The 71,207-nt window shown below is 33.2% G+C and overlaps 7 protein-coding genes and 2 pseudogenes across 14 annotated transcripts in view; 5 read left to right on the top strand and 4 right to left on the bottom strand.

The window, feature by feature from the left end:
- Positions 1-5,657, top strand: part of LOC114415775 (O-fucosyltransferase 38-like) — an 11,126-nt gene extending 5,469 nt beyond the window's left edge. For 3 of the 4 annotated variants that reach the window (XM_028380618.1, XM_028380621.1, XM_028380620.1), the window contains 10 exons: positions 163-256; positions 441-508; positions 997-1,085; positions 1,166-1,343; positions 2,592-2,720; positions 3,243-3,379; positions 3,516-3,729; positions 3,841-4,025; positions 4,919-5,014; positions 5,217-5,657. In XM_028380618.1, the coding sequence (XP_028236419.1) occupies positions 163-256; positions 441-508; positions 997-1,085; positions 1,166-1,343; positions 2,592-2,720; positions 3,243-3,379; positions 3,516-3,729; positions 3,841-4,025; positions 4,919-5,014; positions 5,217-5,355 (1,329 nt within the window). In that variant the 3' untranslated portion in view covers positions 5,356-5,657. Of the gene's footprint in view, positions 38-162; positions 257-440; positions 509-996; positions 1,086-1,165; positions 1,344-2,591; positions 2,721-3,242; positions 3,380-3,515; positions 3,730-3,840; positions 4,026-4,918; positions 5,015-5,216 lie in introns of all 4 variants that reach the window. The other variant, XM_028380619.1, reaches the window with a different exon arrangement.
- Positions 5,658-6,584: 927 nt separating this feature from the next.
- On the top strand, positions 6,585-15,213 carry LOC114415774 (probable inactive ATP-dependent zinc metalloprotease FTSHI 4, chloroplastic). Its single transcript, XM_028380617.1, has 17 exons — positions 6,585-6,996; positions 7,212-7,467; positions 8,028-8,400; positions 9,617-9,875; positions 10,549-10,680; positions 11,474-11,548; positions 11,614-11,739; positions 11,841-11,950; positions 12,030-12,108; positions 12,228-12,365; positions 12,455-12,566; positions 13,106-13,269; positions 13,383-13,488; positions 13,607-13,683; positions 14,047-14,190; positions 14,280-14,447; positions 14,718-15,213. The coding sequence occupies exons 1-16, from the start codon at positions 6,748-6,750 to the stop codon at positions 14,421-14,423; spliced, it is 2,544 nt and encodes an 847-aa protein (XP_028236418.1). The 5' UTR covers positions 6,585-6,747; the 3' UTR covers positions 14,424-14,447; positions 14,718-15,213.
- A 1,459-nt stretch (positions 15,214-16,672) lies between these two features.
- LOC114414340 lies at positions 16,673-17,305 on the top strand (annotated as a pseudogene).
- A 2,133-nt stretch (positions 17,306-19,438) lies between these two features.
- On the top strand, positions 19,439-20,350 carry LOC114415773 (cell wall / vacuolar inhibitor of fructosidase 2-like). Its single transcript, XM_028380616.1, has one exon. The coding sequence runs from the start codon at positions 19,641-19,643 to the stop codon at positions 20,178-20,180; it is 540 nt and encodes a 179-aa protein (XP_028236417.1). The 5' UTR covers positions 19,439-19,640; the 3' UTR covers positions 20,181-20,350.
- Positions 20,351-27,614: 7,264 nt separating this feature from the next.
- Positions 27,615-29,103, bottom strand: LOC114415772 (annotated as a pseudogene).
- Positions 29,104-39,888: 10,785 nt separating this feature from the next.
- LOC114415771 (zinc finger CCCH domain-containing protein 38-like) lies at positions 39,889-49,202 on the bottom strand. 5 transcript variants are annotated; one of them, XM_028380609.1, is made up of 6 exons: positions 49,011-49,202; positions 45,075-47,755; positions 44,192-44,550; positions 42,207-43,315; positions 41,021-42,057; positions 39,889-40,345 (listed from the first exon to the last, which is right to left on the bottom strand). In XM_028380609.1, the coding sequence occupies exons 3-6, from the start codon at positions 44,500-44,502 to the stop codon at positions 40,316-40,318; spliced, it is 2,487 nt and encodes an 828-aa protein (XP_028236410.1). In that variant the 5' UTR covers positions 44,503-44,550; positions 45,075-47,755; positions 49,011-49,202; the 3' UTR covers positions 39,889-40,315. The 5 variants fall into 5 exon arrangements, with proteins under 5 accessions (XP_028236410.1, XP_028236411.1, XP_028236414.1 ...); XM_028380610.1 differs by having other exon boundaries at positions 45,490-47,755; XM_028380613.1 differs by having other exon boundaries at positions 46,593-47,755.
- Positions 49,203-51,169: 1,967 nt separating this feature from the next.
- Positions 51,170-54,170, top strand: LOC114415770 (probable pectinesterase/pectinesterase inhibitor 51). Its single transcript, XM_028380608.1, has 2 exons — positions 51,170-52,445; positions 53,030-54,170. The coding sequence occupies exons 1-2, from the start codon at positions 51,470-51,472 to the stop codon at positions 53,713-53,715; spliced, it is 1,662 nt and encodes a 553-aa protein (XP_028236409.1). The 5' UTR covers positions 51,170-51,469; the 3' UTR covers positions 53,716-54,170.
- Positions 54,171-55,917: 1,747 nt separating this feature from the next.
- Positions 55,918-62,918, bottom strand: LOC114415768 (UDP-glucuronate:xylan alpha-glucuronosyltransferase 1-like). The gene is made up of 5 exons (XM_028380607.1): positions 62,705-62,918; positions 62,184-62,302; positions 59,144-59,350; positions 57,722-58,332; positions 55,918-57,157 (listed from the first exon to the last, which is right to left on the bottom strand). The coding sequence occupies exons 2-5, from the start codon at positions 62,252-62,254 to the stop codon at positions 56,127-56,129; spliced, it is 1,920 nt and encodes a 639-aa protein (XP_028236408.1). The 5' UTR covers positions 62,255-62,302; positions 62,705-62,918; the 3' UTR covers positions 55,918-56,126.
- Positions 62,919-67,019: 4,101 nt separating this feature from the next.
- Positions 67,020-70,051, bottom strand: LOC114415767 (50S ribosomal protein L17-like). The gene is made up of 6 exons (XM_028380606.1): positions 69,839-70,051; positions 69,697-69,751; positions 69,568-69,618; positions 68,012-68,103; positions 67,669-67,746; positions 67,020-67,408 (listed from the first exon to the last, which is right to left on the bottom strand). The coding sequence occupies exons 1-6, from the start codon at positions 69,892-69,894 to the stop codon at positions 67,261-67,263; spliced, it is 480 nt and encodes a 159-aa protein (XP_028236407.1). The 5' UTR covers positions 69,895-70,051; the 3' UTR covers positions 67,020-67,260.
- Positions 70,052-71,207: the final 1,156 nt, after the last annotated feature.

Here is a 71,207-nt window from a genome sequence, read left to right as displayed (position 1 = left end):
TACATATTTAAGAGTATCGGTTTTTATTCATGGAATGGTATCAGCGAGTTTTGTTGGTTCTAGCTATATTAACTAGAACTGTCAGTTCAGGCTTCACTTTTCTTTTTTTTTCTCTCTTGTTCACACTCAATAACTGCTCCATTTTGTTGCATATTGCTACAGGTGCCAGAGTTACCTGTACACTATAAACAACTTTGGGATACCCCGTTCAATCATGGCTTACACCAATGTGTCAAGCCGACTACTAAATATAAAGGTGTCAGATGCTTACACCTTTTGTTGAGTTTTCTTCTCATACTTGGTTCCACTCCTTTTGTTTAAGCTTTTTTTTCAGCCACTTCTATAATTGGTTGTCCGTCAACCGCAGCAGTGTCATTGTCATTGTCTTGTGCATTTTTGTCTCTTTCTCTTAAACATGCTTCACACTTTTACTTCGTCAGCTGCCCAAGGATTTGATCGCTATCTAACCGTGAGAAGTAATGGTGGACTAAATCAAATGCGAACTGGTGTAAGTCACTTCTCCCTCTCTTGCACTGTCTTGTAACTCCCATATAATAGCTAAATCCGTGCTCTTATGCTTGTAACTGCATGCATAGTCAAATATTTAATATCCAATTACAGTTTCAAACTTCAGTACACGAGAGTTACTTGTATCTGTCTAGGTTTATGAGTTACTTCTTTTGACATCAAAGGCAGGGAATTTAATGTTTTTTTCATTATTCTTTTCCTTTTGGCTGTTGTGAACATTTTGATTTTGACTTTTTTTTCCCATTCCTGCAATACTTCATCAGTTCATTGTTTTTGTTACATATGATGCATTGTATATGGTGAAATGCTGTTCAAGTTTTGTTTTGTCTTGTGTATAAGCATTTCAGTTTGCATTGATGGCACCTTCTCTAAGATTGGTAGTCACTTTGTGTGAAGCCAATTGTTGTATTACTTGAATTTTTTCATAATTTATTTGCATTGTAAGTAATCATTCCTTTTTTCTTATAGATATCAGACATGGTGGCTGTGGCACATATAATGAATGCAACTTTAGTCATACCTCAATTGGATAAGCGTTCATTCTGGAACGACTCTAGGTATCCCTGGACATACTCTATTTTTAAATATGTATTGTATCCTTTTTCCAACTTTATCTTGTTATTGGGTGTGTGCACAGTGTGTTTTCAGATGTATTTGATGAGCTTCATTTCATCGAATCCCTGAAAGGAGATATCAGGATTGTTAGTGAGCTTCCCAAAAACTTGGAAGGTGTCCCCCGGGCCAGGAAACACTTTACTTCCTGGTCTGGAGTTGGTTACTATGAAGAGATGACAAGATTATGGAGTGACTATCAGGTACTCAAGCTTTTCCTATATGATCTTCAACTTCTTGTGGTTCTCATTTGCTGGAGAAGGCTTCATTGTAAAACTCTCTAATTGGCTAACATAGTTTTACCCGGTTGAATCTTAATCTCAAATCAGCAACCTGTGAAAATTAGTTGTAACAGGAAAATGGTATAATCCTCAGGGATTGTTAATCTGAAAGTTTTTAATGCTGTTAACCAGAGAAATAGAAAATGGAGAAGTTACTTCCGAATTCCGATGATCACCATGCAAGATGCAGGCTTATGATTATAGAGAAATGAGTGAATTTTGTGCTCTGGTAATGTGAATAAATCCCCCTTTTGTATAGGGATGTAGCTGAAATTGCAATGAAAAAATAAAATGAGAAAAGTATCAACCATATCCATGACTAATTTTGATGCCTTGGAGATTGTGACCGACAGAATACCTCTAACTAGTTTTCCTACAACATATCCTTCCCCTGAAGAGGATCCTTGTCCTCAAGGGCGAAAACTCTGACTCAATTGGTTCTTAGTCAATTGAGCAAGACTTTCTTTGCAGATTCCATCTAACAACTTCCCTTGCTTTCTTTATTCATGCACATTGTCCCATTGCTTTAGGCCTTGCTCTTATGTTTGGAGGCAAAATATACACAAGTGGATGCTGCCTGCAATACAGGTCTGCAATGCACCAACAACTTAACACAGTTTACCAAAATCCTTGTACTTTGAAATATAAAAACATGACTTTGCACTCAAATGGGGATCAGCAACACTCATGAAGTAGGATGGCAGATCACTGTAAATATGGCATGGGTATGAATATGGGTGTTGCAGTGTTATTACAAGAATTCATAGTTATACTTATACCCAAGCAGTTAGTAGAAAATCTTGGTGAGATTTAGTATTATATATAAAAAAAATTTAGTCAGAGAATGCTGCGCTACATATTTTATGGGGGAGTTCAGTCATATTTGAAGGATATAGAATGATCATCCTTTACTATTTTTTGAACGATGTCTTGTTTTAGGCATTGAGAACCATATGCTGACAATTTGTTGATTTCTTACTTGTGGGGTGTGTACAAACTTAATACCTCTTCTCAGTGAAAGGGATTTCTAAATTCTAATTTATGTTCATGCTATGCAAGTGTTTTTCATATTTATCATTGTGTTTCTATGATCATTAAAATCCACTTTTTGGCTTCATACATTTTCCCGTAGTCAAAATGTATTGAACAAATAATGATTTGATCTTCCAGGTGATACATGTTGCAAAATCAGATTCTCGACTTGCAAACAATGATCTTCCTCTGGACATACAGAGGTTGAGATGTCGTGCAATGTATCATGCACTTCGATTTTCTCCTCCTATAGAGAATTTGGGAAAGGTTTGGCTCTTTTTTGTGGTTCTAAATATCTCGTAAAAATATTATGTGTACATCATGTTGCAATTTAGTAACTGATAAAATGATGATGGACTGGAAATTAAAGAGGCAATAACAATGATATTTTTTTTCTTGTTTTTATGAAGCAATTTAGAGAGAATGAAAAAAAATGTATGCGAAAGGATAAAAATTGTTGGGACAGAGGCATGACAAATTAAAAAATGTTAGTTTAAGATCTTGTGGGAAATTTTGGTATATGGGACCGGCTGACACATAGTTGTCTCATCAGTCAGCACTAGATACTTTTAGTGATATAGTATTAGAAGTATTAGAGTATAGACTTGAAGGTTGAAAAGTTGTTAGGTTCAAAACCTTGAGAGTTTCAAGTCCAATATTTTGTACGTCATGCTAGAAAGTGATGCATATGATCCCAGGTTTGAGCTGTCCATTTCACTTTTGATGCATTTAAGATATGGGGCTTCCTGTTAAATTAGGTTCTGAGCATACATGACGGTTACAAAACAGAGGTTGGTGGATCGGCTGAGATCACATGGAGGAAGATATATAGCTCTCCATCTGAGATATGAGAAAGATATGCTGTCTTTTACTGGTTGTGCATATGGTCTGACAGATGCAGAATCTGAAGAGCTTAGAATTTTGAGGTGAGCGAGAATAGATATTATGTATCTGCTACCATGTGTTTGATACACACACACACATACACACACATATAGTAACAATAGAAGTACTGAATCAGTCTACTAATATTCTTTTAAAAAAATGTTGCAATTCTTCTAGGGAGAATACAAATTATTGGAAAGTAAAAAAGATAAATTCAACAGAACAGAGAATTGGAGGATTTTGTCCATTGACTCCAAAGGAGGTGGGCATTTTTCTTCATGCTCTTGGTTATCCCCCATCTACACCAATATACATTGCAGCAGGAGTGATCTATGGTGGTAATACTCATCTTTCAGAGCTCTCATCCCGCTTCCCTAGTATAATCTTTAAGGTTTGTAAATCGTTTTGTTTGTCTAACTGTATTAACAAGTAGTCCAATAGCACATTATCTGTGAGTGAGGTGCAATGATGGTCTGATTAATTGATTGGTAAATGGAAACAGGAATCCCTTGCAACTCCTGAAGAGCTGAAAGATTTTGCCAATCATGCCTCCCAAACTGCTGCACTTGATTACATAATCTGTGTAGAGAGTGATGTATTTGTTCCGTCATATTCAGGAAATATGGCGAGAGCAGTTGAGGGACACCGCAGATTCTTAGGTCACCGCAAGACAATCAACCCAGACAGGTACTGATTTCAAGAAATTGTAATTATAGTTTTTTCTGTGGACTGTTGAGTGTTGATACATTTCAACCAACTCTAGGTATCTAGTTTTGTTTTTCTTTCTTCTATTTCTGTACTTGCCAAAATGATGTGTAATTTTTCTTCCAATGTGTTGTATTTAAGTATCACTCATCCATAACTTTTTCTCAAGTTTTTGTTATCTACTTTGTGATAAAAGTTGATAGGGGTTCCCTGTTCCTTTCCCCTTCCAATTATGTTGATTCAATGCTTGATCTAAATATTATTTGTTCTACATGTAGAGATGAAGTACAGAAGAGAACATTGCATTGGATGAGTGAACATACTATATAGACAAAATGAGATTAGGAATGAATGCATTGGAGAGAAAGTTGGGTAGTATTTATTGTTAAAAAATGATATAATCTCCTTTGGACATTTGTAAAGAATAACTGTAGAAGCTCAACTAAATACAGTAGATTAGATAGAGGGTATCCCTATTGCCAAGGAGGGACAGAAAAATTACAAGGAAAATCATTAAGGATTTAGATGTTAATGATTAGTCTATAGGCATGATTCACAATAAAACATTATCATTTGATTCGTGTTGCTAATCCCACTTAGTGAGGCTTGGTCATTGTTGTTATATCTGTTTCTTCCAGTGTCATTTTCATATGTATCAGGCTGGTGCACCATACTTATGAAGAATGTTTGTTATGCCATGAAAGTTTAAATGATCCAATGTCTCATTCTGGATTTCACTTGGCTCTGTACAGACATACTTGAATTTCTGATAACTTACACCCTGGATGACCAAGAGAAAATTCCTTTTTAAGCTTTTGATTCCTCATTTTTATCCTTTTTTTTTAAAAAAAATTTCTTATTCATTTGATCTTCAGGAAAGGACTTGTTGGAATTTTTGATATGCTGGAAACTGGAGAGCTAGTAGAAGGAAGGGAACTGTCAAATATGGTGCAGCGCATGCACAAGAACAGGTTACTTTCTTGCACAACATTAACTCATTTATGCAAGTAGACCATTCATTAGATTCCTCTCCCTTTTTTCCTTTTAATATGTAATTATTATTCTTTCCATTTAATCTGCAATTACTTGTTCTTTACCCTTGCACCTTAGTTGACTTTATTTTCCCAGTTATCAAAATCAAAGAATTTACTTATTTTTCATGATTATACATAGGCAAGGAGCTCCAAGGAAAAGGCACGGTTCTCTACCGGGGATTAAAGGCCGAGCACGATTTAGGACTGAAGAGCCCTTTTATGAAAATCCATATCCTGAGTGTATATGTGGTTCTAAAAGCAAACTAGAAATAACATAACGACAAACCAAACTGCTGTTCTAATCTAGAATTTTTGGAAGGACCGGTTAATCTGTAAATTTGGTTTTGATCAACTGCGTAATTATAATTAGCCATTTCTGGTGTACTTGGTTTGTCTGTGACCAATAGCTATACCCTTGATCACCAACTCATAATGTTGGCTGCTTATTTTACAATATTTGTTTTGTATTTCTTATTCTTCATAGAACTCAAAAAACGAATTACTTTATTGTTAGATTGTGCATATTTGTACGACATTATATTTTTATTCATTGATAGAATATATATTATTTTTCCTAGTATCTAATGTCAACTAAATATAGATGTCTTGCAACCACATTCAAAACTTCTATTAAGCTTATTCGTAGACAAACTAGTCAAGTGACTCACTCTTTGACTAGGATGGCTAAATTCAGTAAATAGTATGCTAGTCGACATGTCTTTGATTTTATCCCAACATATATCCAGTGTTTTATTATAAATGAAATATGACTTGCTGTAAAATAATAATAATATAGATGTTTTAATATAGAAGTCTTGTACGGTGTCTCATTTATTTGATTATTATTCGTCCAAAGCTATCTTATTGTATTCACATCTTATTTAATTGGAAAATGATGATTGAACATCTATATACTACTTAACACCTGGAGAGATAGAAGAGAAATGTAGATCCAATATGTATTATTTATGATGATATAGGAAGAGATAGAAATAAGGGTGTTTATAATAGGGAAGTATCCACATATCACTACTCTATTTAATTAGATTAGGAAATGAGTATTTATAATTAAATTCAAAATAATTATCCTATATTTTAATAAGTTATTTTAATAGTAAAAAAATATATCATGACATTTATTTTTATCTACCTAGAGAGATACTTATTTTTATATGAAAGAATTTATAATAACTCATTCATTATGATAAATCAAATGAGTTAGATCACTGTCTAATTATCGTTTCTATGAACGATAAAAAAATGTAAGTACAAAAAAAAAATTAGAAGAAAAAGTTAAAAAACTTACTCTTTAAATTTAGTTTTTTTTTTAAATTCAATTAAATATATTTTTAAAAATTATTTATTTTTCCTTTTCCTTCTTTTTTCTTATCTTATTTTTTTGGTTTACATTTTCTTAGCTTATTTATTAAACAAATTGAATTTATTTTTACAAAACACCAAAGAAAAAGCGATAACCCTCTCTTCCCAAAACCCCCAACATGAACTTGAAAACGCAGAAAGCTGATAATAATAAGTTGATAACCACACTACTGCTATTGGGACATTCTTCTCAGTTCACTGAACTAAAGTGAAGAAGTGCGATAAAATAACAATAGATGAGCATAGTGAAAACCTGAAACTCTTTCTGTATTCCTTATCATTGTCAAAACATGAATTCTCAATTCGCAAACACTATCGATATTAAGCTCCAACTCCCAAAACCCTTCTTCCCTCGCAAAACCCCTTTCCCCCAATTTCCCCACTCTTCACCTCGCTTTCTCACCACCAGATTCTTCCCTCGCAACTTCACGAATCGATGCAAACTCAGAATCACCGCATCCAATTCTCCTTCCGACACAGCCTCTCCCAAGCAAGAGCAAGAACAAGAACAAGACGCCGAATCCGCTCAACTATTCGAGGTTCGTCAAAAAAAGAAAAAAACGAATAAAGAAAAAGAGAACAATTTAACGAAGTTCTGGAAATTGAGAATTCAGCGTTTTATATATTGTATGCACTTTTTTTTTTGTAACTTATTTCATTGGTGCAATGCAATGCAATGGTTTTGCTTTTTCACGCACGTGCGAATATTTGGTTTGGAAGTTGTGAGTTGATGAGAAGAGTGAACTGTGTGCAGAAACTGAAGGAGACGGAGAGGAAGCGGATGAATGAGTTGGAGGAATTTGACAAGAAGGCGAATGTGCAGTTAGAGAGGCAGCTTGTGATGGCTTCTTCATGGAGCAGAGCTTTGTTGACTTTGCGTGGAAAACTGAAGGGAACTGAGTGGGATCCTCAGAATTCACACAGGATAGACTACAGCGATTTTTTAAGACTTCTTGACTCTAACAATGTCCAGTTTATGGAGTACTCTAATTACGGTCAAACAATATCAGGTGGGGATTTTTTGTTCCTTTTCCGGGACTATAAAGATTAAATAAGAAAAAGAGATTCTATAGAAGTTAAGTGCATAAGTTTATTTTAACGTATGTGAGAAGCTCAGTTCGTTTTAACTTCTTATTTTTTTCTCCTATAAGTGCTTATGGAAAAGTTTATCCAAACAGGGCTTATATGCTATGCTTGACAGGAAAGTAGTTGGCTAGTTGTTAGGAAGATGTTTAGAGGGCATTAGTTTGACTTTTGGCTTTCTGATGTGTATATGTTGTAGGCGGATCTTATGATAGTTAATGCGGATTGTGTGGGTGAATGTAGAAGTTAAGTTGAAAGAGAACACAGAAGAGTCTGGTTTATTTTATTTTTTCATTTTTGTCAGTTCTGAGTTTGATTTTTTTGCGTTACGTGAAGTTATTAATGTTGGGCTGCACATGCTAGTTGGTTGATGAAATTAATTCGTGTTTGTTGCCATTTTTGTGCATAATGCATTGCTGTCTGTTTGAGAAAATCTAGTCTGATTGAAATGTGGTTTTGCTCAATATTTGCTTCCATGTTTCTGCAGTTATTCTACCATATTACAAAAATGGGAAACCAATAGGAACTGAAGGGAATCCTAAGGATATTATTTTTCAGCGCCATCCAGTCAATAGAATGCCAATTGATAGTTGGAATGATGTTTGGAGAAAGCTACATCAGCAAATTGTAAATGTTGATGTCATTAATGTGGATGCCGTGCCTGCTGAAATATACTCCACTATTGCAGTTGCAGTCATATGGTCTATGCGTCTTGCTCTGGCTGTTGGATTTTATGTGTGGATTGATAATTTGATGAGACCAATATATGCGAAGTTGATACCTTGTGATTTGGGAACTCCTGGCCAAAAAACTACGCAGCCATTAAGAAGTCGTGCACTTGGATCTCTAGGCCAGAGTCGGTAAGTGGAGAAATTTTCTGTATGTTTCCTGTTCTATTTCCTGTTGGTTGTCAGGAATTTCAGTTGTGTCATTTATTATGAGTTTTTTGCTGCTTGATTGTTAGGACTATGGTAAAGGGGGAGTTAGTTACTTAAGACAGTTAGCCTATTTATTAATTAGGGGGCTAACCGGTTAAATTAAATAGGATGATGTAAGGGGAAAGGATTTCATTCTATGGGGTATCATTTGTAAATTATGCATTACCTCTTTGTAAAGGGGAAACCTTTGGAGGAGAGATTGATCTCCTATTCCTTGTTCTTTTCATTCTATTCAATAAATCTTTATTTTCTTTCCGATTCCTAATTCTTTGTTGTCATTCAACTTATAATTAGGATTTGCAAGAGAAGATTTCTCCTCCTTGACCTTACTCAAACAGCTAATGCCTTTGGGTTAGGCGGTTTGTTATTAGAGATTTAGAATCAATTTGTGGGGAAGGGAAATATGATTTTCCTACTTTTTCCTTCTTTTTTTCAATAAATTGAAATTCTACTAGAATCTGTCAGCAATGCCCTTTACCTTTTAAGATTTCAAAGCTAAAGAGGGGATAGGCTACTTAGTTACTACTACTGTCAGAAAATTATCTACAATTTTTTTTTGTTTCATAAATCATGTCCAAGTTTGGATTAGTCGGTAGAATATAACTACTTACCGTTTAAATCCTTAACACTTTGCAACTGCTTCACTGTAAACATGTGGGTTTGCATTAACTTTACTATTGCATAAATTATTTAGAACTTAGAAGAGATGTACTTTTCAATTAAACTTTTGAGGGTTGAATTTGTCCTTGTCAAATTTCTTTTGGATATTTGTATGGGGAAACGTAAGGCAAAAACACTGCCTCCCCGGCTTGGATTTGCCAAACCATTTTTGTTTTTTTTTTTTTTTCACTAGATATATGGAAAGTTGTTGTTGCTGATATAGTCGTGTCTTGGGTCTTTGCTTTGCTTTATCTTTATGATATTTAGGGCGTGTTGAGTTGAGGGATATATATAGTATTGCAAACCTTATACATTATAAAAAATGTGGTTTTGTGTGACTGGTCCTTGACAATGGGTTATGCATTAAATATTGTTGAAAAGTTTTAATTTGCAAATTCTTCAAATAAAAAGAAAACAATAAGATTTTGACAACCAATCTCTTTACACTCAGAATCTAATTATTATGCTTTTCCCTCAGGGCTAAATTTATATCTGCAGAAGAAAGAACTGGTGTTACATTTGATGATTTTGCTGGCCAGGAATATATAAAGAATGAACTACAAGAGATTGTCCGAATTTTAAAGAATGATGAAGAGTTTCAAGACAAAGGAATTTATTGTCCAAAAGGTGTACTTCTTCATGGGCCTCCTGGAACTGGTAAAACTCTACTGGCTAAAGCTATCGCAGGTGAAGCAGGGTTGCCATTTTTTGCAGCTAATGGCACGGATTTTGTAGAGGTGTCGCCTCATCTCTACATGTTCATATTTATCGAATAGAAATTTGCAAGAAGTAGAACTTTGGAATTTTCTTTTGTTCAATATCTAAATCCAAAGCCATTATATTTTTTGAAGGATGAGATTGTAGATAAAATTTAGATAAACACTAATTTTGGTCCTACAAAACTACCAATGTCATCATTTAGTTCTTTAATAATAGGTTAAAATGGCCATCCAGTGTCTATTTTTACTTCATATTGGTCCTTCAAATTGACATTAAAGGACCATTTTGATATTTTATTATTAAAGGACCAAATTGATGACACTTGTATCTTTAGAGGACCCAAATGTGTTTGTTCTAAAAATTAACAAGGTTAACTGGGGACCTTATCTTATTAATCAATAGTTAATGATATGGGATTTATTGTTCCTCTTTCAATCAATAAACAGTTAAACACAGACAATGAGATAAATATGACACTAATTAGAGTGTGCTAAGTACTAACTATTTGTATCTACACCATGTGCTTCAGAATATTCTTTTTGTCTAAATGAGTGGAATGTATCATGACTTGTACCCATGAAATGTGAAATGTTGCATTTATAAGGCTTGTCCTAATTTTGTTTTACTTTATTAATTTGGAACTTCAAAATTAAATGAAATTGGCTCATCTAATCTGTCCTTTATCCCCAGATGTTTGTAGGGGTTGCTGCATCCCGTGTTAAAGACCTTTTTGCAAATGCAAGATCATTTTCACCTTCTATAATCTTTATTGATGAGATAGATGCTATTGGTAGCAAGCGTGGAGGCCCTGACATTGGCGGAGTAAGATATGAACTACTTTTACATTGGTTTTTGTAATGCTTGTACAATATTATACTGTAAAAAATATTAATCATCAAATACAAGAGAAACCATCTCCACAGGTAATATTAATCATCTTGAAGGACGAATTATCTTAGAGGGGGGTTTCACCTATCTTGTTAGCTTATCTGTACTTGTCTTTTCTAGTTGGGTTTGGCTCATCAATGCCTTTGTAATTTCTTGTTATGTATTTCAGTACACCTAGTACTGAATCTTATTATTAATACAATATATATTTTTGCTGTGCAAAAAAAAAAAGTTACATCTAATAAGTATTAAGTACTAATCACCTGAGTCAGTTACAATTAATACAGTAACACTAGTTGTTAAACATGTGCTTAATTTTAACAATTTATTCTAGCAGTATAAAGAATCACGACTTCTTGGGATCATCAGCGTGATAAGTAACAAAGAAAAGAAAACTACATATTTTCACGTGTTCTGATTTGTGACATTTATTCGCTGTAGTGCAATGGATTTTTAATATAGACATGTTTTAGAAGGTACTGAAAAGTTTTGGTTAGCTAGAAATTTTATGAAGTATAGTGATATTGGAATTTCATCCAATGTAATTTAAAGACCTTGGTACTTTTGGGGCTATCCTGATGATTTTTTGTGTCATGCATGATTGTTGATAAACGTTCCATTCAGAACCTGTGCATTTTTTCTAGGTTAGGGCATGTTGTATTTATTTTCTCGCTTCCCAGTTCTCTATTGTCCTTTCTAAGGAAACCTCTGTAATTACATTATATAGGGAGGTGCTGAAAGGGAACAAGGTTTACTTCAGATACTGACTGAGATGGATGGATTCAAAGTTTCCACAGCACAGGTAAGTTTTTAATTGGTTGCTGGGATCATATAGATATTATTTGATATACTGAACTTGAATTTCAGGTTCTCGTGATAGGTGCCACAAATAGATTGGATATTCTTGATCCTGCTCTATTGAGGAAGGGTCGTTTTGACAAGATCATTAGAGTTGGTTTGCCATCAGAGGATGGAAGATTTGCCATTTTGAAGGTATTTTACCCCTGCAACTATTATTTGCTGAGATCCTGTTTTCCTCCAGTATTTCATCATCTTTAATTTACTTTTTCTCATTTCTTTATGATGCACACTAGGTGCATGCGAGGAATAAATTTTTTCGCTCTGAGGAGGAAAAGGAGACTCTACTTAAGGAAATTGCTGAACTGACAGAAGATTTTACTGGGGCAGAGCTACAAAATATACTGTAAATAATTTTTGGGGGACATTGCTTTACCAATCAGTCTTGAGAATATAGGCTGATATTATCATGAATTAAATGACAGGAATGAAGCTGGAATTTTGACAGCCAGGAAGGATTTGGACTACATTGGACGAGATGAGCTGCTTGAGGCATTAAAGAGGGTTGGTGGTTTCTTAGCTTCTTTCTGGCTGCGCCATAATATTCTCTCATATGACATTTTCATTTTTCAATCTTCTTTGGTGCAATTCTACACTGTCTGATAAATCTTATGGATTTGCAGCAAAAGGGAACATTTGAAACAGGGCAAGAGGATAGTACCGAAATTCCTGAAGAATTAAAACTGAGATTGGCATACAGAGAAGCAGCTGTTGCTGTTCTAGCATGTTATTTTCCCGAGCCCCACCGTCCTTTTCTTGAGGTCACTATTTCTATGTTGTTTAGCAAGTTTCATGTGTGTGTGGATACATGATTATTTCAACTGTATCACTGTGTGTTTATCTTTTGCAGACTGATATAAATTCTATCCGCAGCCAGCCAAATATGCGTTATGCTGAAATTTCTGGCCAGGTTTTTGCAAGGAAATTAGATTACATAAACTCTATAGTGCGTGCTTGTGCTCGTAAGTTGTTTTGATTTTCAGGTCATATTGAAAAGTCTTATTCGAAATCTATAGTAATTTGATTTATGAGATTTTCATCATTTAGATATTGTTCTTTAAAACATTTCATGTTCTGTTTCTTGAATAATAATTATCTTAGATTAAATGACTTATCAGTAGTAATAGTACGAGGACTGCATTGTGATATTATGTCATTGTTATACAAAAGTTTTTTATTTTGGTTTGTAATGTCCTTTCAGTTTTATTGCGGCACCAAATTTATATCATAATTTTAATCCCCTGCATAAATGATTGGTTTTGATGATATTTGTTAAGGATCCTAGCAGTGGGTTCAACATGAGAACATCCAAAGTAATATAAATTATTTTGTTCACGAAAACCAACAGAGACAAGGTTCTTTAATGTAAACTTAAATTTGTATTTTGTATGCTCTTTAACAGAAGAATACACAGAACTTTCTGTAGCTAGCTACAGAGAGGATTATCTAAGATTGGTACTTTGGTTATTGAACTTTTTTGCTTATTGAAATTTGTTTGTAGCAAGAGTAATTGAGGAGGAGATGTTTGGGATTGACAATTTGTGTTGGATCTCTGCAAAGGCAACATTAGAAGCTTCAAAGCGTGCAGAGTTTTTAATTCTGCAGACAGGCATGACTGCTTTTGGGAAAGCATATTACAAAAACTATAGTGACCTTGTGCCCAGTGTATGTTTGTGGGATCTTACAGCTTGTGCTTCAATACACACATTCTTTCCCTTAACAAAATTGTTTTATGAGCATAGTTGTATCACAACTTATGTTGAAGAGTTTTTGTACAGCTTGCAATGAAGCTTGAAGCACTTCGAGATGAGTATATGCGTTATGCTACAGAGAAGTGCTCATCTGTGCTAAAAGAGTACCATTTGGCTGTTGAGACAATCACAGGTCTGGTCGTCTTGTGAATTTTTTGTTAACAAATGAACTATCCCTTCTGGGAGTTATTTGGATTAGTTCATGATAATTAATACCTGCTTTTAGGATTTAAGTTTTGCTTGTTTTGCAGATATTTTGCTTGAAAAGGGGCAAATCAAAGCTGAGGAGATTTGGGACATTTATAGGGGTGCTCCTCGTGTAGCTCAGGTTATATCTTAAACTAAAGTGGAGCATGTTGTTCCTATTTTATCAGTAGCCTGCCATTAACATTCTTATATGTGTGCTTGTGTGTGGAATTTTGATATTTTCTAATGACACACATATTTGGTATATAATGCATGATTTGAAAGTATTCTCACATTTCAAGATAGTGATTTGACAGATGTTTATTACTTGTAACTCGTAAGTCAGTCATATGTAGGATTTTTTAAGCGATATGAACTTAAAAAAGTTTTTGTATGGCAGGCTCTACACACAATTTTTTATTCTTTCTTTTTCTAATATCATTCTCCTTGGTTTGAATAAATGATAATCTTTTGAGATTCTATTTTTTTCTTGGGTCTTGTTTAGCCTGCTGTCAGTCCAGTTGATGAATTTGGGGCACTGATTTATGCTGGACGATGGGGAATCCATGGGATCAGTCTTCCCGGAAGGGTTACATTTGCGCCAGGCAATGTTGGATTTGCGACCTTTGGTGCTCCTCGCCCTACAGAGGTATATGTCAAAACCTTGTTTTATGTAGGCTGCCATAATTTGTCATACAACTGATTGGTGCTCTTTCATTTTTCCTTGTTTTACTGCAGACACAAATTGTTAGTGATGAAACTTGGAAATTAGTAGATGATATCTGGGATAAAAAGGTTCAAAACATTAAAGATGAAGCTTCAAAGGTGATTGAAGAAGAGAAGGAAAAGCCACAACTTTTGATGGCAAGCCATTTTCTTTGAGAGGAACTTAAATTTGACCTACAGGTTTGTTGGCCTTTTATTGTATTCCAATTTCAATTCTCTCTAGTGTTCCTAATTTTGGTTTTGGTTGTAGTGAGTAATGGAATAAGGTGACGATTGGAGCATATTTATTTAACTTCAATTGCTATTGACAGATGCATCTATTAGGAAAAAAATACAAACATCAATTATGTTGCAGAAATAGCAACAATGGGTCAAAATAATTATGCTTGTTTTTGCTCCTCTGATCTAATTTGCACTGTAAAATTTCATGCTGTCCTTCTCTTTGAGAAGCTGCACCATCAGGATGCTATCCTTCGCTTTGCCCAGAGCTCTTTTTCAGCATGAATATCAACTTGGAATGCATATTATCAAAATGAAGATTGATACATTCTCGAACTAGCTGAAGGGTACCTAAAAGACTCATTCAAATCATTCAATTTTGTGAACGAGAGACCTTTTTTTTGCCACAGATGAAGCACCGAGGGTTTTGAACTGAGCTGTTAAGTTAAATGCATTACTACCCACATTGTAATTTATCAGAGTAAATGTATCAATTATCTCAAATGTTTCTATATAGTTGTTACTTTGTGATCGTAGTTAATGATAAATTAAAGGGTGAAAATTGTTGCACCACTTTTCCTTTACATGCTTTTTTCATCACCAACCCTGCACAGTAGACAGCGGTTAGCCATATCTAATGATGTAAATGATAGTGATGCACACCAAAAGTGATGTGCCTAAATTATTACTCTGATATTGATTGAGTTATACATCTTACTTTGTCGAATTTGAGTTGAGGATTGTTAGAATTGACTTGGCTAAATGCTTGATTCGTTGCAAGGGTCTTTCGGCTACTGCAGCCCTGCACTGAGCTGAGCCCACTGTATTGTACTCACTCTTTGTAGTCTAGAATTTATTAATAATAAATAATAATAACTATTACTATTGTCGTTTAACTACTTATAATTAATTATGTTTTCGAACAATCACGAATATATGATGGTTTCTTTTTAAAGAGTTTAATTGTTATTACATTTCTAGTTTATTTTGTCAACTAATTAAAAATTATTCTTGATGATTTTCAAAATAATTATACAAAAATGAACATTATCAGATATTATAATTTACGATTGTGTAAAATACCTTTACACTATAAATGCATTTTAATTATTTGTTTTAAATTCATGTTTTTAATTAGCTATTGCCTCAGCAACTGTATTGCAAGTTACACGTGGTTAAAAATCAATTTCATAATTGCTTTTTTATTTATTATGATATTAGTACGACATAGTTACTGTCAGAAGAAGTGGTAACTAATCTTTGGTTTACAAAGGATGTTTATAATGTGTGATAAATATTTGTGTGGGGCTTTTTCACTAATTGGATTACAAAGATGTTTATATTGTGATACATATTTCTCTAAGGCTTTTTTACTTTTTAAGTGTTACTATTTAATGTTTCATCCTATTTATTTCGCCACTTTTTCTTCTTAAAGGGAAAATTTTGTGTCAAATCGAGTTTTAAGAAAATGAACTTTAAAAATAAATAAAGAAAATTAAAAAAAGTTAGTTTTGGCAAGGGGAATTCGGTCCAGCACTGATCGAGGCCGCGCAAGATCTTCAGCGTCATCGTTGCTCCGTCGTTGATCAGGCTCAACTGCATAAATGAACTGTGGATATTTTGCTTAGATTGCATGCCTATACCTTTTTGAGTTATCTGTGGAAAGTGAGGGTACTTTAGATGATGAAGTCTACAATTTTAATTGTTCATTCGTATTAGATAATCACGAAATTGAAATTGCGCGCATGCATTTGTCTACAGGGAAACACAACAGATTACAAAATATCCTGAAAATCTAAGTTGTGATTTTCTTTTTACACTTTTTTTTTTTCCAATTATGAGTGTTCCTCGGTGTTTTCTTTACAAGCTTGCCTAGTTGCTACTGCTGCTGTGCCATGCAAATATCAACTTTCTTCAATTGCATGCATTGGTCTTTATGTAACATTTAACGTTGGCCATGCAGGATTAAATAGTCTTGTTTAGTCTTCGAGTAAAAAAAAAGTCTTCTTTAGTCTCTTATAGCAAGATAGTAGTGCTATCACATTAGAAGTTACATACCACCCGGCAGAACCTAGCTTTGATAACATGTTAAAGTGCAACATGCACATCTAAAAGGTTCCCTTAAAAACTAATTCATAAGGGGGTGGTTTACCCAACTATATAATTCACCTCACTCTGCCACACTGATGTCTACTTCTGGGAAGCCCGGTGATCATGTGCTTCCAGTCTTCACTGGGGAGTGCAAGGAGTGTGATCATTGCAAATCAAAGGAGAGTAACATGTGTGACCTTCTAAGGATTAACACCGACCGTGGAGTGACGCTGAATGATGGCAAGTTAAGGTTTTCAATCAATGGACAATCAATAACCACTTTGTGGGAACCTCCACTTTCAGTGAGTACACTGTAGTACATGTTAGTTGTGTTGCCAAGATCAACCCTGCTGCCCCACTTTACAAAGTTTGTGTTCTGAGCTGTGGAATCTCAACAGGTTAGAATAGTTGCATTCTGCTCTTTTGATCAATTGAGGAAATTCTCTTTCAATTAACAATTTCATTGGTTTTAATATTGAAGGTCTTGGTGCTACATTGAATGCTGCAAAACCAACCAAAGGTTCATCAGTGGTTGTATTTGGATTGGGAGCCGCGGGGCTTGCTGTGAGTTGTCTCTTCCCAAATAATAGGAAAATTTGGTGCATCTATTACTGCATATTAAGTAACTGTTTTTGCTTTTACATTTTCTGTAGGCCGCAGAGGGAGCTAGACTTGCTGTTGCTTCCAGGATAATTGGGGTTGACTTGAATTCTAAGAGATCCTACTGAAGGTGAGGGAAATAGTTAAAAAAAACCTTGCACATGCACATGCATACACACTTATATGAGCTTGGAAGAGTTTATTTGAACTTATGGAAGTTGCTTATAATCTTTCTAAAAGCTCTTTTTAGCTTATTCCAGTAAATTACATCTTTGAAATTTGGCTTTTCTAACTAAACCAAATGTGTCGTGTGATCCATGTAGCTGAGTTCACGTAGTTGAATAAGACTTTGTTGTTGTATAGTAAGCTTGATAGACTCACATTTAATAAGAACTTATAAACTAAATGCTTAATTAAGCTATTTATCCAAACACATTCAGAAGCATCATAATCATCTTGCTATTAAAGATATTAAATAACTCTGCAGTAATTCTTTTCCGAATGTGCTTATTCTTGTCTACAGCTAAGAAGTTTGGAGTGTTGCTGTGCTTGTTAAACTCGCCAATTCTCATTTTGACTTCCTCTGTATAACTTTGTAGGGATGGGGTGTTGCTGTGCCAAATAAAGATGATGCGATCAAGACTCATCTGGTTAATCTCTTGAACGAAAAGACTCTCAAGGGTACTTTCTTTGGCAACTATAAACCGCGTTCTGGCATTCCATCAGTAGTGGAGATGTACATGAACAAGGTTAGTTGGTTACATCATTAACGAGAAGAATACTATTTGAATTTGGAACTAGTGACTCGCTTTTATTTTATATGCGTCCACACATTAGCTGAGAGTAAACATCTTAATCATGACAGCATGTTACATGTCACATTCTCACCTGATTAATCTCACTAATTTCAATTTTTTTCTTGCATACCTTGTCATTGTTGTTAATGATTACAGATAAGAGTGTTTCTTTAGTCAAAACACGTTGGAAAAATTGTACATTGATAACAATTTCAGTGTGAAAAGTAGCTTTTGTTGACTAAATAGCACTTTTGTTGGATTTAGACACTAATGAGAATCGTCAACCTTTTCTCATTGCTCATCAGTTAGAAAATTCTTTTTCTTCTTATACTTCATGTCAACCTTTTGCAACTGCTTCTCACTAGGAAACTTACTCTTTTTTTTCTTTATTATTTCAAATGTGACAGGAAATTGAACTGGAGAAATTTATCACCCATGAAGTACCTTTCGAAGAAATCAACAAAGCTTTTGAATACATAGTTAAAGGGGAGAGCTTGCGTTGCATAATCCGCATGTCTGAATGGAATTTATTTAAACAACTACTTTGAATGTTGGAAAAAAATAATATAAAATAAAATAAAATACACTATATAGCTGTGATCACTGTAACAAAACATTCATACTTTTGTTTTAAATTTCATAGGGGAGTTATTGTATCTCTTGTAAATCTCATGAATTTGTACTAAATAAAACAAGCTCCTCATGTATACTGTATTTTTATACAAGTATATGTATTACTTCACTTTTACCTATTATGAGTTGATTACTGCTTTTTTATGCTAATAATAAAAGATTTATTACTTTTTACGTCTGTAAAAATGACCCAATAATTGGAAGCTAGAGCTTCTTCCAGTGGCCAATGCTCTGTGACTGTCCAAATGTTGCGGCCTTTTCCAATTGCCGAAGCATGAACATTTCACTGTTTCAGACCATGCTTATATGAGATTGAGAGAATTCTTGTTGGTTTATGACCCGTGACTCTAGGCTATAAAATGTTTGGTACCAGACAACGAAAACATTATGAGTAGCACACTTCCTACCTTCCAAATAAAGCATTGAATCTCTCAAGAGTAGTAAATACAAGAAGAAAAAACCAACTCTTTTTGACAACTTAAGGCTATCCCCTCAAAAAATCACACTCACAGCCAAAAGCAATGTCCTATAATTAGGAGAGATTCTTTCATGAACAGGGTTTATCATGTGACACTTGATCAAACCGTGTACACCTGTTATATGCTACATACAGTTACTAGTTTTACATAAAATATTGTGATAATTAATTTCACGTCCCCTTGACCCTTACAAACCTAAAGAATAAAGTAAAGTATACATCTAATCATGAAAAACACAAGATCTTGAGAAGAAATAAATTAATTATAGTTAGGAATTAAAGTAAAGTAAAGCAGATCTAAATAAGATCTTAAGAAGAAAGGAATCATGCATATAACTCTGCTTCTTGACTTTATTGCCCCACTTTTTCTTTTTTTATAGTTAGGAATTGAATACAGTTTCAGGAGATTTATAACATTCATACATCCTACTCAATCAACTGATTAGACCTTGCTATTGCCCACATTTTCTATATACTTTTGAATTGTCTTCTCCCTTTTCACCCCCTCTCCCCTCAAAAAATCTAAAGACACAAAACACCCTCCTATACTCTATAATGGTTTCTTCTAAGATCTTCTTCCTTTTTCTCCTCTTTCTAGCACACCTTCATCAACATGCATCTGTGGAAGGAGATTCCAGTTTGATAAAGAGAACTTGCAAGAACACCAAGTACTACAATCTATGCTTCTCTTCCCTCAAATCTGATCCAAGCAGTCCAAACGCAGATCCTAAGGGCCTAGCTGTGATCATGATTGGAATAGGAATGACCAATGCCACTTCCACATCCTCCTACTTGTCTTCAAAGTTGCCTACCCCCTCCAACAACACAACCTGGAAAAGGGTCCTCAAGGAGTGTGCTGATAAGTACTCCTATGCTGGTGATGCCCTCCAAGATTCGGTGCAGGATTTGGCTAATGAGGCTTATGACTATGCTTACATGCACATCACTGCCGCCAAAGATTACCCAAATGCTTGCCACAACGCTTTCAAACGGTACCCTGGTTTGGTTTATCCTCGTGATCTTGCTCGTAGAGAAGATGGTTTGAAGCATATATGCGATGTGGCAATGGGGATTATAGATAATCTTGATTGGTAGGTGCATGCATTTGAGTATATAGCTTCCAGTTTGTTATGCAAACCATGTTATATCTCTGGTGTTATGTTTGGCTACCTTGTATCTTGTTAATTATGTTCTTGGTATAATATATTGGACATAAATGTTTTAGTCTTTTTGAATTTAAATAACGAGCTTAAGGTATTTATTTATGGACCAAAATTTGTAATTATTAAAAATATTCACACTTATATACTCATTTTGACAAATTTTAACATCCAATATCAAAATCAATCAGTGCAATACAGTACTCAATTCATTGAATAAAGTATGCGAGGATTTGTTGTAAGTCTTCTCGTACCTACCTGTCTTTGATTTCTAAATTAAAAAGATTGTGCAATACAAATGTCAACATACACACAAAAAATTCTAACATGTTTTAACATATTGTATTTTTCATGCACAAATGATAAATATCATATACATTTTATTTATATATGTAAAAACACAATAACCTTATCCATATAATCTAACAAACGCAACTTTGAATATCAAACAATAAACAATCATGCGTTAATAGTTAAGAAAAAGTTACATGCTTACATAATATAGAACTAGTGCTGACTAAAAATTGGTATTGAATACGTTCAACTCAAATAAACGTTTTTTTTATTATCAAATATTAAATAAAGAAATAATCAAAGTTAATTAGGCAAAAGATTAACTCTGATACCACTAATGGATTTGTGTGTGTGTTTTATTTGTGTGTACAGATATATTTGTACTTGTTCAACAATAATACTAATTGATTGTAAATTCAAAGAAAAGTCAAAAAGTACACTCTTATACTTACATATTTTAATCTTTACTGATTAAGTCATCTACAATATATCAAGATAATATTTATTTTATATCCAAATATCAATAAGATTTAAATCCTAAATAATTTAATTAAGAAACATAAATTGTTATTAGTTATATCAATCATTATTGGTGAATAAATGTGTTATTAAATCATAAAAATATTGTGTAATTTATATTTATTAAAAAAAATAACCATTTCATTATGAACTCTCAAAACTTTATTAACAATAGTTATTTATCTTTAATTATTATTTTCAATTAAATGAAAGTCTACCAACCTTTTATAAATAAATTTATCGCAACATTTTTTAAAATACATTCGTGCTTTGCACCGATTAACATCTAGAATTCTACACGCTTCTAGAGTTCCAATTACATATAAATAGTAAATAGTTGTTAACATCTTCAAAATGTTAAAACACACCAAAAATCTTTAAAATATTAATTGTATAATTAACTTCTAATTTTTTAATATTTGATAATTAAAAAAACGCGTGTTTGAGTTGAACGTATTCAATACCAATTTTTACTCAGCACTCGTTCTATATTTTATGTTATAAAAGCATGTAGCGTTTTTTATTTTTTATTTTAACTATTAACGTATGATTGTTTATTGTTAATTTGATAGAATTGCGTTTGTTAGATTATATGGATAATGCTATGTAAAAAAACAAAAGATTATACGGATAATGTTATTGTGATTTTACATATATATAAATGAAATATATATGATACTCATCATTTATGTGCATATACTTCTTTACTTATGCGACTAAAGACTCATTTTATGATCACGATATGAGAACATCATAAGAGTATAAGATTGAATAATAATATAATAAACTCTAATCTTATTTAATGTTTGATGTGCGGCAAATAACGATAGGATATAATATGAATTATGTTTAAATAAAAAGTTAATTATCGTTTCACTAAAAATTAAATTTTAATTTATTTTTATAAATTATAAAAAAAATTATAACTAAATATGCCAAATTATATTTTATTCATATATACGATTATTATTCTTAAATTATAAATAAATTATATAAGCTTTTTAAAATTATAACTTAATAAAAAATGTTTCTTTAAAAATATTTGAATAAAAATTATTTAATTTAATATTTTAATTAAAGAGTTTCCTAAATTACCCCACTTATTTTTTAGAAGGAGTAAATTAGTAAGTTATATATTTTAAGAAAATTTATAATTATAACTAACTTATTTCTTGTAAATTAACAAATTCTATACTTATTTGCTATATACATCCACTTACTTTTTAAAAGAATCAAGTTAGTAAGTTACATTTAGATGTATTTTAAGAAAATTTATACTCTTTCTAATAAACAAGTGAGTGTAAGTAAGCAAACTTGTTTAATTAATAATATAATTCAAATTTATGTGTCAAAATTATTATTATTATAAAATATAATATGCTGATTAAAAATACAATTTATATATATTGTTATATATATATATATATATATATTAATATATATTATATAATTATTACACATTATATTATATTGACAGAGAAAGAGAGAGATGAAGTTTATCCTGTATTATTAATCGTTACCAAATTTTCTCGTTAAAATAAAAATACTAAATAACAAGATAAGATTAATGATAGAATACGCTATCATATTTTATTTGCACAACAAACATTGAATTATAACATATATATAGGATAAAATAGTTATCCTACCTTATAATGCCCTCTCCAGGCCACCAATCGGATCCTAAGTGATGAAATTCAAAAGTTAAGATAACATTTCAAAAATTCACGCCCCAACTTTTATATACAATAAATAAATAATTAAGGTTTCTGTAAAAAAAAGGATAAATAATTAAGGTATCTGGTTAATTTGCATGATTTATATAGCTCTTGCCCACTTATTTAGCTAAAGCAACTTATAGTGCTGCCAAAAGGTAGATAGGGATTGTGCAAATAATTCATCTCCCACTAATGAAAGTTTGTGAATTATTTGAGATATCACTATATGCATAGGTCATAGTCAACTAAAGAAATTATGGAAAGGCTTAATGATTGTTTCAAGTTACTGTATCACGATAGTATCCCTGTGGAAGCTTGTTATTCTCCTGAGATGAATCTAAAGATCATTAGAGAATTTGATTGAAATATGCATTAAAAATGGATTGAGTCTAATTTAGCCCAAATTTTATTTTAACTATTTTTTGTAAAGATATTTCAGTATAAGTTTGTTTGTGGGTCACTCAACATAAAAATTGAATAAATTTTAATGATACTGCCATGTTAAACTAGGAAAAATATATGCACTAATGTAATTTTTTTTATATTATCATCTAACTACAAATGATCATATATAATTAATTTATTGATTTTAATAATAATCACCTTCAAAGTTTTACAAAATTGATTTCTAATTAATTGTTTATATAATATTCGTTTACACTGATAATATATATCTATTAAATTCTAGAAATATATTGGATTAATCAAACTATAAATCTCAAATTTTAATTCAAAAGATAGAAAAATTGTTTCAAGTCTTATAAAATACTTTAGTCATATTCCTGAACGATGAAAATATCTTAACATGATATAATTTATTAAGATGGGAAGCATATAGTTAAGATTGTTTTACTAACTGTAAAAAAAAAAGAGATTGTTTTACTGAAATTTAACGTTAATCAATTTATCATGTTCAATACACATGCATACACACATATATAATCTCTACAAAAGTAGCATATTTTAATTTTGGTTTTTAAAAATATTTTATTTTTTCAACCTAAAAAAATGAAATTATTCTCTTAAACCCTAATATTCATTTTTAGATAAATAAAAATATTTATTCTAGGATTAAAAAAATTCAGAATCACATGTTGACATCAAATATACATATTATTGATAGTCATATGGTGATGGTTACGTAACTTTTCATTAGACACATAAGCATTACTAATGTTATATGAGAATAGGGAAGTATTGATATTAGATTTTAGAAAGACAAAAACTATATAGAAGAAAAAAAATGTCCTATTACTGTTTGAACCAAAACCAAATCAAATTTACTGACGATGAGAAGATGAAAACTAGAGAAAAATATCGTGTGAAATTTTAGATATTAAAAAAAATCTACATTGTAAGTTATACCTTTAATTATAAATTAAAAAGGCTACAGGCCTACAATCACAATTTAAAATTTTTTAGTCATTTTGGGCTTGTCCAAATGCCTCAAGTCTGACCTTGGGCTTGGTTATTTACCAAACCTGTTTGCTAAGTTCACATCCTATCACTGTTGTACTTTTTAAAAATGAAAATACCCTGATGGAAACACATTTTCTTTGATATATATGCCCAATAAAAATATATTTCCATTTAGTATTTGAGGGGTATGTGAGCATATTCGAAAAATAGAAACATATTCACCATAAAAAATGAAAATGGAAGCACATTTTTCTATTTTGTGAGCATTATATTCACAATAAAAAATAAAAAAATATTTTCATTTTGTATTATGAATTAATACAAAATGGAAGCACATTTTTCTATGACTCATAATACATAGTAAAAATGTACGGAAACATATTTTTGTTTTGAATTGCGAATTGCCTTTAAATTATAATGGGTAGCCAAAGCTATTTCTAGGATAGTAAACCTAAAATTAAAACTCCAAACATTGTAATTAAGTTAGTTTAGAGTCATAATTCACTATTTCACTAGAGTCAATTCAGTATTGGGAGTTTGGATAGTATGAACGAGAACTTAAAGCAATAAAATACGCAAAAATTTGATGGTATAATATTTAAATTTCATAATTTAGTGACAATTTATAAAAAGATGAAAATGGGCAGTAAAAGTGCAATTAGTCTTTTTGTTTTTGAGGAAACGTATACACACTAATTAGAAAGAGAGAAAGCACATGCACCCCAATCAACAAAAAAGAAGTAACTGATGACCCGTAACAGACACTTTTGTATTTATGTACTGATTAATAGATACATACTGTAAATGCGTAAATGACTCAAACAATTGTGTATGTCTGGCCATGTGATTCAGTATATATATATAACTAAATGAATGAACGTCATACAATTTAGAGATAAAAAACAGGCAACTAATAAATGCATTTTGTATTCGACATGTGGAGTTTTCAAGATCAAGATCAGACCGAAAGCAATTACACTGGGCTTTACTATTATTTTTATTGTTAATTAAGCTATAATTTGAAGACATAAGTATTATCATTAATATTACTCTTCCTGTCTATTTAAACTTAATAAATAAAACTAAAAATATGTTCTTATAGAAACAAGGTTTTGTAGTTCTGGATGAAGAACTAGATCATGATCATATATATATATATATACAGGTTTCACTAAAAACTTTCAAAATAAAGGGACAATGATATATCAGCAATTCAGTGTATGTAGGTAATATATACTAATATATATAATATGATTCACTGTATGTGACTTTGATGCCTTTTGGCTTGTATTTTACTTAAACAGCCGGAAGTTATAGCTCAGCTTCGCCTCCTTTGACAAGGAGCATCCATAATTTATGTTACAGTTGCAACTTGAATTTCAAACTGATTTTCAGGTTTCTTTGCAATAATATTTATAGCACAGCTCTTTCCAAAATGAACCCACACATTATTGCCTTATTTCCCTTGCTACATTAGGTGATTAGGTGTTTGGTACAAGGGAAATTTTAGTTTCCCGAGATCAGATGTGGTCGCTTGGTTAGAGTATTTTTATTTTTATTTTTAAAGCAAACAAAAAATAAGACACAAAATATTATAGTTAAAATCTAGAAAATATTTTCTCTAAAAATAATTTAAAAAACAAATCCAAAAACAATCAAATCAACTTTTCAACTCAAACCTGAAATTTCTGAAGAATTGTTATATATATATATATATATATATATATATATATATATATATATATATATATATATATATATATATATATATATATATATATTCTTGGGCAAAATTAAATTAAACCTTCTATAGTGAAAATAGCCATTTCCCTTAGTGCCTACCTAGAGCAGGAGTGTATGTTCTGGACAGAATGAAATTTTTACACTTTTTCTCCGCACCTTATTTTAGAACAATTTATAAGCATTGAATAAAAACCTTTTGCTTTGGAAACAACAATGGGCGGAGTCTTCAGCAATTTTATTTATTTTTTATTTTGTAAATTAAAGGAAGTTTTATAAAAGGGATTACAAGGAATACCTACAAAGAGGATTGATTCAACATTAAGTTAATTTTGTCTAATATATATGGGGCATGAATTTTTTTCTTTAACCCGTCATGGCTTTCTCTCATGAGACTCGATGAAATTATTTTAACTCATTCCCATTATGTTAATTATATTATGAGAAGTATTAGAAATAATATACTTGAATTCACTTTTTATTTTGACTAAAATTTATTACAAATTATAAAAGTTTATAAATCTCACTTCATATTTAATAAATTTTATTCATAATTTTATAATTTTTAATAAATTTTAGTATATTAAATAATATATTGTTAACGAATGCTAGCAAAACAATGTGTTGCTAGCATTTCTCAACATGCATATATAGATTATTTTTTTGAGAAAACAAATATAGATTAGGATCCCTAAGTTTCTAAAACTACAAGAATATTTCAGTTAAAAATTAATGTAGTCATCAAAGTTATTAAATTTAATTTTAAAATAAATTTTTAGTATAATGAAATAAACTTAATGAATGTGATTCACGTAATTTTCGAGAGAGAAAAACTCTGGAGAATGTTATTTGTATGCTTTAATTTATGTTGATAAAATTAAATTAGATTGGCATGGGCGTTCAATTGAAAACTCGAACAAAAGTCCAGTCCGTTTAACTTAAGAAGCTAATTGAACAGGTTCAAAATTGGTACAAAACTATAAAACTAGATTAAAAAAAAAAGGACGAAAATAAAGAAAACAAGAATAGAATGAATGAAAACAAGTAAAAAATAAAGTGAAAAACGTAAGTGTCAGGTTTAAGAGAAATAAAAATTTGAAAAACTAGTAAAAGAAATCATGGAATTTCTATATATATAATAAGAGAGAATAAGATAACAGATGATCCGGAGAAAGTGATGAGAAAAGAAGAAGCAGAACTTATGAGCATGCATAGATCGATGTTGCCATTAATTATTGAATAGCTTCTCAATCTCACGTCACAGTTTAAATTATTCAGTGAAGATAGTCGACCAAACAAACTTTCCTGCCAACTCCCAAACTGCACTTCACATATTATTATTCCATTCTTTAAATAAGGATATCTACGTAATCCAACCCAACCGTTATGATTATTCCTCAGCCACTTTAGTCAACAATATCCTAACAAACCTTTTCCCTCACGCTATATATACATATGTTGCATGAATATACAAATTAATACGGTACTGATATTTTCAGTATATGAATACAGCTACAGTAAAGAATATGTACGATCAATTTTAAAATTAAAGATAAAGATATGTATGGTAATATATTTTTTAAAATTTCACAAATAAAAGTGATAGATAAACATACATGAAATGCGGAAAAATCTCCAAACATACTGAATAGTTATCATTTTTTGGGAGAGAAATAATCTAGTTAAAACTTAAGGCATATACTTTAATATTTCCCTCAAATCACACTTAGTCTCATTAGTTAGACTCAAACTAGCTAGGTACATTTTTTTTAATAAACATTCAAACGTATTCAACGTGTATCCATACGATCAACATGGAACGAAATGAATCACTTACGTTTCAGACGACACAACCCTTCCTGAATATATAATATCTATTTTCATGCTTCCTGAATATATGATATTATACCAACCTCATACACTTTAATCCTTTTCGATTTTTTTATTACACTAATAATCATCAGCATACATAAATATACTTAGCCACTAAATCATCACCAATAACTAGTAATTACCTCATGTTTGTCAAAGGTGGATCGAAGAGGCATCACCGGCATGGCCATGGCCTCTGGTGTTGAATTCCATTCCAATAACCGGTATGTCCATGGAGGCGTTGGTGTTGGTGATGGAACTGTGGAATATATTGGGTGCAAAAGGCCAATAATCACTATTAGGAGCAGCACCAGTGCAATTAATTAGTGGTGATGAAGTTGATTGGAGCAACCTGATTTGCCTCTTCAAGAACTTGACATAGAGAATGGCTTCATCGAGCATGGAAGCGGTGTCCATTTTGGTTCCACCAGGGACCAATCTCTGAAGTATGCGAATTTTCTCGCTGATCCTCTCTCTTCTGTGCCTGGCAGCCACACTCTGAGGGTCATCGCTTATTCGCACGTTTCGCCTCTTCGGTTTTCTCACGCTTGCAGGGTCTATGTCCACCGGTTGCATCACTGCCATTTTGTACATCATCTCCTTCATGGCTCCGAGCTCTTCTTCAACCTCTTCTTCATCTTCATCTTCTTCTTCAAAGTGGACTACTCCTAGAACATCACTGACGAAAGAGGGTGCCACGTTTGATGAGGGTTGAACAATGTGAAGAGGGTGGTGGTTATAGTGGGGCGTTGGAATTTGGTTATGATGATGATGATCATGGAGGATGATGTTGTTATGTTCATCTCTTCCCATGTTCTCGTGATTCCCAGTAGTAGTGATGTTTTGGTTGGTATCCATGTGGCCACAAAATATAGGGCTGCTTTGCTTTTGTTCTTGTTGGTGTTGTACTTTCTACTTTCTAGTTTGTAAGGAATGAGAAAACCGCTACAGACGTACAATGGTTATAAGGGAAATGCTACCCTTGATGGTTTCTTGGCCTCAACACCAGACAATGGTTCCAAGGGGGGGCCAAGGAGAGAAAGAGAAAGAGAGAGAGAGAGAGAGGAGATCGAGGACAAATATTTGAAATGAGTTTTCACGGAAATTAATGAGAGAGTCGCTGCAAAAAGTACATGGATGAATGAATAAAAGAGAATTGAATTGAATCTGCTGCTACAAATTAGTACTACAATATTGATCAATCCCCATATATATCAAGGGTTGGGGGAGAAGGGGGAGTTAAAAAGAAAAGAAAATGCACGTAAGGAAAGATTAGCTGGCGTAGTCACATTCCAAGATTTCTTCATCTTGCTAGCTAGGACTGCTTTCTCTCTCCTTTACCATTTAATCATTTTCATAATTATATTCGTTTTAAATTTATGCATTAAAAAAGATAGTAGTAAATAAATTAACAAATATAATTAATTTTATCATTTACATTAAAAGTGTTTTCAACTTATGGCCCCGATTATTTTTTTCAGTAAAATATTTAAAAATTATGGAGAAATAAGGACATAAACATAGTTAATTAAATATAATATTTAATTTCTCTTAGACTTTTAAAAAAGAGATGAATGAGAATATTAAATGTTAGTAATGTTTTTTTTTTAATTTTGCTGGATAATGTTAATGTTTTATTTTATTTTAAGTGTATAGGGGTAAAAGAGTCGCATTCCACATAATTGAAATATGAACTAATATATAAATATGATTCAGCGTTGGTAAATAATTGTATTTCTTAAATATATTAAATATGTTGATAGTGTTTCGATTTCTTAACTTACTTTAATAATTTTTAAAGTCTCAATAGTTAGTCTCATTTGCAATTTATAGATTGGATGACAACATCCCAAATTATTAAATGTGGAATTAATACATATCCATTGTTTTTATATATTTTAAAAGAAACGCCCTCATACTAAAGGTCTCCAATCTTATTAAAAAGGCAAATATAAGTATATAGAAAACATAAATGTCGTTGACTATTTCAAAATCGCATTTACTACTTCAATCTCTTCTCTCTCTTTTTTGAGGAAACTACTTCAACAGATCAACTCAAGTACCTATCTTACTTTTTTTTTAAAACGAATATATATATATATATATATATATATATATATATATATATATATATATATATATATATATATATATATATATATATATATATTAGTCAGAGACTTAGAACAATTATATCCTTGCTTATAAGACGACAGCTGTAACTTCTTTTTTTTTTCTTCAAAACACAAGGTGTGTGTAGCTTGAAGAAGCTTGATTAAAAGAATATTTGAGAATTTGAGCATGAAACGGTTTGTAAAAATACTTCGAGTCAGGAGGATTAAGAATATCCTTGTATTATTCAATTGTCTTAATGATATTCTTGACTGTGTAATAACTGGACATAACTTAGGTTGTAGGGTAAATTTGTATAAATATATTGTGTGTAAATTTTCATTCGATATTTCTTTATCTTTTTCTAACAAAAGACGAATTAAATTGCGAAGTATTTTTTTTCTAAAAAAAGTATTTTTTAAAGGTATTTTCTTTATATCGTCCTACTTCTAACTTCTAAGACAAATTTTTTTATAATATCTTTTAAGGGTTTTTCATATAATATCTTTGGATATAATTGTTTTAAAAAGAAAACAAAATACTATTTAACATCCTTTATCGTATTTTGTATTTGCCTTTTTCAATAGTAACGTTTGTCATTATTTAATATTGTTTTTTCCGTTTCTTTTTGTCTTTATTATTTAGGATTATAATAAATAGCTAAAAAATGAATAATCTTTTCTTTTTATTATAATTTTCTAGTATGTTAGTATTTATCTCTTATATTTATTACTTTGACATTTTATATATTATTATTTATCTCTTTTCTCATAAGGACATAATTGAAAATAAAAATTATTCTTAGAATTTTAAAATAAAAAATAAATTAAAATATTTTTCTTCAAATGTGACACATAATTAATAGTGAGTAATTCAAAAATTAACAAAGAAATTATCTCATAGAGACATTTTTCATAGTTCAAAAAGCGTTTTTGAATATGTATATACTTGCAAAACTAAAGTAACAGCAACTATATAAAAGATCATTATCCAATTTTTGTTGATGTTAAGAAACTGTACCAGACCCCGTTAGAGGAGATAAGGCAGTAAAATAAATAAGAACTGATTGTTTGTAGAAACAACCAATGCGTCTACAAACATTGGAAACATGGGCGAGAAAGTGAAATTTTTTCCAATAATTATCCATAAAACAAAAATATAAAGATCGTTCATACATAGATTTACAACCAAAATCAAATCAAACATAAACAAATGATTAGAAATATGGGTTTCAAAACTTTTTGGCTGCATGAATGATTCTTGGAAAATTAATCACTTTTTCTCTAGATCATCCATAAATTTACAACCAAGAATCAAATCAAAATCATAAATAAATTGCAACAATTAGAATATGAGTGTAAAAAACTGAAACAAATTAAAAGATACTCGTCGACAAAATGTACTTCACCATTTTCTCTAAAATTATAAAGGAATTATGTGTCAAGGTAAGTCAGTCAAAAAAATTATGAAATGCAAAGTTATACAACTTAAGTGAAATGTACTTTCTTCAAAAAAAATAAAATGAATTGTACTATACTAATCTAAGTGCTCATTTGTTTTTAAGTTAGGTAGAATTAATTTCGAACTATTAAACGTAATTAAGATTTGTGTATAAATTGCAGTAGAAAAGATTTGTGTAGAAATTACAAATTTTATATTAAAATATACATAATGTGTGAAATTGGCCATACGTAGCGAGTACTTTGGACGAGCATAGCCTTTTGCTTTCTAGAATTAGAAAAATTAATTACATGTGTATTTACTAATTAATGACAAATCTCTTATTTTGTTAATCCCAGAAAGATATGTGGAATATAGATTGTATACCACCATTGATATGGAAATGGAACACTGGTTCCCTTTAATTTGATCCAACTCCTTTTTCTGTGTGCCGGACAATTAGGGTAATTTATCGACGTATAAGTAGATATTTCCAAAGTCATTATTAGTTTGACATCACCGCATGTGTCATCTGTACTCGGGTTTCTTCGTTTTTTAATATATATAATTAAAAGTGATCACATTTTTTAATAATTATTCTAAAAATTATATTATCAATTTTAATTGAATGACAATCATAAAAATGAATACAAAACTCTTTTTTAAAACAATAGGAGTGTTTAAAAAATAATGAGTGTTTTTCCGGCCAAGTTTCATGTTCATTAATATTGAGTTTTTCTTTTAATAATGTTAAGATTATATTCCCATTGCGTTGAAGGAATTATTTTGCTAATAATCTTATCCAATTTAAACATAATTATTTTTAATAGAAGATTAGGTTTATAATAACACAAAAATTAAACCTTGTAGATTTTAAAGAATGTTAAATTGATTAAGAATTTCACACAAATATATTACTTTAATAACTGTGCAATTTCTAAATTGGTCCTATTTTTGCCAAAAATAAAAATAAGGATGCAATTCTCTGTAACAAATATAAAAAAAGAACTCCGTAAAGTGATTATTAAGATCTGACAACTTAAAAAAATTATAATTCTAATTCATTTAATGATAAATTATTATTATTTTAAAGCATAATAAATGATCTGATGAAATATAAATTACATAATACTTTTATTTTCTGTTTGTAAACGAGGTCACCTTATATAATCATTTGTCAATTTCTACAAAACATAATGATTGTTACTTGGGTGTGACTAAATAAGTCACATCTTATATGACGTATATCGTCCGATAATTTAATTTAATTTTTTATTTTTATAATTAAAGTTTAAGGAATATTTTACAAATTTAATATTTTTATTTTTAATTTAATGTTTTATTAAAAATATTTTTTATTCTTAATTAATTCTTATTCTTTCTGATTCTAAATTTAATCTTTTCTTTTTTGCATATATTTTTTTCAGTGTCGTCAATAGTAGAGTACTTTCTGTGTGCCGCTTTCATCATTGTACTTCTTACCTGGCCACGACCACCAACCACAGTTGTAGAAAAGTTCGTCTCTGCATTTCCTATGCAAAAGCTGAGCATAATATTATTAATATATATATCTCGTAAGCATTTTTTATCCAACATTAAAAAAATATATCTTTTATCCAATAATAAGTATATCTAATAAAGTTTTGAAATATATATTTTTTATCCAATAATAAAATGCTATACTTATGTATAATAAATTTATCTAGTAAGTATCTTTTATCTAACATTAAAAAAATATATCTTTTATCCAATAATAAGTATATCTAATAAAATTTTGAAATATATATTTTTTATCCTTATCTTGATAACAACAGTCACACTGCTGCACTACTTGTTTTACCATGAGGAGAAAAACAATAAAATTTATATATTTTAAATTATAAGCTTGTATAGCATGTTATAAATATATCAATTAGCATAATTTAAACTAGTATGAAGATTTGTATGGGTATCTTACCAGAAGCAGAGCTCATTCACCCTTTGAATCAAGATGTATAGTAGGTCCGGTTCTGCAACAGTAATGCAGTTGATCCTCTTCAATTTGATCATGTTTTGCTTGCTAAAACATCATACCATTTATTGCCATTTACTCGAATTTATAGTCGCTAACATTAGCTACTAGAATTAAAATAACTTAACAGGTTATTGTAATTTTATTTTGTATATATAAGAAATAATATGGCATGCAGTTTAAAACATATATTTTCTTTAAAAAGAGGAATCAATAATTTGTATATATTTGATGCATTTAAAGTTTTTTACTATTTCGACCGTACAGGTAACTAATTCCAAAGGATTGGTGTGTTGTGGCATCTTTTATTTACATGTAGTAAAGTGTACACATCCAAATAATTTATAACAATAAAATAAATAATTCAGATGTTATAATTAATTTAAAATTATCGCATCAAAATTTTCCTTTTACAAAAATAAAAATATATCATCTATCATTATCATGATCATCATCAATCTCTATCATAATCATTGTCATTATCACACTACTACATTGTCAGTGTTGTTGTGATAACATCGGTAATGGTGAATAACTATGTAATGGTGAAGACTAGAGCTGACAAAATGCACCAACCGAATCGAGCTAGACTAAAAAATTATAAGCTTAAATTCACCTGACTTTATTTTGATTTGATGTTTTTTCCATTGAATTTGTATAATTTTAGATTAGAAAAAGTAAAATAAGTCAATATGGGTCAACCCAATGGACTATCAAGCCTAGCTAAACTTAAAAAAAGAACTCTTAGAATATGGATTGCTCCAATCATATCCATTTTCACACTTGGCTCGGTGGATCGGGTCAGATCTCCTATTTTGTCACCCCTAGTGATGACCATAGAGGTAGCATATGATATATTTTTATTTTTAAAAAAATAACAAATTGGATATGTCAAATTTAAATTATTAGTAATAGTCTAAACCATTTACTATTATGAATAGTTAAAATGTGTGCACTTTATTGTCTAAAACGAAGGTTGCACTTTAAAAAAGCACAATTCGAATATGATATTATTGTCTAAAACAAAAACTTATATTAATCTAATTAATACATAACTATTTTAAAAAAATATTTTCTAGAAGAATATAAACATTGAAACAAATTATTATTATTTGAAATAAAGTTTACATTTATTCTTAAAATTAGAGTTGTCAAATGGCCAACCCATGTGGGCTAGGGACAAGGATCCCTTAGGACCAAGTGGGTTATGCCCAACCCATGGCCATGGGTAATCTCATTTAAAAAAATAAGATTTAGAAAAGTAAAATCGTTTCTAGACACATATATACCCATGAGTCGAAGATATCTCTATCGAGGTCAAACAAAAAATGACTTAATTGGATTTGAGCAAAAGATACCCCAATTAAGACCAATTCAAAGATGACTATATTGAGGCTAACCGAAAGATGATCTGATTGAGGTTGGCCAAAGATGTCCTGGTTGAGGTCAATCCAAAGATGTCCCAATCAAGACTGAGTTTAAGATAATCTGATTGAGGCTAGTTGAAGATTTCCTAATCAAGGCTGGATCGATGATGCCATGACCAAGACAACAATTCTCAGGCCAAGGCTGATCAAAGATGCTTGGGCAAAATAATACTCATAGTCGAGCGTCATCAAATATGCTCCTTCTAACGTTGAGCTAAATGTGCCATATTTGGGGCTAGCCAAAGATGCATAGCAAAGGCTGGCCAAAGATGTCTTTGCCTAGGCGGGTTGAAAGATGCCCTGGTCGATAACAATCCCTAATCAAAGTAGAGTTGAATATCTAATTTCTAAAACTCAAATAGACATTAATTTGACTAAGATATAATTGTGATCCTTCATCTTATTTTTAAGACTTATTTTGTTTTTTTATCTTTTAAAAAGATTCATTTTAGTCTTTTAACTTTCAAATTTAAGTGATTTTTATCCTTCTCTTAACTTGAAAGTAACATTGTTAGTAATTTATAATTTATGATGATTTTAAACCAATGATAAGCTAGCATTTCAAAATTTATAAAACCCAAATGTACATTAACTTAACTAAAATATACTTTTAATCCTTTATTTTTAAGATTTATTTTGGTGTTCTATCTTTTAAAAGATTCATTTTTATTTTTAACTTTTGAGTTTGACGCATTTTGGTCCTTTTGTTGTCTTGAAAGTGACATTGTTAGTATTTTATTTTTGCATTCTTTGTTTTTGTTATCGTATAATGATTTTTTTATTATATAAATTAATACAATTTATCAATATGAAAATATATAGCAGCAGCAATTTGGGCAAAGAAAAAGAGGTAGCTACATTAATTGCAGTTTTTCTGACGATAGCTGGTTCAGCCAGTTTGCCTGGTTACAAATGAAATACACTTAGAAGATACAGTCAGAAACATTAAAGGTTGATGCTAAACCACAATGCATCAGCCTCAGACTGGCCATGATCAGAATCAGACGGTGGGACAGCACACTGCTGTGTTATCATTTCTTTTCCTTTTGCTTTCTTAATATATTCATTCTGGAGGAGTTCTCAAGTACAACAAACTACACCTGTTCATGATGTTCACTGTATATATGTTATAATGTTTTGTTGTTTTAAGCTCGCGCATGCTCAAAACAATCATTCTGTGCTTGCTAGCTAGGTTTCCATTGTCCATCTCGATCTCTTTCCACCTCACAATTAAGTTTAAGTGTTCTACTCCACACACATGACAATATTTGTAAAAGGATTTATAGTTCACATTACAAATAAATGTATTTTTAATTAGTGAATACTTTTACACATAATTCACTGCTAAATAAAATAGTTATGATAAACAAAGGTTACCGCCACCGGACTAAAATTGAATTTCTCTATTGGGCTTCATGCATGTCATCACCTTCGATAATGACAATCTTTACTCTTTTTTTTGTCAACAATTCTAATCGGCAATTCTTTTTTCAACAAATGCAATAGTAGTAAACTAAATCAAAGAAACAAGAAAAATGTGAATTTAGAAAAATAATAGAAGATAGAGAGATTAAAATGTGCACAGTCAATTTATCTTTATTACTATATGTAATGTAACCTATGTCTAATTCCCAAGGAACTTGAGATTTTTTTTTACCTCACGTCAAATGTTAACAGAAAAATATATATATATATATAAATTAAAAATTTTAATACAAATGAAACAACAATAATTATCTAGAAAAGTAATAGATGATAGAGAGATTGAGATGTGCACAGTCAATTTATCTTTATATAAGTACTATATATTTTCTGTAAAAAAAGTACTACATACATTTACTTCGTTTTAAATAAAATTATTTAAAATTGTCACATATACCATGCATGTTAAGCACCGATATGCCCTCCTTTGCATCGAATTTTAGAGTTGTTGTGTTGTGCATGCTTTTTGTTATAAGTAATTAGCTTCATTCAATCATTATTTGCTTAAAATGCATGCTGTTGACAAATATGTCAATATTTTTTTGTTCTAAAACATTCCATCATGAACAAGCTATAGAGTAAGTATCAAGAATAAAATGAGGTGCGGTGACCTATATCGACAAAGTGAGTTGGAACTTCTAACTCACTCCGTTTAGTGGTAGATTAGTAGGTTAACTCATTAAAAATAAAATAAAACTTAAAACTCAGACATATAAACATATTATCTAAAATATTTCTAATAAAAGTCATACACGATAAGGAAAATCATAAAATCTTACATCATTAGCATTTAAAAGGGTATTATCATCTTTGTATATGACAACCAAACACATATAAATCAATGTTTCTATAAATTAATTACCATTGCCATGTTAGAACAATAAATTAAATATTGACAATGACTTGACAGGATGGCCTTCCCCACCCTCAACTTCTTTTCTTAATAGGTTAAGCGGTGATAAACTGAAAATGAAAACCTTAACTCAATCTCAACGTTAACGCCTCAAAAGAGATGAATCAAATTGATTAACCCAACTAATCAAACCTGTTTTGTGACCCTAATTATGGAAAGCCAAGAATATAAAGTCCACACCATTTTGTAACTATCATGTTATTCGTGTTTTCCGTGATTTAATACAAATTTCTAATTATTTGCTCCCTTGTGAACAAGGTTTTCCCCCTTCGTGCTAGACCCGTAGACCTGCTCTTGCTTTCTTGTTTTATTCTTTCACATTTATAAATTGATGATCCCCTTAAATCAATCCCACGTTTTTTCTGTCAATTCTGTGCAGTGTTTTGGTCGAGTAGGAAATTGTTGAGCCATTAATTAATGATATTTATTAATGTACCATCCATGTGAATTTTATTTTATTTTTATATGTTGAGCTCAATTTTATACAAAACAACGTTTTATATTAGTATATTAAATGAAAAGATATATGTTTAGATATTTTTATTTTAAAAGCCAGTATAGTAGTAAAATTCAGTCTAATTTTTTTTATTCAATGCAAAAAAACACCTAAAATGATTTCAATTTAAAATTAATTTTGGACCTGAAATAAATTCATCAAAGTAAGATGTTACATTAATAATAGGGATATGAGGGTATAGGATCTACAAAAGAATCACGGGTGGTAGTGACTAAATACCAATATCATATCCGTAAACGTACTCTTGCGAAAAATTGCATTGAAAACTAAAAACAACAATCACATTGGACCTACCATACACGTCAAACAATTTTTTTTTTATTTCCTTCATGCACAATTAAAGAAGTTTTAGACTATAGCTTTAGATGCTTCTAGGGGCAGAAAATGAATACTTAAGGGAAATCTATAGTAGTGAAACTGAAAGTAATTTAACTGTAAGTATTTAACGATAAACACTTGACTTCCATTTTGTGCGTTATTGGATATCTAGGTCCCATTGAATTTTCACTTCAATTGCTATATCGATCGTTTAAGAATTAATCAAAGGGAATTTTCGAAAATAACATATATGTATGTGGATAAAACGAGTGTGTAAAACCCTATAATTTCACAAGAATACTCACTTTGAAGAGAGAGATATAGTAGTATGTATGGAAGAATATATTAATTTACGAGGAGGATTACATTGGGTCAGATCTGACACCAACACATGCATGCATTCACTTTCCCAACACCATGCTAAAGAGAGTTAAAGGATGTCATGGAATTCAACTCCATCTCTTCAAATGGCCTCCTCAGAATCAGGACAATAGCGACTAATTGCTTCAGAGTGACGAATTTCAAACTTCCATTTCCGGTAAAAGTGGGGGAAAAGTGCTTCTAGTCTTGTTGGGTCTTAGATGGCCTCTGGAAAGCTCTTCATTGGAGTTGTATACTTGTATCCCAACTATTTTTCTTCTAGTTTTGGTACTTTTGGATATTTTGATGATTTGTGTTGGGATTCTAAATTTTAGTTTAGTTTAGATGACATTCAAGGAGACTAGGAAAAGAACGGGGGATAAAAATTTGGAGAGAAACGTTCAAGGCATATAATTGAGTGATTAATAACAAATCATTATTACTATAGTGGTGTCTGCTCCTTTATAATATTATTAGCCAAAAAGATAATAAGTAAAAAGCCTTTATTAAAAAATATAACATGATATTATCAATATACCTTACCATAGTTTTTAATAAAAATCTTTCTATTTCACTATTCGTTATTAGTATGACAATAAAGTTAAACAATAAAGTAGTAAAAATAAAACTTGTTCTATATGAAGTATGCCTCCAATCAATTGATTACCTAAATGAAGAATGTAAAGCCAAACTTTCTTATATCATCCACCTTTGATCTATTTATTTATTCATCTTCGAGGAAAGTTATCATTCAACATCTTTAGGGAGTAGGGACTAAACTAACAGATTTGCTTGAAGCATATCTATTTATATTGAGTAGCTGACCAACTGCCTGGGATTATCCAGTAATAATGACTTATAACTTTCCTAAAACTGTTGCTCTAAGGATAAAATATTTGAGGAATCAATAAATAAATAAAATTAATAGGATCTACTAAACATTTGTTAAACAAATAAACAATATCTTCAAATTATCGGTTGATGAATGGGGGGACCTCTTTTACTCGGGAAGACGAGAGAACAAGGGTCTTATTATTTTTATTTTTTATTTTGCAAGAACAAGGGTCTTATTTAAAGATAAAAACGCACAAATTTTATTATGGAGCTACCTATCATAATTTTCTATATCTATATAAAGAGAATTTATTTATACGTTAAATACAAGAAGCTTTAAAACCTAATTACAAAGCATCCGCACAGCCAATTACTAGAACATAAGGTAAAGGAAAATTCCCACAAACTGCTAAAATTATTGCGTATTGTTTTAATTCTCCCTGTTGCAAACAGATCTGCAGTACCATAACAAACCGGCAATATAATGGTATAAATAAAGACAAAATCCCTTGCCTATTCAAGAAAATACTAAGCAGCAATGCCAATATATCCTAAAAAATTTAGACCGCCTCCGATAAAAAATAAAAAAATAGACGGCGTCATAATTTTCATTATAATTTTTGGGCGAATGACTACCATGCATGCAGGCAAACTCATACACGAGAACTTATAGTTGAAAATGTTGACAGTTGAAACCTCCTCCGTCCAGTTTTGAAATAATCAAGCATTGGACTTGAGCATCTTTTGGTTCCATTTCTTTCTCACTGTTCTGAAAAGCAAACAGCTGTCTCCTATAATTACAATAAACTGGAAAAATAAATTAAATCCCACATTACTGCCTAACTATTGAGTTGGTAATGGCACAAACACCTAATAATTTTTCCCCAAAAAAACGAAGAAAAAAAATTAAAGGCCCAAAAAAATGCTCCCTGATTTGTTGTACGCAATTGCTGCAAAAGAGCTACAGTACGCAAACAAATGGCCAAAATACAAAAAAAAATAAAAATCCAGAGGTAAAGAAGCAGAATACATATTGAAGACAACAGTGCTGAGTAAAATATAAACTACTTGGCAGTCAAATTTCTATAATTGCACTAAGCCTTCTGAACCTTTTCCACATACGCCTGCAACCAGAAAGAGAAGAATTGTTAGACCAGTTGGAAAAACCACAGCTAAACAAATTGTAACGAGTTTCACAACCATTGAACTATGAAAAAAGAAAATGTTTCAATTGCAGATGTAGATTCAGAAGCTAACATAGATCTCTACTAGCAAAATAGAGCTTTGTCATGCATAATACCTTCTGCGACAATCGTGATTAAATTGAGTTCAGAATCGTACAGAGATCAATTAAGTTATAACAATTTGATGGATTCAGGAAAACTTTGATCGAAAGAAAAGTTCAATTTGAAATACTTGGTTCTTTCTTAATAAACAAAATGAAATCCCATTAAATTTTATTCGATTGACAAAATAAGTAACTTATGAGGGAAAAAATTAAGAAATTGAGTACATTTGTTGGCCAAAAAAAAAAAAATTAAAAGCAGGTCCCCAGACTTCTTAAGTTTTTATTATGTTTAGACAGTATCCTTATTGATGACATTTAGCTACACATAATCTTGGGTAAGCACATTTCTCAGCTCAAAATTAATCCCATATTTTTTTAGCAACTTTGGATAAACATCCAAGCCTTGCAGAAAATTCAATGGTTTCATTTTCATCTACAAAAGTAAAATGGGGGAGAAGACTTGGAATCCTTAAAAAATATAACAGTAATGTGTAAGCTAACCACCACTAACCTGTACAAGTTTGTTAAGCTTTGGTTTTGAAAATGACAAATAGTGGTCAATTTTCTCCTGTGTCTGAGGAATATTGGCCCCCTGCATGGAACCAGTTACTTTATCAACAACTTTCTTCACAATTGTTTTATAATCATCTTTGGTGATTTGACCATCTTTCCATGTTGGTTTCAGAAGCTCCTTAACAAACTCGACCAATGCAAATTTAAATGCACGACTCCCCTTCATTCCCTTTGTTTTCTTTGCCTCATCAGGACCATCAGTTTGCTCCATGTTTTCCAAAGGACCACTCTCTTTGGTATTTTTAGGATCATCTTTAGATTTTTGCCTTTCCTCAGGTAACACTTCCTTGTTATCATCTTTATTAACCCCAATGTTTTGACCTGGCTGCAACAGGATTAGAGGATCACTCTTGACAAGTTCTTCTGAGCCAGCAGACTTGGAAGAATTGCCACAATTTTGTCTTGCTGTGTTGGACTGTGATGAAATTTCCACTACATCTTCTGCAACTTTTTTACATGGGGGAATGGCTGGGGTTACCCCACTACTTGCAACAGCACTCTTTGGCTCAACACTGTCACACATTGGATCATACTGCTTCAGGAGTCCAACAGCAGGATCTGGCCTGATGAGTGTGTTGGAAAGAGGCATAGCAAGCACCTCAGCCTTTGCTAGGGAGGATGTGCCCTTTGCATCATGAGAATTTAAAGCAGCATAAAGTTGTGGCAGCTGTTGCCCTGTTCCAAGGATATGAGCCAGTGAGGCTGAGAGATTGGTAAGCTGAGCAAGCTGTTCTTTGCCTACCACGTTCTCAGTTGGAGGAGGATCTCTTGAACTAACTTGTAATAAGCCAGCATCCATGATATTTGGTTCAGTAGTGTATTTTTTCTCAGTAGAGACTTCCTGTTTCAGCATACCATCAACAATTCCACCCTGTGAAGGTAGAATGGGAGCTGCTACTTGAGTTTGTCCAACTACTTGGCAGCTTGAAGAATGCAAAGGATTAAAACTCTCTGCATTCTGATTAAAATCTTGTCCTGGAAGAAACATCAGTAGTAGAAAAGTTTAGGTCTCTGCATGAATCTGTAGATTTGTTTGTCACATTTATCACCACATGTCAATGAAATCTGTAGATTTCTCAATTTACAAAGAATGACAATCAAAGGAACATCAAATGGATAAATACCTGGAGCAATTTGTATTCTGTCATGTTCAGAGGTGGCTAAATACATAAAACCCTGCGTTATCCCATGCTTATTTTGTTCATGCTTTTCTTCAATACAGCTGGAAGATCTCACCCTGTAATCCCAATCAGGAGACATTTTTGCATCATCACCCAACCAAATGTCTGTACCTACTGACTGGGAACCGTGCATGTTGGCAGCATTTCCTGCTATCCAACTGTCAGCTTCCTTCTTATCACTTGAAAATGGCTGTTTACTATGCACTCTGCTTTTATCCAAACTATGACCCCATCCATCCCTCATAGCCAAAGGAGTGAATCCTTGCTCAGCGGCAACCACATTTTCACTTTTGTCCTCAACCAGCTTTGCTGTATCAGAGACAGCCACTGTATCATTCCGCTCTGGACTGTCCCAAACTTTATCTGCATCAGCCTTGTTACCATCAGAACCCCACCTATCACCCCTTGGCCTTCTATTTGGACTAACTGAATCACTCAATTTCGGTCTATCCAGCATATGATAATCTCCTCCAGGATTGCTTGCCCACCTATCATCTCTTAATCTTCTATTATGGCTTCTACATGCTTGCCTGTCATGAGAAAACCTACAATATTTACCATTACGACAACTTTCATTAGCAAAAAATTTGCAAAGAGTATCACCACGGTTTGGTCCATGCCCGCTACCCTGCTCAAAAGAACTGTCTCTGTGCCTTCTATCAATTTCCCTCTCTCTAGTTAATCCATCCACAGAAACTTTACTGTGCCCATCAGAATTGTTATGATGCACAAACTTGCATGATGCTCCCATTCTACACCTTCCTTTTGGAAAATTAATACAAGCTTCATCAGATCTACCGCTCTTAAGAGAATAGTCTCTACCCTCGCGGGGAGCAGAATATCTGGGAGCTCCATCTTCCCTGTACTTATCTTCCCAACCATCCTCGTGATTTTGATTATCATGAAGAAAATGACAGTGACTGCCTCTTCTGCATTTACCAGCAGCAAAATCTCTACATGGTTGTGTCGATCCTCCAGCCCGCATTCTACTTCTGTCATTGACTCCCGAATCCCACCTAAAACCATGAGGAGGGCTCCTGCTTCGACTACTCCTAGTAAATGACATAATCCAAAGGTAGACAATTAACAAAACCAACTGCATCTAAAAATATTATGCGCCACCACAACCATGGCCACAGTATAATCACTAATATCTAAACGCAATAATTTATTAGAGAAAGAGTGCATAATTTCAAAATAAAGACTACCTTTTTTTGTAAAAGATCTAAAAATAGAAAGCGGTCAGAAAGTTTTAGGATGAGCTGGAAATAAAAGCAAATAATAAGAAATAAGCTCGTCAGAAAATACAAACAAGGGATGCATATCTAAAACAAAGAAACAAAACATGGTATAGATACATCTTAATAAGAAAAAGTAGTACACAAAGCTCTTCTATAAAAACTGAAAACTGCATCTTCTGAACATTAGTCCAGAAGATAATTTTTTTAATACTAGACTATTAGATGTTGCACATAAATGATTGAGATTAAAGATAAAGTGAAAAACTAGATGTCTTCAAACGACCAATAAATCAAGTGGTAATGCTTGTTTGCACCAGTGTGTCTAACAAAGAAAACAAAGCATATGGAAAAAAATATATAAGCATTTAAGACATGCTTAAAATGTCTTTGATATCTAACTAGTGAAATATTTTATCCCAACAATACTGCTGAGGGCTCAGATGTGTCACAGCATTCTCCTGAGTGTATACAGCTCTTAAATTAAAGCACAAGTGCTTCAGAGGTTAAGAGAAACATATATTTTAGGACCTTTTGAATATACGTGTTTTATTTTATTTAATAGTGTACACGACCATGTTTATTTACAGTCATGCTTGCACAACAAACCATCAGATGAACACTTTATAAAGTTTCAATCAACATACAGAAAATAGGATCAGAAGAGACACACCAAGTAGAGAAACAAACCTGCTGACCGACCTGCTCCAACCATTTTTGGGGGATTGACTATTATGTCTCTTATGTTTCCATGCATCCAACCCAGGAGACATTTTATGGTCATAACTTTCATCCTCATCCCATTCCATTGTTGAATCCAAAACTCTATAATCTTTATTCATAATATTATCCTTATTTGATCCTCTGCCTCCAGAAAAATGCTTTAATTTATCACCTGCAGAGGACCACCCAGACCGCAATTGCTTACCATCATCAGGAGAAAAATCAGGATTGTCTCTCAAATCCCACTTTGAAGAGCGCTTTTTGCCACTTCCACTCATCTCACTTGTCAAAACTGTAATGCTCCTCTTTCACAAAAACAGTGTTCTCTGAATCAACAAAAACAAATAAATCACCAGAAACCTAGATTCTATCATCATTCTTCTACTATTTTTTCTTCATTAAAGGACTACAACATCCTAGGAGACATAAAAAGCACAAATATAAAGTAAATGAAATATTTTATTTTGTATTTAAAACAATAAGTATCAGGCTAGAGTGCCATAGTTCTGTTGATGGGCACAGTGGGAAGGATTTAATCCCCTCCCAATGCACTTTTAACTCCCTTCCAGCTCCCCCAGTCCCCTAAAGGGGTTCCATTAGGGTCCATCCAAGTGGTGGGAAGATTTAATAAGAGTCCTCCCAATGAACCATTCAAGACATGCATAATTGAAATTGACCATTTTTCGACAGAAATGAATTAATTAAAAGGGAAGAAGAACTTAGAACAGGAAGATCCAAATCCTCCAAAAAAACAAGTAAAAAGGAGACATGAGAAGCATCAATCAAAAGAAGCATGAGCAGAAAGAAGCAAAACTATCTAACCCAAAGAAGCTTTAGAGCAGAAAATTACAGCATTTCATGTGGATATAATTGACTGAGGAACAGTTTTCAGTTGTATATTCAGGTTCTATAATCAAATCCACTTGATCCAGATCAGGAATTACTCCACAGGTTCCTTTGAAAATTTCTTTCTTTCTGCTTCTAAATAAAGATTACTGATGGCTTCTAAAAAAAAATACTGATAACAACATAACATTTTGAGGATGTAAGCATTGTGTGTTAAGCATTGAGCCAAGGCCTCCTAAAGTATAAATGTATAATATGTAGATTGGATTAACAAACCAAAGGAACAGAAACAGGATTTTCTACCAGCACCAATAATGAACATGTAAGCATTTTTCAGACCATATAGTAGAATGTGCTTGGAATATATGAAAGTAATGAGTGAAAATGAATATATTGTTGGAGAGATTCGAGAGGTACACCTGTGGACCACGAGCCACCACATAAGGAAACCTGATACCACACTCTAACCCAAAACCTTAAGGCTCAGGTTTATGGGTCTTCTCCTCACTTATATGGTGCTCAACCTTTTCACTTCTACCCGATGTGGGACTTCACCTCACACTTGTAACCCAGCACATCTCCCCCTTAAGTGTGAGTCTCCCCCTCAAGCGGAAGGTTTTTATCATCCACGAATATAGCCATGACTGGCCACCTGCGGTACTTGCACCGCCGCTTCATCTGCGGGACACGCTGCCTGGACTCACCACCAGGAAGACTTTCGATATAAGGGATCCCCAAGGCTGAGATCCATTGCTGTCATCTTACTCGACTGAGCCGGTCACCAAGTCAAACCATCGGCTCTGATACCAATTGTTGGGGAGATTCGAGGGGTACACCTGTAGACCACGAGCCACCACATAAGGAAGCCTGATACCACACTCTAACCCAAAATCTTAAGACTCGGATTTATGGGTCTTCTCCTCACTTATATGGTACTCAACCATTCCACTTCTACTCGATGTGGGACTTAACCTCACACTTGTAATCCAACACATTGGTCCACAGGTGTACCCCTTGAATCTCCCCAACAATTGGTATCAGAGCCGATGGTTGAAGTTGGTGACCGGCTCGATCGAGTATGCAAGTACCGCAGGTGGCCAGAATGGCTAGCGCCATAGCGTGCCCCGCAGGTGGAGCGGGGTGGCCAGAATGGCTAGCAAGCAGGGCAAGTACCGTAGGTGGCCATGGCTATACTCATGGATGATAAAAGACTTCCGCTAGAGGGGGAGACTACCATGTGGAAGAGACTCACACTTGAGGGGGAGATGTGTTGGGTTACAAGTGTGAGGTGAAGTTCTACATCGGGTAGAAGTGAAAAGGCTGAGCGCCATATAAGTGAGGAAAAGACCCATAAACCTGAGCCTTAAGATTTTGGGTTAGAGTGTAGTATCAGGCTTCCTTATGTGGTGGCTCGTGGTCCACAAGTGTACCCCTCGAATCTTCCCAACATATATTACATTTTTTCAGAGGATAAATCAATATATATTGCCTTAAATAAGAGGTACATTCCATCCTTTTTCACCTTCAATTCCATACGAAAGTCAGGTATTGTTTTGATGCAAACAGTCCAAACCATTAAACAGCCCAGTATATGGTTTTATAAATCTGTCCCATTTCCCGACATCTTCCTCCATTTCCTCAATCCAAGGAAATCTAATCTGATGTATAAAGAGTTGCAAAAAAAATTAAAAAAACCCTGTAACTGCCAGTCAGGGAATTTGGGGATGCATGCATTCCCTGATGACACCAAATTAACAATGAAACAAATTTTAAAGAGCAAAATTTGGCAGAGGTGGCCAAAATCAAAAGGCAATAGCCATAATAATAGGGTTACTTAAAGGTGTGGGGCAAGAGAGTTGAGGTTGAATGAATATCCTATCAAGCCATATCAAGTCCTAAGAAAAGGATAGATTTATATGGTTTTTTGGACAAAAAAGCTTTGACAATATTCGACTTACTATCACTTCGATGTGCCAAACATCCAGTAAGGCTTGATACTGTTTGTTTATACTATTAGGTCTTTCTTATGTAATACATCAGACATAACCTAAGCATTTCTTAATGATGCATAAACCTTTTAACAATGCCACCAGCCTGCAAGCCTCAAATCACATAGACTCTTGGTCATCTGTAACTAATTGGTCCAATAACTAGAGGTATCTGCCAAGGCCTCAAAATTGATATCAAGTCTATTTCAACAGATTTTAATCTTCAAACAGACAAAATACAAGGCTCTAGCTCTTCCAAACAATCCTCCAAAGGCTAGGTGTATTCTCCAAAAAAACCATGAAGATGGAGTTTGTACAGCATCTTTAAACATTTACAAGATTCAATCCATCTCATAAATTTTTCAAAACACCCAAAAAGTAGATCAAATCTACAATGAGTATGGCACTGATTTTCTTCAATGCTTGTTCTTGATGTAAATTGGGCACTATTGTATCTAGTGAAACTTAATACATAAGGTGGCACATCCTTTCCCATTCTTGAACTAGTCAATGGTTTATTCCTCTGCTATCTCAGAATATATTGAAAATTTCTCCACTCCAAAACTATCCAATACGAATTTATTAGTGTGTTAAATATCCCATATTGCTCTTGTGGAAGGATCAAATGCCATTGGAAACCAATTTACACCAGCTACTTTGATAGTTTGACTGAACTTGGTAACACCTCCACGCATTACTGCAGAAAAATTGTATCTAATATTAGCACTTGGAATAATGTACTCTTACTGAGACACAGAACTAAAGCACACAGGAGACTGCCAACCCAACTACAGAACTACCTAATGTCTTGGATCTTGGTAATCCAGCTCATTCTATGGGTGAAGCCTAAAAATTGTCAATTACATGATTTTTAGGCAATTGTAGCATAAGAAATCAATTTTACACTATAGTCGAGGCAAGGCTAATAAAACTAATGTAACCCAGTGCCAGAAGGCTCCTCACTATGCGAAGGTATGGGGGAGGACCATTGTACACAACCTTACTCTTGCATATGCAAAGAAACTATTTCTAGATTTGAACCCATGACCAATTGGTCACCAAGGCACAACTTGTTGTGCCAGGGCTCGAGTTGAGGCAAGGCTAAAATACAAAACAAATATTGTGATGAAAGCCTGTAGCCCTATACTAAAACCAAACAAATTCTATCCAAAATCAAGCACCAGAACCATCGTTTCTGTAAAAAAAAATGGAACAGAAACAGCCAAGTAGATTTTTCAACAAAAGATGTAATAATGATAATAAAAGGTCTTTCTCCAGCATTGTTAGTCTAAAACAAAGCACATAACAGTAATAGAAAAGAGATTTTTTAAGAATTTGCTGTCCCCGCATCTTTAATGATTCCCCATTCTCGTGTCTCCAAAATTCTCTCATTAGCAAAGGGAAAATTCTTCAGTCACTACCTAACCTAGAATACTGTCGTATATTGCATCACAAAGGTAGAGCAATAGAGACTGTAGTTGTAGTGGCTTGCGCAGAAGTAACAGCACGAGGAAGTTAGACCAAGACAGGAAGAGTGATGAACAGTATTGTATGAGTTAGAAAAAGGAGGTGGTTGTTACCAGTGTTCTCCTCTGTATTTATTCTCTTTCTGAGTGTTATTTTCCCTGCCTTGCACTAGTTCCTTATCCAGCTTTGTATCACACTTCATAGTAAATAAAGGCTATACTAGGAAAATTCTATTTTCTAGCTTCAATTTATGTTTTACGTCTAAACGACATTGATAACACTATCAATCCTAACGAATAAAAAAAGAAAAAGGAAAAGGCAACAATAACGAATATCCCTCACATTCAAATTCAAGCACACAGGAACTGAAAAGAACACAAATTAGGTTTCAAAACAACGCTTCAAATTAAAATCACAGGAGACATGTTAAACCCTAAAAAAGACATGGAAGGGAAGAAGCATAGTGGGGTTGAGAGAAGACTCACGAGTCACGAGTGAGTGAGAAACAGAGCGAGGAGAGCGAAACCCTAAAGTGGAGCAAGTGATTCTGCCATGTCGAAGCTGCGAGAGAAACTGAGCTTTAGCTTCGCTTGTGTGTTCCCAAACAAATATCTGTGCTGTGCAGGATTTTATTTTTTTTTTTCTGTTTTTACTCTCTCCTTTGTTTTTCCGATTGATTCTTTCTTTCTCGATTTATACTGGTCGATGGGTCATGACATTGCGGAATGTGGACCACTTTCTTTTCTTTTGTTTATCAGAAAAAGAAAAAAGAAGGCAATTTGGAGTCTTTAAAAAAAACTATTGATCTGGTGTTTATTTTTTACTTTTTTATTTTTGTTTAATTATATTTTTTATTTTTGTTGAATTTCACTTTCAATATTTTAATTTCACATATATTTATCTTTTACTTTTAATTACTCGGCTATTTTTTCCATTAATAAACATAAAATTTTGGGATTAATTTGTTAAAAAATAAAAAATTTGGAGTAAAAAGTATAATTTTTTTTTTGGAATAAAAAATATTTTATTGCCAAAAACTTATCAATACAAAACCCGCTTATCAAAGATCCAGACCCAAACTCACAAGAAAATCCAAAGAGACTAAAGATTCCTATTGCAATACATCATAAGTTTCCTATTGTTTTCAACTCTTCTAAGAATCACATTTTTTATGGTCTCCCAATGAAGCTCTTCTTTCCTACCATCTTGAAATATGATCCGATTTCTCACAAACCAAACCCTATAAACAGTTTCAGCCACAACCAGCTTCATCAAACTTCTTTTACAACCTTTGCCTTTAGTATTTTCCACAATCCAACCAAGCTCATCATCCCACATAGTAGGAGTGTGAACATACCCAATCCAACGCAGAATCTTCTCCCAAACTGGTTTGATTTCACAACAACTAAAAAACAGATGTTGACATGTTTCAACCATCTTACAGAAAACACACAAACCATTAGTGTGAACATAATTATCTCTTTTGTTAACAACCGCTTATTACAAGCCAATCACAGAGTGAAAATTGCACGAGGTCTAGCATGGTTACCTATAATAATTTTTCTCCATTCCACCTGCGGTTTAATACCTCTAATCACTTGGTACATTTTCCTCGTATTATACTTTTTAGCATCACACATCTCCTTCCAAACCACAGACTGCGTAAGTAAATTTTTATACTTGAAAATAGCTTTCAACGTCCAAGAACAATTTTGCCCCAGCTGAAAGTTATCTGCATTATTATTTTTCATATAATAAATGTGTATCCAATGAATCCACAACTTATCCTTTTTCTTCCAAATATTCCAAAGAAGTTTACCAATCGTAGCTTTATTCCAATCCTCAAAACCAATCAGATTCAGTCCACCTGCATTTTTGGGATCACAAATATGATCCCAAGAAATAGGGGCTTTCTTACTGTTACTGCTCTTACCTGTCCAAAGAAAACTTCTATAAATCCCTTCAATATGCTTCACCACTTTCTTAGGCAAAGGAAAGATTTGGAGCCAATAATTTGCGATTTGGAGCTCCAATGTTGAACTCTTTTCAACATTTTATCGATCAAAGGTTGACAATTATTAATAGTGAGCTTTTTGCTCTCAAGAGGAACACCAAGGTACTTAAAAGGCATTTGTAAAAAGTATAATTATGTTAGGATTAAAATAAAATAGGATAAAATCTGTAAATTTTCAAAAAATTAAAAATAAAATGCATCAATTAATTTGTTGGGAGTAAAATTCACCAAAAATTAAATAAAATAAAAGTAAAAAGACAATTAAGCCTATAAAATATGTATGAGAAGAAAGTATTATAAGGTCTAACGCGTTTATACATCTTTAACAAAAAGCTAAAAAAAGTTAATATATTGTTTTCAATTTTTGGCATGTTTTTTAATATCTAAATTTTAAGCAAATATATTTTCATTCTTTTTTTTTTGCTTTTTTTAATAAAACAAAAAACACTAAAACTGAGTGTGAAGTCAGAATGTGTTTTCTATTTTCATTTTCAAATAAAACAAAAAATAAGAGTAAAAATATGTTTGGTTAAAATTTAGAAAATATTTTAAAAAATAGACTCAAAATTCAAAACAAGACACCAACATTTTTGAAGTAATGAAAACGTTGTGACACCAAGTTCTTTATTACTTTCCGGTGAGAATTAACAGCCTAGAGAAGTGATCTTTGGTATCTTGATCGGTTTTGAAAGCAAAGAAAATTGGTCCTTTTGTTTTACAGTAAAATTGTCTCCCACATCAATCATAGTTTTCAGTTTTTAACTTCCCCCAACCTCTAACCTCCATTACCAAAATAGATCCAGGCATCGGCTAATAAAAAACCGTTCCTGTGTCAGTCAGTCTCACGCACATGTCTTAACTGATTTACTCTCCTCCATCAACCAACAAATCAAAACCTTCCCTTGTTATTATAAATTCCTAAAATTCATCATGAGAAAACCCACTAAACCCACATTTCTCCATTTCCCAATCTCAATTCTCAGATCCAGCTTCCTCCTCCTTCTCATCTCCATGGCCTCCATTTTCACCCTCTTCCTCATCTTCTTCTTCCTCCACCACCCTCACTCCGCCGTGGCTCAGATCCACCAAGCCTGCAAAGCCACGCGCTTCCCTCTCCAATGCCACTCCTCCCTCCTCCCCAACCTCCCCTCCAACCCCACCCCCCTCCAAATCATCCATTCCGCCCTCACAACCTCCACCTCCAACCTCCTCCTCGCGCGATCCAAGGTGCAGTCCATCGTCGACGCCTCCCCGGACAACCACACCCGCTCCACCGCCGCAAAGAGCTGCCTCCAGGTCCTCCACTACTCCCACCACCGCACCTCCCTCGCCGCCTCCGCCCTCCCCCGCGGCGCCACCAAACACGCCCGCGCCTGGATGAGCGCCTCCCTCGGCTACCAATACGGCTGCTGGAACGGCCTCAAGTACATCAATCACACCTCCCTCGTCGCCCAAACGATGTCGTTCCTCGACTCTCTCACCATTCTCTCCAGCAACGCGCTCAGCATGATCGTCTCCTACGACAGATTCGGAAACGACACCGCGTCTTGGAGGCCGCCCATGACGGAGCGCGACGGGTTCTGGGAGCCATCTGTTACGGAGGGATTCGGGGTGGGACCCGCGGTGCCGTCAAAGTTGACGGCGGACGTTACGGTGTGTAAGGGGAAGGGGAAGGGTGAGGGGCGTTATTACGAGACGGTGCAGGAAGCGGTTAATGCGGCGCCGGATGAGGGGGAAAAGAGGTTTGTGATATATATAAAAGAAGGGGTTTATGAAGAGAGGGTGAGGGTTCCGTTGAAGAAGAGGAATGTGGTGTTCTTGGGAGATGGCATGGGCAAAACTGTCATTACGGGATCAGCTAACGTGGGCCAGCCCGGGATGACAACCTACAACTCTGCAACAGTAGGTGAGTTTGGTGCTGTTTTTTTTTTTTTTAATAAGAATTGGAATTTTACTTTATATTTATACCATGCATAATAAAGTTTTGCATTAAAGATTAGTATTTGATCATTTAATATGATATTCTAACTAGAACAGTGTTAAAAGTATTTAAAAAATTGCATCTGCGTTTTGTACTACTTCATAATGGTTGGAAAGTCTGTAGCTAGAAAAATGAGCAAATGTGTTTAGTTTTTTATAGAATAACAATGTGGTCAGCTATGTCCCTTTTGTATAAAATAGTATCAATAAGAGAGGTCATTCTTTTAAATAGATCTCGGTATTTTTTAGGGATTAGTCTTTGATTTGCAGCTTACCCAACATTAACAAAGTAACAAGCATTTCTTATAGCAATTGCTTATGTAAGAAGGGTCAAAAGAAAAAAAGTTGCAAGCCTTTCTAATACAGTATATGATCTATGTGGGTTGCTTCTGGATCTTAAGTAGGGTATGACAATGTCTATGATTTATGTGGGTTGTTTTTGTATAGGACTTGGGAGGACATTGACATGCAGCATAGCTGTTTTAATGAGTTAATTATTTGACTTGGCAGGGGTTGCTGGGGATGGATTTATAGCAAAGGATCTCACAATCCAAAATACAGCCGGTGCTAATGCTCACCAAGCAGTGGCCTTCAGATCAGACAGTGATCTTTCTGTCATTGAGAACTGTGAATTCATTGGCAATCAAGATACTCTTTATGCTCATTCCCTGCGCCAATTTTATAGATCTTGCCGCATAATTGGCAACGTGGACTTCATCTTCGGAAACTCTGCAGCAATCTTCCAAGACTGCGAAATCCTAGTCCGCCCCAGGCAAGCCAGACCAGAGAAGGGAGAGAACAACGCAATTACCGCACATGGCAGGACAGACCCTGCTCAGTCAACAGGGTTTGTTTTCCAGAACTGCATGGTTAATGGTACCGAGGAATACATGGCATTGTATTATAGCAAGCCTAAAGTTCACAAGAACTATCTGGGGAGGCCATGGAAGGAGTATTCTAGAACAGTTTTCATCCATTCATTCTTCGAAGCCCTTATCACACCACAGGGCTGGATGCCATGGAGTGGGGATTTTGCACTGAAAACACTTTATTATGGGGAGTTCCAGAACTCAGGACCTGGTTCTAATCTGACTCAGAGGGTGCCCTGGAGTAACCAGGTCCCAGCCGAGCATGTGTTCTCGTATTCAGTGCAGAGTTTCATTCAAGGAGATGATTGGAATCATCATCTCAGTTAGTAGGCAATCCTAGAAGACTTGATCATTGAGTGAGGAACAGGAGGAGTGATCATATCGGTAAGTGGGGATTTTTTTTACATCCACTTTGGAACTGCCAATGCAATGAAGATGTCAAAAGCCATTCGGAGAAATTCAAATGCCATGTCAGTTGTGGTGGCAGATACTGGGAGTTGATAATAGATCCTACTCATTTTATTGGGTAGGCCCTCGATAGAAAAGATTTATATTCTTTTTGCCTGATGGCTGATAAAGAATCTTGAACTGATGAAGAAAAACTATTAGATTCCACGAATCTTTCCTTTCTATGTAACTTGGAAAAAGGGATATGGAAGGAAAACCCATTATTCTTGCCAGGAAACCTTCATTATGAAAGTTATTAATGAAACCACGGTTCCCTGGCATAGCAGGAAGCTTGTTACATCAAGTTATTTTAGAGGTGCATTGGTGCCTTAAAACGTCTCTTTTGTTTTCATTTATGCATTTTAATTTTTTAGTTACGATCTACCTGCCGACACCATGGACATTTTTAATGGAGTGGAACAAATCTAGCAAGCAGTCACATGCTGCCGACAGGTCTTAAGACGTCTTGAAAGCAATTCACGTGATGGTAGATCGCAGTGGCGGGCCTTCAGTTTAGTTCTCCATTTAAAAATAAAATCTTCTTATCTGTATATGGGTAAAATAATACTGGGTTTTGTTACTAAACCCTATTAACTTATGCCTCTTAATGTTTGGATTAACTTAGGATTAGTTGTAAAGAAAAAAAAAATTAACCGGGTTTACATGATAGTTGGACAAGACACTAATAATTTATTAAGCACAATTTTGTCCTGAAACTGGCTCTGTCAATTGTGGGTTAGAAAAGAATGAAGAATCCACGGATTATGATGTAAGAAGTGGTATCAAATAAAACCAAGATGAAAATTTCAAAAGATTAAAGCGCTTTGAATGGAAAAATCAATATCAAGAACCATGAACAGAGAGAATGAATCTTGTGACATTCAGAATGAAGCATAATTCACTAGTCTAAAAGCCAAAGAATACAATAGGTCCTATTTATATATAGTCAAGACTATCAGCTGACAGCTACACAAAACATAAAAGAAAGGGACAACTAACTGTCTGCAAAACGACAACTAACAAACTATTCAAAATACATATATATGATTTTCTAATATATGAATCAGTGACTGGCTCCTCTATCTTCCTTAGCTTTAGGAAATGATTGGCTATGCACCTTCAAACCAAAGAATAATGCTTGTGACTTGCATTCGAGTATGGTGGCTGCACTGGAATGCAGATCTGCAGAAATTTATAAATTATACCAATGTGAGCTGTTTGTGTGTGCCCAAACAAAAGTTCTTTTATCTGGATCTCTGTAGTTAATATCTTAAGTACAAAGTTTGTTCTACACTCGAAAGATTGTGGCTAACAACGAATCACTCATACTCTCTTGGGGTGATGGTTTTCTAATTATGCTGAATATTGTCTAAGAATGGTTCTGCAATTTCCTTAGATGTATACATTGTTGAATACTGTGTATTAGTTCTACTTGCTAGGTCTCTGTCCCCATACTTGGATACCTTGTGGTTTGTTTGCATTTGTATTCAAATTTTAAATCAAATCCCCAAAACAGCTATTGTTTAATTTCAAGTCCAAGCTTTGTGATTAAATTCAAGTCCAAATGTTTGCATATAGGTTTTAAGTTTTAACTCTACCTACTACCTGATGTAATTTTATTGTTTATTTCAAAAGAATTTCTTTTAAAAAAAATATTTAATTAAAGAATATTATAAATTACTTATAACTCTCAATCTCTTTGTTTCTGGTTTTCTTTGTACTGGTTTAATGTTCATTTGACTTATTCAAATGTTGGAGATTTTGATAACTAACATAATTTGTTTTAAATGATAGAGATTTTGATAACTAACATAAGTTGTCTTTGAGTGTGTGAAAAATTTGCTTAGTTATGCTAAGACATTCATGTTGTATCAGGGAGGTTTGCGTGGAACACTGGCAATAAACCTTTTAGTTTAGTGACTAGCATGCCCCAGCAACAACACCACCTAGTTCCTACCTGTCTTGTTGCTCTTGCTCTATTCGTTTGCCACATGCTTTGGGTGCAGTTATCCTTGTTTTTTTTTATGCTTGTAGTCTTCAATCAAGAAAGCATTAGTTACTCATGCATATCTTATGACCATGTAACCAAGAAGTATATATGTCTATAGGTAAATTCCTGTAAAATTGATTTGTGGTGACAGCTGTTACTATATGATCAGAATAAGACCATAGAATAGAGTACACCGTTTTTATGCATAAAAAATATGTGGAAAAATGTTCCCTTCATCCCTTGTTCCTAACACTAGGAAACTTTAATATACGCGAGGAAAACAGAAAGTGCAACTGACAACTCATAGAGCAGAAAGAGATGCTGTGGTAACGGTAGGTGGTGTTGGAGTATAAAACTCATCATCTGTCCAATTTGTCTCTCCCCAGTGCCGCAACATGCTTTTCCAGTTGCACAAATTATCTATACATTTCTTCAAGCGCCTATCTTTAACTTTAATTTGCCAATGCTCGTCCGTGTAGTTTGCTATTTCAGCCTGCCTACGATCCCACTCCAACTGTGCCTTCTGCTTTGACTTCAACAGGCAAAACTGCTGCAAAAGCTCAGGCATTGCATCATGTACCTTCCACCACTTTGCATGTGCAACATCACTTGCAAATTCATGAAATATATCAGCATTCCAGTTGCAATCGTAGTCCCGGAAGCATAACCATGGCTTCACACCTAGATAGTGAAGGACATACAAGATTGGAGGTTCTGCGCCAAACAACAGAGTTTTCATTTGTTTCTTCTCTTCCTCATCACCAATCCAAAAATGCTTCAAGAAGTTCATGTGTCTTGGTATCCTGTGCCACCATGTGAATATTTCATTCAAATATCCCTGGTCCCCTCCATTGTAAGACTCAATCTCATTGATATGATCCATCAGGAGCTGGAATGTGCAATTTGATGGCTCAACCACCATGACACCTGAGTTAAAGAGAGTGGCATTGTTTCCAGTGGCAGTGATTTCTGGCATTCCAAATAGAAAATCTATATTTCTTAGTATGAGCAAATCTGCATCAATGAATATTATCTTGTCATAATCTGTCAGTTGCCATAGCCTGAACTTGCTGTAGTTCCATTCATTGTAAGCATCCTTTTCAGCTTTGGGGTTTCTGATCCTTTGTATTGTTCTAACCTTCCAACCTGCTGCTTCCAGACCACTTCGGTGATAACTGCTGATTGTCTCATCAACAAGTATTACAAGGTCTCGAGTTGATCCAGACATGCGGATGCTTTGTGCCGCAGCTATAGCCCCACAAACGTAAACATGAGCTGAATGCAGAATTGTTGCATATGCTTCTCTGGCAGCATTCCCGTTGTAAACCAACTCTGTTTCCAATTAATCCGATTCATTTAGTGTCAACTTCATGATAAGAAAAATATAATGACAAAAACATGATAGTAGTAGTACATGCAATGATTACATTGTAAAGATGACATTCTAACTTTCATGATCATCAATGAGTATGTAGTATGATTAAGCATGAAAGAAAAGTGTCATTTTCTTTGTTCCTCGAGTCTCCATTTCTGTTTATTGTCTTTTGGAGTCTTCAACAGTCATCAAAATTTCCAGAAATATATGAAACTGTAAACAAGTCATTGTTTGTGAACAAGGTTTTAAATTATGGTTGCGGTTTGGTCAAGATCCTTGACCTTGCGGGAAATTACAAACGAATATGGTTGATGTGGCCATAATTGTGGTAATAATGTGGTTGCAAAGAACCCAAAAACCTTGACATTGCAACCGAATTCACAATCGCAGACCGGTTTTAAAAACCTTCTCGGTGAAACAAAGACAATTGCAACAATTAACTATGCATTTGATTTTTGAAGGCATATAATAATGATGTTCTGTCTCAAGAATCTAAGGGACAGAAAGAGAGTATAACTTACCTTTTCCTCTCATAGGAAGTGCAAGTTCACAAGACCCTACAGGAAGCTGGACCTTTTCTCTCAAAACACTCAAGTTTGGTTTGTATAACCACGCATTCCCATGGCGTGCAACGAGTTCTTTACACGTAAACAAATTTGGTATTGGAAAGCAGTTGGTAACGAAGAGCACATAAACGGGGTAGTTGCCTTTGAAAGAGGTTGCAAGGGAAGCAGCTGCAAGCTGAAGGTGCAACCGAGCAACATCTCTAGACCAGTTCCCTCCATTCCTACAAGGAAGCTTCACAGTAATGAGGTTAAGTCTTATGCCAGGGGACCTTAGACTTGGCAGAGAAGGACAAACGGGAACTTGGGTTTCTTCTTCCTCATCGATCCATTCCGGGTACAAGGACTCCCATGTCACATTTCTTGCAGCATACTCCAGAGGCAGAACAACATGTGTTGCCTCAGGAATAAGATGCTCCCATTGTGCTAGTTCAGTCTTGTTGAAATTTACAAGCCCAATTCCTTCAAGTTCATCTTCCCCTGTCAGCTTTTCTGTAATTTTCAATATGTCATCCCAGTCAGTGGCTACATTGGACATGTAACGAGGATCTGAGCCACCCCATATCCACCTGTTCGCAAAATTAGACTATTAGAGATACACTGACAGTCTCACACACACATTACACCACTTTCATTAAAGGATATCAAATTAACCCTTAATATGATAAAATTTTACTTCGTAGTACATATCAAACTAATGATGATTTAGTCCTTTTCTTACTTTCTATAAAGAGAATTTTGTTTCACATTTTCAAAAATCAGATTATTAGGTGATTACATTTGCATAAGAAATTTGTGAATTATGAGTCTGATAAAGAGGTAGTAGTTTATATCAATTTAATAATATAAGTTCATACTCCCATAAAATTAAGTTTAATGAGCAGGTATTGTTAGTTTGATATTTTTTTTACAATGTTATAAAAAATAAGTATAAATTTTAAGTTAATTATTAAAAAATTAACAAATTTATTGTGATAGTTTGTAATTTGATGCCAGTATAGGACTATAAGTCTTTTATACTATTAGTAGTGTATGTATCATTTATTCTACAAAATTCGGGTGAAAAATTTACTGATGATTTTTTCTTATAATTTCCCCTCTCATTTTAAGAGATACCAAACTAATCCTTGATATAATTAAAATTTTCCGTATTAAATTTACTTTAAAAAAAATTAGGGTATTTTTAGATTTCTAATGGGAGGGTCTCAAAGTATGTTTGAAAATAAAATTAGTTTGTGGTCATGTTTGATTATTCCTAAAAGTATGTATGTTTGAAGACTCGGTTTGTAAATTTTAATCCAAACATGCACTTAAAGGAGCCAACAGAAAGATATATTCGTGTTCCATTTGCAAGTGTAAAGGAATAATACTTATACTTACCGAGAGCCAGAGCTTGATAAATGGTTGGTATTGTAAACTTCCGGAGAGTACAGGAGTGTTACAAAAGTGCCGCATATGGTTATCAATAGTATAAGTTTTAAGAAAGACAATTTGCATCTTGAGCTCCTATCTTGGACAGATAAGTGGAAAGGCTTCTCTGCATCTTTGACTTTGCTTCTTGGAAGTCTTCGTTTGTATAATTCTTCACTGTATCACGTGATGATTCAGAACAAATTTACTAGAATAATAAGAAAATGAAACAATTGCAGATATGAGTTTTTATTGGTTTAATAGACAAGCCAATCTCTGCCTCAACTCTAATCTTGGATTTTAAAGAGAGCTTTGTTATGAGAAAATTTTGTGTTCTATCTTTCTCCATAGACATTTACACATTTTTAAGTCAAACTAAAAATTGTTTTTATACTTTAACATTTTTGGTTTGGTTTTTAATTGAAAAAGAAATCATATTTCAGTCTTTTCATGAAAAACATGAATGGATCAGTCCTTACCATTTACTGTAGTTAATGTTTGCACCTCCATGTGTAATAATAGTTCAAATGCTACGTAGGATAAAAATTAAACAAATAAACATTACTTTAAGTGTTTAATTATAACAATTGGATTTTTTTTTGGTAACCATGATCAGTCTCATACAGTAATCATTCTGTTCCAAATCTTATATATAAGTTCATCATCATTCTTAAGCTCTACGCAAGCATAACTGATTTTTTTTCGGGCCCACAGATGTGATTTAAGGAACTCAGAAAGGCATTGACAGATTGAAACATCTCATACCTTCTGATTCTAGAGTATCTATTCATACTCGAGAATGCAGAAAATATATGTATAAAATCAAAAGTTTGCGGACTTCTCCCTTACACAGAAACATATAATTCTATATATAAAATAGTGAGCATGCTAAACAATTATTATTTTTAATTGCTATTCTAGAATGACATGGGTCCCCATGATTTTATTATATGCAAACCCTCTAATTAAGTGTTGAGTGTAAAACTGATAATTGCACTTTCTCTTGAGAGCAAATTGTATAGAATTTGATTCATTTTGCAAGAAAGTTTAATTAACTGAAATGAAATTGTAAAGTGTCAATGAAGGATCTGTTTGTGTGAATAACATTTTTCGTTTATTTCATAGCACTGATAAACCTAAATTTTTTTGTAAATTGTAACAACCATTGATCGGTGTTGGACCAGTTTTATATATATAGTTGGCCCGTCCTAGGAATATTGCTCCGTACGTGACTTACTGTTGATACAGACTTGATAACGCTGATAATAAAGCAAAAGGAAAGGATCCTTTTGGCTATACACATTTGCACGAAAGCATGAGATAAGATAAGGGAGAAAAATATGGAAGTAGTTGTCTGGTTAGCTTCCTTAGTAAAAAAATCTTTTGAGATAAAATGTTGTTGTCATTTACAGAAGATATCAAAGGGTGTACGATCGCACAAAATGTTAACTCTACGCAGGTACTTCCAGTTGTTTGAAAGGGATTTGATAACATTATTACCAAATACTTTTCAAATCCAACTAGGTGCATGCATGGAATTAAGCTATATAACACAAAGTTCTCTCAATCAGAATTTTGTACCAATTATGACATAAATTAAGCTTAGATAAAGGCAATTATCTTTAATTAAAAGAGAAAATTAAACCTAGCTATTTGTTTTTTTAAACAATATTATTTTATTTTCATTTCATATTTTAATAATAACAATAACAATAATAAGGTCACATTATTTTAAATTTGTCTCGTATATGTTTTTAAATATGTATTAAAAAATGGTGAAAACATTTAAAGTGTCAATTTCATAATTATAAGTATAAATAAATAAAAACAAAAATGCTTTGTCAAACTAAACAAATCCTTAATATTTTAACAGCTAGCATTAGTTAATAAAATACTTTTTGTCAAATTATTCTGACATTTTTATTTGTATTGATATAGAAACTCAAAAAATATAGCAATGAAGATCAAAGTATTTTACTCAAGTGCTAATTTTGAAGCATGCATGTGTACTGCCTAACCTAGTCAAAATCAAATTAAAACAGCAAAAGTAATTCCAACGAGAAAGGAAGAGAGAAGAATTGGCTTTTTAAACCCAAACAGAACTTCATATAATATAAAAATGATGGGTCCTAGGCTCCTAGCTATAAGGTGAAATGTAACCTTAATGGTGGGCTGAGAGCGAGAAATACATTGCCTTTTTAACATATTGCAAACGCAATGATAACAAGTTTTAATCAATTTCATTCTCACGGGTGAGTGTAAAATTTTGTCGAAAATTTGTTAGTTCTTTAAATTTGAGTATTTTTTTTATCCTCCAAATTTAAAATTAATTTTTTAGTCAAAGAAAAAAAAGACTCTTTTAGTCTCTTTACCCAAAACTCCTTTACTTAAACAGTAAACGCCGTCAAAATATCGAAAGAATAACATACATGACTGTTTGATAATAAGAATACAAAATTAATGTAGATTACAGTATAAACAGTTTATAATTTGTTTAGTTAAGGAAATAAAATCTTGTGATTTTTGTTTATTTTTATGTAAGAATTAAAGACGATATTAAAAGATTATAGCATTCAAATATTCTTCTTAACCAATTAAGCTAGACTTATTGGAATCTAATGTAGTTTTGGTAGAGGAACTAAAATATATTTTTTTAATTATTGGGACAAGAAAGATTAGTTTTAGATATGGAAGACAAAAACAAACTTATCCTAAATTTGAGGGATTAAAATTAGGCCTAAAGTTAGTTTTTTTACAATAGCACACTTAAAAATTATCTTGAATAAGACATTTAAATAATTATTACATAAAGTTAATAATCTTTTATATATATATATAATTGAACATAGTATATCATTATGATACGTTAGTATGTATTCTCATCCCATTATGATAATAGGTCCCAAACAGGAAACATGATGATTTGGAGTGACTAGTGGGGAATCTTCTATGTTAAAAAAAACACCTGATCTTGTTTGTGGGAAGAAGAAATGAAGTTAAGTTAACTCACATGGATGCAGGCAAACGGTGTCGAGCTTCAACGGCATGAGGAGAATTACCCATTGACATTGTTCCTCTCATTTTAACTAACTATTCGCCTACAGGGGCATGCAACCATCTGATGACCACCTGCACAAACCAATAAGAAAAGAATTCATGGTTCACTCAACTAATGAAAAACGAAACTATAAATCTCAAAAAACCATATTTATCTGAATTGGTTTTCAATGTATGTAGATAAAAGAAGTGATGAAGAAGAGTTGATGGAATCATAAAAAGTGTCAAAAGTAGGAAGTGACAAGGCCTACATATAGATGGTAAATTTACTCCAGCAGGCAAAAACACGACATATACTATATATCAATCGTGAGAAGGCCAAAACGCATAGGAGATATAAGGTATGAGTTAGATGGTTAAAGAAGAAGGAAAGGAAAAAAAAAAAAAAAGGTACGTAGCAGGTTTAATTCTCTCTATTAATAAAACTAATATTATAAGGACTAACATTTGTCATGTCGATAAAAAAAAATATACCAAAATAGAGGAACCAAGAGGATAGACAATGTTGTTGTGAAGCACAAAGAGAGAAAGAGAGATATGCGTCCTTATGGAGGAGAGGGTTGAGAAGAAGAAACAGAAAAAACACTTGATGGCATTGTTGGAGCGTTTGAGTCAATATAGACGGAGTGACCTGGCCTGTAACGTCCTTCAGAATTTTTCCTTCATCTTTCAGTTTCATTCTAGTTTTTGGTACTCACCAACTCTTCCGCATCCATCAACTTCTTCTTTTTCTTTTATTACTCCTCATTTCTCTTCCTTCTTTTATTCTCCCATTTTCATTGGAGGATAATATGTTTTTACCTTAATTAAATTCAAAATTTAGTCTTACACTACACAAGACACTTCCTGTATTTTAATTTTTACACGAATGAAATTCTTTAGTGTAAAAATAGGTTTGCCGAAATTACACCAGAAGTATAATATTTTTTTTCATATAAAGGCTAAAATCATGTTTGAATAAACTTCTAAGAAAATATTTATATGATAAGAATATAAGAAAGTAAAATGAGTCAAGTTTCTCTCTTAAGCAAAAACTAACTTATTCACTTAATATATTTATAAAAATTCTCTTGTTTAATTTTAATTTATAGAAAATTCAATTCATTTTACCTTCTTAATTTTAGTATATATCACTTGTAAACATCAAAATGTAAAACATTTTTCATGTAGAAACCAAATAGAAGTGTAATTTTCTTTTTGTATAAAGACTAAAAAAAGAGACTAAATCTAATAACTGTTATACATCAAGATAAATATTAATTTGTAAATGCTACTTTACGTATATAAAAGTCAAAATATACAATTTTTATATAAAATTTAACACAAAAAATAATATCAAGAGATGGAGTTTTTAATTTTTTTGCTACTGAAGATCGAATTTTTAATTTAATTAAGCAAATGTTTACTTTACACTCCTGGTGACGTAATATCAACTGTTTCAACTATTAATTTCTAGTTGACAAGCCATTGTAATACAAAGGAGATATGCCATTGTACCGTAGCACCCGATTGGCTGTGGAACTAAATGGTTAGCAATGTCTGCATGGCCTTAATTAAATTGCAGTGGCTTCTAAGATGTTTGTAGTTTTAACTCCTTTCAAGTACAAAGGAGAGAATGAGTTTGTTATTGTATTAATATTTTGAATTATCAAACTTTCTATTAATTAGACCATGATTAAGTCGGAATTTTGTTATTAAAAACATTTATTAAAAAAGAAAACAAAATCAAAAACCTAAAAACAAAAATTGTCATTTTAGTGAGAGTTGTTGCTACTTGATAGGGATGATTAGGTTAATGAAAACAATTGTTCATTGGATTTAGAGTAAAGATGACCACATGTCCCAATCCCATGTCAAATAGGAAAACCTAATATTCCTACTTTCTACCAATATTGGGAAATGCCTTTAACCAAGGAAGACTGTTAAAAACTTTAACTTTTATATCCTTCCCTATCAAACTTTTGCCCCCCCCCCCCCCCCCCCTGATTTTGATTTGATCATGTTCAGGATTTGCATTCCCTCCCTAATTTTCTCTTTTATAAAAAATGCCTTGGTTAATTGCATATCAAATGTAGGTAAACACTCATTATTAAATTTTCTCTTAATGTTTCATACTAATGAAGTTCATCTGCATTTGAAGAAATTGGGTGGCAACATCAAACACCTAATCAGCTGCCAACACAACTACACATAACACGAGTTTATTATTTTTTTGCTCTTTTCATTCTTATAAAGCAATTATAATGAAACTATCCTTCAGATTGATGACATTCGTTTAGGTGTCCTTTCATAGACTATTTCACCAAACCCATGGTCTTGGCACTACCAAAATTCGTCAAAACTGTCATGAAAAAGGTTGATGAACTGAAATAAAAAAAGATTTCTTATTAATCAAAAAAGGAACATTGCACCAGTTGACCACCCCTGTTCCCTCCTGCCTCCAGGGATTGTTTTACTTTTACGGGTCTTAGTCTTTGAACATAAGGTGGCTGTAAATATGACTTATCTGTCAACTTTTTCATTATTGCACCCTAAAAACTAAATTCTACCTTACATAAGTTGTCATAATACACTTAACTTCTGAATTTAAAATTATTGCTCATATATATAGTTTTGGCCATAATTTTACAACAACATTATATAATCTTAATAAGGGGAGAAGGTTCTTTCACATTCATTTTACACCCACTCTTTCTTTTCTAATAACATCTTTTTTTTCTCTTCCTTTTTATTTCTATCTCTTTCTTCTCCATCCCAATTCCCATCCCATGCATAACAATTACAATATATATACACACACACATATATATATATATATATATATATATATTGAACCATTGATGAATATAGAATTCTTCATACTCTATACTGTGATGGCATGAGATAAGGAATATGGAGACGTGAAGAAGTACGTATACTGTATTGCAAGCAAAGCAATAAGCAACTCAACGGTAAAGGTTATCTTTTTGTACGCTTGTGGATCATGACGAAGCAGATTTTGTGCATCTTAGTTCTATCCATTTGCTTTCCATTGTTAAGGAAAGGTTGAGTTTTGACATCTGAGAGTGCAGAGTAAGGGACCACTTAAAAACTTTGTTCTTTTCATTCCTTGTCCATTAGAAAAGATAGGAAACTTATTCAACAAAATAGAGAAATGAATCAAAGAACCTACTACATGTTATCCCATAATTATGCGTGGGCATACGAACATGACTGGGCTGTCCCTCCGCACTTAAAATAATATACATACTAACAATTAACAAGGTTAAGGTTTAGTTTTGAAACATCAAACTCGTTACCATGTCTGATGTTCTAGGTAATAGGGCCTGATTACTTATCATGCCGTTTTTCTTATGGATATGCATATTCTTAATATAAAAAATAATAGAGATGCATAATAGTGCAAGTTCAATCATTAAAAGGAGATATAACTCAAAGTTATAAACTTTCCGATACTTGTCTTCGATATCTGTGGATAAAAAAAATAGTTCAAAAGTTATTAGAGCTTTGTTTTCTCCCTTAAAAATTGCTCCTGTTGTTGGCTTCCAATTAATATCTGAACAACTTATCTGTGTGTTCCTGAGCATGCAAGCTTCTCTCTTTTCCTATTGACAAGTGTTGATCACAAGTGCTTCCAGCGTTACACTTACACATTGTCATGGAAGGCAGTTAGAATTATGGAAAACCCATAAGCAAACAGAGCAACGGATCTGCTGTAGGATTTTCAACTGCCAAACGTAACAGTTCAATTATTCAGATGTACAACACCACCCGAATGCTTGCAATAATCCTCTTCACAAAATAAGGGAAAGGAGGTAACAGTACGAGGTTGCGTAATAAGTTATTGATTTAGGCTCAAGATACGGGTCAAAAATTCATACCAATCCACAGAATATTTTGAATTTTTATGTAAAAGGTCTATAAATAGGATTAACAATTTTGATAATATATTCAAATCTATTCCTTTGGTCCCAATTAATAAAGTAAAGATAACAAGCATAGAAAATCGCATAATATTGTCTAAATCATTAGGACATAAACAAGCAGTCTTTTTAGTGCCAAAATAGTTAATATAAAAAAGACAAATTATGTTTTTGACATGTTGATTAATCCAATGTGGATATATCTTAGACCAAAAATGGATGAATACAACCAACTATCATTAAGAATCTCATCCTAGACCAAATACAGGTAAAAGGTGGAATACCCCAAAGAGAATACATACCCACTAACAAAGAAGTTTTTGTGATTGGTACATGTTTTGTTAAGCTGCCCATAAGAATTATATAACAAGAGTTTTCATTGAATGAATAATGGATCGAGAACCTAAAAATAATACTTTTAAATAAACATGAGTAATCAAATGAAATAAAGCAACTTGATAAGATCCCATACCGAAAGCTATCATTATATAACCCAATTGAGACATTTTGGAATAAGTCAAATTTTTCTTAATATCTTGTTGAGCAATAGCTAAGGTAGCTCCTAATACTACCATTATTATACCTATAAAAGATATTCCGTTCATTATTTCAGGTAGAACTATGTTGAGCTACAAGAAAAATTCCCGCGGCTATCTACCATAGTAGCAGCATGTATAAGGGCGGAAATTGGAGTAGGCCCTTCCATAGCATCTGGTAGCCATACATGAAGAGGAAATTGGACGGATTTAGAGGCTGAGCCACAAAGAGGGAGAAGGGATTCTTAAGTTCTCAGGTCAAGGACAAGTCACAATTCACTATCTTTCTGGGATTACAATAAAACTATCGAATTCCATTTAAACAAAAAATAAGTAAACTCAGCATCAAAACTCGGATAGATAAAGGTGTTCTGAGATTTTTCTTTTCCTTTTCTCAATTACAGATAAAGTCGAATTGTTTTTACGTAGCAATAAACATTTTACTCTAGTAGAAAGCAGAGAATAGTTTTATTTTTCAAACCATGTGAAGATAGATAAAATAAGCAAGGCCAAAATTCAGATATCTCATGCTATGGGGGGAAAAACAGTATCAGCATTACGTTTGATATAATCACAAATCAGATCCAGATTTATCCTCTTTAGGAGGAGCAAATTGCCTGCTGAGACGAGAACGTGTCCAGGGATCAAGGGGTGCTCTCTGTGGTGGCTGAGGAGTTGGTGCCTTTGCCTGCCTAAGCTCATTTTCTCTGTCAATAAACCTGTTTCAAAGCATATAATTTTTTTTTTAATACGAAGTTTCAGTTTCAACCTCATCATTCTAAGCAACTTCGAAGGTTTGAAGGATTAAACTATAACAAGTAACAACACAACATATTAGGCAGACAGACATCATCAAGAAGACGAGAAAACAATCACTTCTTTAGTGAAATCAAGTGGGGTGGGTTACCCAAATGAACCTAAAAAATGAGTCTAAAACAGTAAAACTAGACTATCAAAAAGTAAGTAGCAATGTACTCACTCGATATAGGCCATCGGTGCAGCATCACCCACTCGAATACGGGTCCGAAGCAATCTGGTGTATCCCCCAGCTCTATCCCTGCATAACATAATCTCTGGTCAGTGTTACAGCCTATGAAGCACAGACACTCCAGTTCCTTGTCGTGTCCGGTGTCCGACACGCGTCCGTGTCAGTGTCTGACACTGACACGACACCCGTACTACGTTCTATATTTTGGACATTATAGGTGTTCATGTGTCCATGTCCGTGTCGTGTCCGGTGTCCGTGTCAGTGTCGGTGCTTCATAGGTTACAACTAACTACCATAAACTGACAACTGAAATTATATCAGGTTTATTACTTACTTGTACCGATAAGCTAGTTCTGTAAACAACTTGTGAATGACATCATCTCCTCGCACAAAACTAGCAGCTTGTCTTGCAGCATGTTGGGATCCCTAAAATAATTTATAATGTAAATTATAGGCCAATCCCAGCAATGAGCAATCAAGCTAAATGAAAATGAAAAAAGGGCTACCATGACAAGGAGTTCATTCTCAAGGCCAAGGTGAATTTTCTTTTTTGTTTCTAGTCAATTGTATACTGACAAGCGTGTTGGCACAAGCAATCAGAAGTGAAGTAAATGGAATATGGCAGCAGGCCAAAAATCAGCCATAGTTTTATGGCAGAGGAAAAATGCAATATCAGACAAATGTAAACTGTAACAAACAGCCTTGTAGAAAGTAAATAACAAGGCATAATAGTTCATATAACAGAAAACATGATTATGCTTTTCATGCAAATTAACTCATCATATAGGGACAAGTTTACTTCACAGTTCACAATACAATGTTTGGCAAAATCAAATGAATACTAAAGGGAAAGAAAACACAAATGAGGACTCCCTCAGTCTTAGAATGTGGGTTTGATCCTAACTCAACCACAAAAGTTAGTCCATAGGGTAAGGGTTACCCCCCACTAACATATTTTATATTGGCCTTATCTCTAGCCAATGTGGGACTTGGATTTTTCCCAACACACCCCCTTACGCTCAGCACTTTTGGGCTTGGTGCATGGTGGGTGATCCATTTAAAGGATCTAGGATAAACTCTAATACCATCTTAGAATACGGGTTTGAGCCTAACTCAACCCCAAAAGCTAGCTCATAGGGTGAGACTTCCCCCCCACTTATATACTCTATATTGGCTTTATCTCTAGCCAATGTGAGACTTGGATTTTTCCCAATACTCAGTCCCTCCCGCCTCCCCCAAACCCCAACTTGTCATATGCCCTGATAGCCTACTGAATTGAAGGAGGAAAAAAACAAGGTCAACAGGTGCAAAAAGAAGAAAAAAAACGGAGGTAGACTCACAGACCTAACTTGTCCTAAAAACCAAAAGCCAATAGATAGGTTTGAAAGATAAGTAATTTCTCATCTTTTGCAGCCAATAAATGGCTGCAATACCATAGCCCAACAATGAGAGCTTCCACAACTGTAGGAGCGAAACTAACATTAAAATTTCTATTTTACCCCTCCAAACCATATATTCCCGTTCAACCATTGCATACCAGGAAATTTGAATGGCAGAATGACCAAAACCCGTCAAGTCATTCCCCCACAACGCCAAGTAGCAACCGTACTAGCACTTCAACAGTTGCCACTAACAAATACAGAGCTCCAATAAATTTCAAAATGCATATTGAAATAAAAGCACCAAGTACAACTTGAACAAACAGAAAAGGTAATCACATTTCCACAATTTCACACATCAACCACCACCCCTTAACAGATTCGTCCCTGTTTCAAAACCCATCTTTTGAACACAAATCAAAAGAAGCTACACAAACAGTTAAACTCACAGTGCAAATCAATTGACCCCAACATGAATTAGAATTAGAATCATAAAGAAAATCATACAAACCTCCTTTCCAAGCTGCACCATATTATCCGCGAGTCTTCTGATCTCTTTCGCCTGCGACCAAATTACAAACACGTTATGTGCAATCTGAAATTCACAGAGTCGCAAACGACGTCGCTTTTTGATTGGTACCTTGGCAACAGTAGTTTCGATGCGCTCGTGCTTCACCAACTGCGAGACCATGGTTCTAGATAAATGGGAACACACGATTCAGCTTCTCTGCAAACCAAATGAAACAAAAAAAAATACGAATGAAGTGAAAGTATGAACTAACCGGAGCATGGACATTCGGTGACCGGTGGGTCGACCCAATTTCCTGAACTTAGTCATCTTCGCAGAAACGCAGAACCCCTAACCCTAACTAGGTAGCTAGATTTCTATCACTGCACTCTGCACACAGTGGGACACTGGAACTGGCGCAGAAGAAGGGTTCCGCTTCAGTTCTGATGCTGGGCTTGTTGAACAGCCCAAGATTTTGTGTTTTGAAGAGAGAGAGAGTGTACAACTCTTATTATTTATTTTAATATAATTAAAATTTGAATAAATTAATATTTTTAAATAAATAAATTGTTTTATAATTAAAATTTGTAATAATTTTATTTAAATATAAATTATGATAAATAATTTATATTATGAAAAAGTAAAATTATTTTTAATTATAAACTCAAAAAATGATTTTTTAAAGGATTAAATATACTTTTAATCCTTAATAAATATATATTTTTTGTGTTTTGTCTCTAATAATTTTTTATTTCATAGATTGGCTTTTTAATATTTTAAAAATTTTGTCTTAAATATTTGTTATTAATTCATTAACATGCTTATATGACCAATAAACATACCAACTTGTGATATTATATTATGTGTAATTTTTGTATGAGTGAAATTACATGTCAACAAAAATTAAAAATAAAAAACATCATGGTTTTGCATGTTAAATTTTTGTTTTCTATCTGCTGGTCCCTTTCTCTCCCAAAGTACTACCCCTTTTCCCATGATTGTCTAAGCAACGAAACCACAGCCAACAGCACCTTCCAAATAAACATTAGGAGCCTCTTCTCTTCACTATCTTCCAACGCCGCCGCCAACAATGTATTCTACAACTCCACAGTGACCTCTGACACTGTCTATGGACATTTCATGTGCAGGGGTGACGTCCCATTTCAGCTGTGTGGACAGTGCGTTATAAACGCAACGCAGAAACTATCATCAGACTTACAGTGCTCCTTGTCCAAACGAGTGCATGGTTCGCTATTTCAACCGCTCCTTTTTCTCCACCGTAGACACAAGACCTGCTATTGGCATGTCCAACACCGCCAATATCTCAAACCAGGCAAACTTCACGCGTTTGATGTTCGAAACCGTGAACGAAACTACAGAGGAAGCGGAGGAAGAGTGCTGGGTGGCTCGTTGAAAGGAAAAGGATGCAGTTCAACCTCTCTGCAGCTTTGAGAACGGGATCACCTGCTGTGCGCTGCCGCCGCATCTACTATCGATGGGGGCAGGGGAAGTGCCACAGCCAAGTTCATGAGTGAGAGACATGAAGACTAACATTTTTTTTTAAATTACTTAAAAAAAGAAATCATTCCTGCCACCACCCTATTTATATAATTTTAACCCATTGCTCGTAATTTTCATCAACT

The sequence above is a fragment of the Glycine soja genome, chromosome 6 (genome assembly GCF_004193775.1).
Source record: "Glycine soja cultivar W05 chromosome 6, ASM419377v2, whole genome shotgun sequence".
In the NCBI taxonomy this organism is placed as follows: domain Eukaryota; kingdom Viridiplantae; phylum Streptophyta; class Magnoliopsida; order Fabales; family Fabaceae; genus Glycine; species Glycine soja.
This window is presented reverse-complemented; position numbering and strand designations above follow the sequence as displayed.

Bases quoted from the DNA above. Each gene is read 5' to 3' on its own strand.
- LOC114415768 (XM_028380607.1), bottom strand. From the start codon at position 62,254: ATGAGAGGAACAATGTCAATGGGTAATTCTCCTCATGCCGTTGAAGCT. The intron at 59,351-62,183 runs GTGAGTTAACTT...CACGTGATACAG, and splicing joins CACCGTTTGCCTGCATCCAT to TGAAGAATTATACAAACGAA. The intron at 58,333-59,143 runs GTAAGTATAAGT...TTTTGCGAACAG, and splicing joins TTATCAAGCTCTGGCTCTCG to GTGGATATGGGGTGGCTCAG.
- LOC114415773 (XM_028380616.1), top strand. From the start codon at position 19,641: ATGGTTTCTTCTAAGATCTTCTTCCTTTTTCTCCTCTTTCTAGCACAC.
- LOC114415771 (XM_028380609.1), bottom strand. From the start codon at position 44,502: ATGAGTGGAAGTGGCAAAAAGCGCTCTTCAAAGTGGGATTTGAGAGAC. The intron at 42,058-42,206 runs GTATTTATCCAT...TGTTTCTTCCAG, and splicing joins CAGAATACAAATTGCTCCAG to GACAAGATTTTAATCAGAAT. The intron at 40,346-41,020 runs GTTAGTGGTGGT...TTCTGGTTGCAG, and splicing joins AGCTTAACAAACTTGTACAG to GCGTATGTGGAAAAGGTTCA.
- LOC114415767 (XM_028380606.1), bottom strand. From the start codon at position 69,894: ATGACTAAGTTCAGGAAATTGGGTCGACCCACCGGTCACCGAATGTCC. The intron at 68,104-69,567 runs GTTTGTATGATT...AAATTATTTTAG, and splicing joins TGGTGCAGCTTGGAAAGGAG to GGATCCCAACATGCTGCAAG. The intron at 67,409-67,668 runs GTGAGTACATTG...GCTTTGAAACAG, and splicing joins GCACCGATGGCCTATATCGA to GTTTATTGACAGAGAAAATG.
- LOC114415770 (XM_028380608.1), top strand. From the start codon at position 51,470: ATGAGAAAACCCACTAAACCCACATTTCTCCATTTCCCAATCTCAATT. The intron at 52,446-53,029 runs GTGAGTTTGGTG...TTGACTTGGCAG, and splicing joins CTACAACTCTGCAACAGTAG to GGGTTGCTGGGGATGGATTT.
- LOC114415774 (XM_028380617.1), top strand. From the start codon at position 6,748: ATGAATTCTCAATTCGCAAACACTATCGATATTAAGCTCCAACTCCCA. The intron at 10,681-11,473 runs GTAAGATATGAA...TACATTATATAG, and splicing joins GAGGCCCTGACATTGGCGGA to GGAGGTGCTGAAAGGGAACA. The intron at 11,549-11,613 runs GTAAGTTTTTAA...CTTGAATTTCAG, and splicing joins TCAAAGTTTCCACAGCACAG to GTTCTCGTGATAGGTGCCAC.